We start from the raw sequence: 72089 nt of genomic DNA, 5'->3' as shown, positions 1-72089 counted from the left end.
GCAGTACTCAATATCAAGTGACGCGCCCCCTGGGCCGTGGGGTACCCGGTGCCGGGCCGGTAAATGCTGGGGGATGTCACAGTGGCGGTGACCTGGTCAGTGACCCAGGGCGGTCAATAAAAAGGGGTTATTGATAGGGGATTTATAGTGATTGTATAAAGTTCGTGACGCCACCTGTAGTATGCGGCTAGGGGAGCCGCCGCTGCGGAGCAGGTCCTCTGGAGCTGATGTTACTGCAGCAGGGATGGTGTGGCTCTCCACAGGTAGAGCTTAGCTCCAGGGCAGTGTAGATGTTATGGGTTATGCTGGGTGTTGTAGTGCAGGGTTTGATGGCGCAGCAATAATCAGTCCACAACTTAATGGCGGTTTCCTCTTATCTTTACTGGCGGTGATTAGGCAAACCGGGACTAGGGTACTGGCCAGAGGTGGAAGTCCGGGCAGCCTGGAAGCAAGAAAGGATCCTCCTTGCCAGGTGAAGTTGGAGGCCTTCCCTTTCCACTAAACTCTTTGGCCCTGCTGCTTGTAGCTGTGCGGTGGCCCTCGTCCCTGAGTGCAACGTTTCTGTGCTCACCCGTATGGCAGGCAGCTCGGGCCTTGCTGGTGCGTCGCTCCCACGTGGCAGTGCTGGGCCCACTGTGCTGCTGAGCCTCCGGGCGTCTGATGGGGCCAGGAGACCTGCAGTCTCCTGCCCTCCGGTTTCTACTGCTGGGCCTTCGGTGCCCCACAGCCTCGGACTCCCGTGTCCGGTTCTTCTGTGCTGGTTCTTCTGGGGTGAGCTAGCGCGCAGCTCCAGTCCCCAGCTCCTCTCTCCTCGACGTCCTGACTTCAACTCCTCACACTAAGTCTAACTAACCCTGCCCCCAGATCCCAGATGCTAAGGGGAGGAACTCCCCTTGCTGGTCTGGAGCCAGGAAAGTGTTGCATGCTTAGTAAAACCTGATTAGGGGACCCCTGCTTGCTTCCAGGCATGGCATCACCTCTTGTGAGGGAGGCATTGCCACTGTGGCAACCAGACCCCTGGGGTGCCACATTCCCCCCTAGTTAACTTCAGTACTCCCGGACTGGGGATACCTTTCAAAATTAACAAATAACAATAACAGTTCACATTACAAACAGGTTACAAAGTCAAAAATTACAAAAACCCAACAAAAATTGAAAGCAGTCACTGCGGCGCTTAGTCCTTACGCCACAATCCTGGTAACTGTAATTCGGCTGGTGGGAACCGCATCAACCGACTTTGTGTATTGTCCCTGGGCGTGACTTCAGGGCACTCTTTCGGTGGGCCTGGTCTTCAGCCACGCCTGCGGTTTATTTTCAAGGCCAATTAGTAACTATATTCAATATTGTCCTTGTAACATCCCTGGCGGCGTACTTGCATAGTGCAGCACCTCCCACTATGCAAGAACGCAATCTTACCTGTCTGTCCAGTCTGCTATTCCTGCTCCAGTGCATGCTGTGTGCATGTCCCTTGATTGTCTGCTTAGGGCGGCGGCCCGGTTACTTCCTGATTCTTATAGCTGCTGTGGGCGCACCCCTAATGCGTCTCCAGCCTATTGCTGTGAGTCACTGGATATTTAAACCCCCTCCACCCAGTAGGAGGGGCCTGAGCAACTCTTACCTTCAGAGGGCTCCTTGCCTCTGATGTGCCAGGTCCCGTTCTGTTCTTGCCTGTCCGCCAACCTAGGGGTTGTATTCCCAGGCCTGTCTGAACTATCTCTTAGCCTGTTTGTCCGCCTCTCTGGGGGCCGTATACCCAGACACGCTCCTGTATCTTGTTTCAGTGTCAGTTCCTGTCTGAACACTCTCCTAGCCTGTTTGTCTCTGTGTCCGTACCTTCCCTTTTCCTGCAGTCTCTGAACCTGCACCTAACTCCTACTCGTAGTGTCTGTACTTCTGTTGTGAGTTTGGAGTCCACACGCTACTTCATTGCAAGTACCTTGTGTGTATCTGGTTCTGCTTTTCCCTTCCAGTCTGTTCAGTGTGAACAGAGCCCTGTCCTCTCTGCTTTGCCTTGTTCACCGCTCCAGCGGTTCCTTCCTGCTCTGCCTTGCTCACCGCTCCAGCGGTTCCTTCCTGCTCTGCCTTGCTCACCGCTCCGGCGGTTCCTCTCTGCTCTGCCTTGCTCACCGCTCCGGCGGTTCCTCTCTGCTCTGCCTTGCTCACCGCTCCGGCGGTTCCTGCCTGCTCTGCCTTGCTCACCACTCCGGCGGTTCCTGCCTGCTCTGCTTTGCCCACCGCTCCAGTGGTTCCTCTCTGCTCTGCTGGTCTACCGCATCTGCGGTTCTGTTCCTGAATCCCAGTCGGTACTGGACCCTATCCAGCCTGTGCTCCAACCTGCTAGTACCTCCCCATCTGCACGCCAGCCGTACTTGTCAGTACCCCCCTGTCTGCATACCAGCCGTGCCTGCCAGTATCTTCCTGTCTGCACTCCAGCCGTGCATGCCAGTGCCCACCTGTCTGCATGCCAGCCGTCCCTGCCAATACCCACCTGTCTGTGTGCCAGCCTAACCTGCCTGTTCCTGTATTCCCCGGTGTGGGTCAACAGCCGTGTCCGGGGTCTGGCCTGGAGTAGCATCTGGTCCCTCTGCTCGGTTCCTCCCTGGTGCATGGCGTCGTTAGCCGTCGTGCGACCTTGGTCGGATCGGGTTGATACTTAGTTACGCCCCTCCAGGTACTCTCCGGTTCATGGCACAGTGGAATCACTAAATCACGCACACGCCAGTCAGCCCGGGCGTGTGCATAACAGTCCTGTGGCCCAATTGTCCATAAATTTAACAAATATACTTTTCCAAAATTATTTAACGGGTACAACTATAAATAACATACACTTTAGTTCTCTTATACTTTATACTTTAGTTCCTCCAGCGGGCAGGGAGATAACCTTTTGTACTCCTGGTCGATCCACGTAGTACATTGGTGGTCACTGTCCTACCGTCATCCCTAGTGTCTACCCCTGGTGCGGTGGGCTCAGTGTGAACTACACTACAGGTAGTCTGAGGTAACACCGGTAGGCTGGGTAATCTCCTACAAATTCTTTGGCTCACCATAGGTACGACAGGTTCACTGCTAGCAGAGGGTCGATTCTCCTTGTCTGCTGATGATGAAACCTCTGTCTCTGGGGCCGACTGGTCTTCCAGCTGTTCTGGGACTTCTGCAGCTTCCGGTGAGGCCTCTTGGAGAAAGGTCAAGACCGGTACCACAATCGCTTTGTTCACCTGCGTCCAAGACCGGGGAAATTCTCCGAGTACTGTCTGAACCGTTTCCTCCACTTTTTCTGTGGGCCGAGGGCTGTCTGGATCTTCTTCTGTGTGTTTCAACTGTTCAGGACATATCTTCAAGTGCTCTCTTGAGACTGCCACTGAAGTTTCTCCTCCATCTTTGCTGATGAGGCACACTTTGGTGTTGTCGTAATTCGAGGGTAGGACGGTGTATGGCTCAACCTCCCACTGGTCATCTAATTTGTGGACTCGTCTTTTCCTCTTAAGTACCTGTTCTCCAGGTGATAAAGGAACGGCATGTGCGTGCTGATTGTAAGTCTTCTCTTGCTTCTGTCTCGCCTGGGACAAACTTCTCTCAACACACTCTTGCACCTTGCGGTATTGTTGCTGCCGCTCGGTATCCCAATCCGCATCTGGTGATGTTGTCTCTGGTGTCAAGACTTTCATGTCCAAGTCAATGAGTAGCTTACCAGGTCTTGCTCTCATCAGGTAAGCGGGTGTACAGTTGGTGGAGTTCACCGGGATGTGGTTATACAGGTCCACCAAATCTGGTAACTTCTCTGGCCACAGGCTGCGCTTTTCAAGGGGCAACGTCTTCAACAAGTCTATCACCACCAGGTTCATCTTTTCACACAGCCCGTTGGTCTGGGGATGATACGGAATCGTCCTTATTTTCTTGCAGCCATACAAGTTACAGAATTCCTGGAACACCTCTGCTTCAAAGGCTGGACCTTGATCAGTAAGCACCCGTTCAAGGTAACCGTGCGGACAACAAAAGTGCTGTTGGAACGCTTTGGCTGCCGTCTGAGCCGTCTGGTCTTTCACTGGCACTACTACCAGGAACCGGGAGTAGTGGTCTACTATGGTTAGAGCGTAGACATAGCCTGACCTGCTTGGGGCTAGCTTCACGTGGTCCAAGGCTACCAGTTCTAGTGGCTGTTTGGTGATGGTGGGCTGCAGGGGAGCCCTCTGGTTGCCACGGTCTTTTCGTCTCAGGTTGCATAGACCACATTCTCGACACCATCTCTCGATTGCTTTCCTCATGCCAGCCCAGTAGAATTGCTCACGTAGCAGGACTTCCAACTTCTTCCACCCGAAGTGTCCTGCTCCATCGTGGTACGCTTCTAAGACCATTGGCGCGTCCCTGCTCGGGACTACCACCTGCCAGACCAGTTCGTGTGTCCGGGAGTTGATACTTCTTCGACACAGCTTTCCCTCGTAGATGAACAGTTTGCCCTTCTCCTTCCACAACTGTTGGGTCTCCTGTGGAGCATCTGGACCAGAGTGTGAGTCAGCTTGTGTCAGCAACTCCTTGACTAGGCGGACAGCCGGGTCGCTATCCTGCGTTTCTTCCCATCCATGGGGGGGCAATGGGTTGAACGTGGCCTCTCTGTTGGTGGAGCGCCTGTTCCTTACACACTGGGAGCACTGGGTCACCCCGAGACAATGGAAAGCGGGTAGCTCTATCTCCTCCAGCTCTTCCGGGTCTTCTCCTCCATCTGGCAAGTTGGGCATCCTGGACAGCGCATCAGCATTTGCATTTTTATGCCCCGCCCGATACTTGATGGTAAACTCATAGTTAGACAGTCGGGCCATCCATCATTGTTCTAGGGCACCAAGCTTCGCAGTCTCCAGGTGCATCAGCGGGTTGTTATCTGTGAAGACTGTAAATCTGGAGGAGGCGAGATAGTGTTTGAAGCACTCTGTTACAGCCCAGACTATGGCGAGAAACTTCCTGCTGGCGTAGGCAATCACTCGCTCTCTGCCTTGCTATACCTGGGACAGCACCGCTCCCAATCCCACGTTGCTGGCATCTGTATGAAGTATAAACGGTTGGCCATAGTCGGGGTAGGCCAGGACTTCGTCTCTGGTCAGAGCCATCTTCAGTCGGGTGAAAGATTCGCCTTCTGGTTTACCCCATTTGAACGGAGGTTTCGGGTTCTTGGCCTTCTTGGACTGGTCTACCAGGAGGTCCTGCATGGTTGCTGCTATCTTGGTGAAACCCTTGATAAATCTCTTGTAGTAGCCTCCCAGCCCGAGGAACTGCCGCACTTCCTTGATAGTGGAGGGTCTTGGCCAGTCCTTGATTACGGTGACTTTTTCAGGGTCTGGCATTACACCTTCGGCGCTTACCACATGACCTAGGTACTGCACCTTGGGCTTCAACAGGTGGCATTTGGACGGCTTAACTTCAGGCCAAAACCAGATAGGGCTTCAAACACCTCGGCCAGGTGCTCCAGGTGGTCTTCATATGTCTTCGAGTAGACAATTACGTAATCCAGGAACAGCCGGACAGTTTCGAAGTTCTTGTGTCCTAGGCAGCACTCCATTAACCACTGGAATGTTCCTGGGGCGTTGTCTGCCTCTGCCACAGGAACCTGTCAGCACCCACTGGTGAGATCCAAAGTGGAGAAATAATTAGCAGATCTTAGGGCAGCTAATGACTCCTCAATTCTGGGTAATGGGTAGGCGTCCTTATGTGTAATGCGGTTAATCTGCCTGTAATCATCACACATCCTCATTGTACCATCCTTCTTTCTAACGAGAACTAATGGAGCTGCCCAGGGGCTACAACTATCTCTGATCACCCCAGCCTCCTTCATCTCCCGTAACATTCCTTTGGCACATTGATAGTGAGCTGGGGGTACAGGCCGGTACCTCTCTTTAATGGGCGGATGATCTCCCGTGGGGATATGATGTTGGACCCCTTTTACCTGCCCAAAGTCTAGTGGGTGTTTGCTGAAGACTCTCTCATATTCTTGGACCACCCGGTATACTCCATGCTTTTGGTGCAAAGGGGTGGAGTCAGTGCCTATGACGCGCCCCCTGGGCCTGTGCTGTGCAGGGGGATACCCGGAGCCGGATCGCTGGGGGTTGTAGTCCTCCATGGCGGTGACCCGGTCCGTGCCCAGGGTGGTCAAACCAGTGGCAGTCTATTGGTGTTATAATAAGTGTCCGACTAGGCCACCCGTGGATTGCGGTCAGTGGGGACCGCCGCTGCGCTGCAGACCGCTGAGGCTGATGTAGTTTGCGCAGCCGAGTATGGGATAACTCCCCACGGGAGAAGTATTGCCTCAGGGCAGCTAGTGTGGATGATGGGAGTGATGGTGTGAGCGTCCCAGTACTAATGGTGCTGGTGCGGCGATGAAACACAGAGACGTGTGGTTGCAGTTTCCAATGCTTTACTCACAGTTCTTTACTGGTCCTAGTCACCTCGGTACTGGCGGTGACTGCCCAAGCCGTGCTGCGTCCACCAGGCAAGGGGCTCGACCAACTCCCAGGCAATTCCAGAGCGTGGCACAGGACTCCCTTCCTTTCCTTTCTCTGGCCGTCCCCACCAGTGACCCACCCTTGTCCAGCTTCCTCGGGCCTTCTGTCGGCGAAACCTCTCTCCGGTTTCCCTGACCCTATGTGGTATGCTTTCCTGGTGGATGTAGTGAGGGGTCGCACCAAGATGTGGTCACAACCTCCGGTTTTGGCTGAGGATTAGTCGCCTCCACCAATTTGGGTTCCGGTACCCTGCTCTGCCAACCCTTCACCCTGTATCTCCTGGGCATATGGGGTTCCTTCTGTCCTCGTGTCTCTGGGCCTTTCTCTGTGTTCCTGTTCCTTGCTTCCTTTCTTACTGTCCTTTCTGTTCATTCTCCTTTCTCTCTCTCTCAGGCTCCAGCCTCCTGACAAGGCCTGCCTGCGGAGCAGAGCCCATGCAGGGGCTCTGCTTCCTGTCTTCTCCTCTCACTCTTAGCTTCTTCTCTGCACTGCACTGACTACTGTCCTAAGATGGTGCCCACCTTTTATACCTCCTTCTAACACCCGAGCCCAGATGACTAGCAACCAAAGGGCTCCTACCTATGCCCAGAGTCCCACCCCTATCTGCTCCTACACCACTGGGTTTTCCTCCCCCTCTCCACTCCAGCCAGGAACAGATGCTGTCGTGCCTGCACTTCTGTCTAGTGGGAGCACCGTTGAGCTGTCCCTCGGAAATGGGGTGTGTGTGGTGCATGCAGCTTACTGAGTCCAGGTCCACACTCCATCCTTACCCGGGAGTGGAATACCACACCTCTGGTTCGAGGTGCAATACCCCTGTAGCAGCCGAGCCCTCGGGGTGCTACATTCCCCCCTGGTAAATCACAGCACGTCCTCGGGCTGGAAAAGAGCAAAACAATTTAAAACATACAAATTTTTAGAATGCATTCGCATATAAGACATTAACTTTTCACTCATCCCTTTATGGGAGGTACTCTTTTCTTTCCAACGTTATTGGTATAAACATTATAAGACTTTCTTCACAAACACATAAAATACCATAAACTCTTTTAGCAGCATATAAAACTTTTTCAGTATAAGACATTCTTAAGTAAAACATTTTTATTTTTTTTTTCAAAAACACATTCTTGAGTTCTGGCCGTGGTGCGACTTGCGACCAGGTGTTCTTTCTTCTTAGGGGAATGGCTGCTCTCAGTCCCCAGCCAGATTAGGAAAAAGGGATGGCTGTTCTCAGTCCCCAGCCAGATAAGGGATATAGGGGGTAACTTCTACACAGTTCTATATCAGTCCCAACGGGGACCACACTTCAATCATTTAACAGTTTCAGCAAGTTCTCATACCCTGACGGGTAACTATATACAGTTCCACTTTACCGTTCACTGGTAACGGTGTCCTCCTGATGCTTCCTCCTTGTACTCTTCAGACCCGTCCGGGCCCTCAGGGTAGTCCATGTCTGGGCGGTACCGCAGTTCCTCCTCTGTTAGATGGTGGACATGGAGGGCATACAGTCCCTTTGCGCCCTTGTGTAGCAGGCCTTGCGACCGGGCCTGGAGAAGGTCGCTGTTGATGACGCCCGGGGTCAGAGGGTGCGACTTTGGGCCTGGGCGCGGGCTGGTGGCGGCAGTGACCAGGGCTGGAGGGCTCGGCAGCAGGGCTTGTTGCGGGGTCTGGAGCAGGTCGGTGTTTGCAGCGCCCGGGATCGGCGGCTCCACCAGGGGGCCCGGGAGCAGGCTGACGCTGGCAGCGTCCGGGACAGGGAGACTCCTCTTACCTGCTCCCGCGACCGCTCCTGCATCACGCGTCTTCTCCTGGCGCTGGTCGGGGCCCGCGACGGCTGGGGCACTGCCGATGCTGGGCAGCTTGGTCTGCTGCCGGTCCGCCATCTTGCTCTCCGTTCCTGGTGTCCTCCTCCCCCCAGGTGGACCGTGGCCTACCTTGCGTTGATCTTCCTCCGTAGGCCGCGGCTCCGCAGTCGATCGTCGGGGTTGAGGACCTTGCGTCGCGCTCCTGTGACGTCAGCGTCGCTCCCTCTCCCTTCCAGGACCTTACGCAGCGTCGGTGCGTGGGGCGGAGCTTCAGATCTCGCGCGCTTTCGGCGTCCACGCCCCTCTTCTTCCCGCGCGGCGTCCCGAAGATGACGCCCGATGGCGGGAAAACGACTGCGGATGGCGGGAAGACGGCGGGAAACGACCCAAGATGGCGTCCGATGGCGGGAAACGGTCCAAGATGGCGTCTGATGGCGGGAATCGGCTCCGGATGGCGGGAAACGACGGGAAATGGCGGGAGACTTCTTTTCCAGGTACATGTACAATTTTCTTCAGGCACGCAATACCCGTTTGTGGTGGGTTGGTCTCGATCCTGCCGACTACGCCAAAGTTGACGCGCCCCCTGGACCTGTGCTGTGCAGGGGGATACCCGGAGCCGGATCGCTGGGGGTTGTACTCCTCCGTGGCGGTGACCCGGTCCGTGCCCAGGGTGGTCAAACCAGTAGCAGTCTATTGGTGTTATAATAAGTGTCCGACTACGCCACCCGTGGATTGCGGTCAGTGGGGACCGCCGCTGCGCTGCAGACCGCTGAGGCTGATGTAGTTTGCGCAGCCGAGTATGGGATAACTCCCCACGGGAGAAGTATTGCCTCAGGGCAGCTAGTGTGGATGATGGGAGTGATGGTGTGAGCATCCCAGTACTAATGGTGCTGGTGCGGCGATGAAACACAGAGACGTGTGGTTGCAGTTTCCAATGCTTTACTCACAGTTCTTTACTGGTCCTAGTCACCTCGGTACCGGCGGTGACTGCCCAAGCCGTGCTGCGTCCACCAGGCAAGGGGCTCGACCAACTCCCAGGCAATTCCAGAGCGTGGCACAGGACTCCCTTCCTTTCCTTTCTCTGGCCGTCCCCACCAGTGACCCACCTTTGTCCAGCTTGCTCGGGCCTTCTGTCAGCGAAACCTCTCTCCGGTTTCCCTGACCCTATGTGGTATGCTTTCCTGGTGGATGTAGTGAGGGGTCGCACCAAGATGTGGTCACAACCTCCGGTTTTGGCTGAGGATTAGTCGTCTCCACCAATTTGGGTTCCGGTACCCTGCTCTGCCAACCCTTCACCCTGTATCTCCTGGGCATATGGGGTTCCTTCTGTCCTTGTGTCTCTGGGCCTTTCTCTGTGTTCCTGTTCCTTGCTTCCTTTCTTACTGTCCTTTCTGTTCATTCTCCTTTCTCTCTCTCTCAGGCTCCAGCCTCCTGACAAGGCCTGCCTGCGGAGCAGAGCCCATGCAGGGGCTCTGCTTCCTGTCTTCTCCTCTCACTCTTAGCTTCTTCTCTGCACTGCACTGACTACTGTCCTAAGATGGTGCCCACCTTTTATACCTCCTTCTAACACCCGAGCCCAGATGACTAGCAACCAATGGGCTCCTACCTATGCCCAGAGTCCCACCCCTATCTGCTCCTACACCACTGGGTTTTCCTCCCCCTCCCCACTCCAGCCAGGAACAGATGCTGTCGTGCCTGCACTTCTGTCTAGTGGGAGCACCGTAGAGCTGTCCCTTGGAAATGGGGTGTGTGTGGTGCATGCAGCTTACTGAGTCCAGGTCCACACTCCATCCTTACCCGGGAGTGGAATACCACACCTCTGGTTCGAGGTGCAATACCCCTGTAGCAGCCGAGCCCTCGGGGTGCTACACCTACTTGTAGCTTCTGACACCAATCCTCCATCTGTCCCTTGGAGCCGTTATCCTCCGCCGGTTTGGACGGAAGCAAGGGTTCCACTGTCTTTATTGAGTTGTTACTGACAGTGAATAGCTTAGCAAGGGTAGCATACCGGGGTAAATGGACCTCTTTCTCCCCACAATTCAGGATGCGTATCGGTACTCTCCCCTTGCGGACATACACCACCCCCCTGGCTGTCAAGATGGTGGGCCTACTGTTAGAGTACACGAGTTCTACCAGGGCCTGATAATCTTGACCCCTGAGACCGATTGCTGCTCGACACCATAAGATGTTCATCTGGATGGCGGGTAATGTCTGAATCAGTCCAGTATTGTTTATAAAGGATATATGGCATCGTGGTCACCTGGGACCCAGTGTCCAGCAACGCGTTCATTGGGATGCCATCAAGCACGACAGGTAGGACCGGGCGTCCTCCCACGTACTTGTCTCGCCAGCTTTGTGGGCCTGGTCGTCTTACTCCTGGGGGTTGGCCCTCTGCCCCAGGGGTTTCTCGTTTAAATTACAGAACCTTGCGTAGTGCCCCGCCTTTTGACAGCGGCGGCAGATGGGTTGTCCGTCCTGGTTGTAGTGATCGCTGTTCCTCCCTCTGGTCGGTGGAATTCTCTTCTGTCGTCGCCACGGGACGTCATCTGGACTGGAAGCCAGCTGGATCTTTTTCTTGGGAGACACTTGCATGGCCTGCACGGTTTTAGTTAGTGTAGCCACACTTTTGGTCAGCTCCTGGACCTGAAGGCGTAGGTCTGCAGATGGATCATTATCTAGGGTCTGCGCGTATGTCTCCACAGGTTCTGGGGAAAAGGATGCCACCTCCTGGTGGTAGGTGATAGCTGGGCGCCGGTGGGATGCAGCGCCTCCTGGTGTTGATTCCCGCAGCCCCCGGATGGCTCTGTCTTTAAATTGCGCAGAGTCCAGATCAGGATTTTGCAGAGCCATAATGCGCAGCTGTGTCCTGTGAGCGCTGGACAGGAGCCCGTCAATAAACTGCTCAGTTAGCAATCTGTCCTCATCATGCACACTGTCAGGGTCTACCTGTTTGATGGCCCGCAGCGCCTCCTGTAGGTTTAGAGCATAGTCCCGTACACTGTCCTGCACCCTTTGTTTGCACCCGTAAAACTTCATTTTAATTTCTGCTGCGATGGGGGTGTCAAAGGTATCCTTCAATCGGGCCAGTATTTCTTTCACAGTGCCTTTGTCTCTGCCCGGCCAGAACTTCACCTCTCTCTGGGCTGCACCGATTAGCTGGCCTATGAGGATGCTGACCTTTTGCTCCTCAGACAGGGGGTATACTTTAAACAAACTGCGCAGTCTCTCCTCAAAGTCGTTCAGGGTGTGCGACTCCCCTGAGTACTGGGGCAACCACGCCGCCCCCGGTATATATGGCATTAATAACGGCATCACAGTGGCAGCGGCCGCGCCTGCGGCTGAACCCTCCTCCATGTTGGGCATCTTCCTCCCCCCCTAGTGAACCTCAGCCAGGTCCTGGGCGTCTGCTGACGTACCAGTATGCTGCTCTGCAGGCGGAGGGATCTCTTACCCAGCGGTTCCGGATGGGGCTTCTTTCTTCCCCCTCGGCGGGCGGCAAACCACGTGATAACACAGTTCAATAAAGTCTATGGCACACAGGACCTGGTTATACCGGGCTTCGTGAATCCTGTTCGTGACGCCAAGTTGACGAGCCCCCTGGGCCGTGGGGTACCTGGTGCCGGGCCGGTAAATGCTGGGGGATGTCACAGTGGCGGTGACCCTGTCCGTGACCCAGGGCGGTCAATAAAAAGGGGTTATTGATAGGGGATTTATAGTCATCGTATAAAGTTCGTGACGCCACCTGTGGTATGCGGCTAGGGGAGCCGCCGCTGCGGAGCAGTTCCTCTGGAGCTGATGTTACTGCAGCAGGGATGGTGTGGCTCTCCACAGGTAGAGCTTGGCTCCAGGGCAGTGTAGATGTTATGGGCTATGCTGGGCGTTGTAGTACAGGGTTTGATGGCGCAGCAATAATCAGTCCACAACTTAATGGTGGTTTCCTCTTATCTTCATTGGCGGTAATTAGGCAAACCGGGACTAGGGTACTGGCCAGAGGTGGAAGTCCGGGTAGCCTGGAAGCAAGTAAAGGATCCTCCTTGCCAGGTGAAGTTGGAGGCCTTCCCTTTCCACTAAACTCTTTGGCCCTGCTGCTTGTAGCTGTGCGGTGGCACTCGTGCCTGAGTGTAACGTTCCTGTGCTCACCCGTATGGCAGGCAGCTCGGGCCTTGCTGGTGCGTCGCTCCCACGTGGCGGTGCTGGGCCCTCTGTGCTGCTGAGCCTCCGGGCGTCTGATGGGGCCAGGAGACCTGCAGTCTCCTGCCCTCCGGTTTCTACTGCTGGGCCTTCGGTGCCCCACAGCCTCGTACTCCCGTGTCCGGTTCTTCTGTGCTGTTTCTTCTGCGGTGAGCTGCCGCGCAGCTCCAGTCCCCAGCTCCTCTCTCCTCGACGTCCTGACTTCAACTCCTCACACTAAGTCTAACTAACCCCACCCCCAGATCCCAGTTGCTAAGGGGAGGAACTCCCCTTCCTGGTCTGGAGCCAGGAAAGTGTTGCATGCTTAGTAAAACCTGATTAGGGGACCCCTGCTTGCTTCCAGGCATGGCATCACCTCTTGTGAGGGAGGTAATGCCACTGTGGCAACTGGACCCCTGGGGTGCCACACAAGCAGCAGCTGCAAAAGCAAACACAATATTAGGATGTATAAAAAGAGATAAAATCTCGCGATCCCAAAGTACTATTGCCCCTGTATAAATCACTGGTGAGGTCACATCTAGAATATGGGATCCAGTTTTGGGCTCTATGGTTTAAAAAGCATATTCAGAAGTTAGAGTCAGTTCATAGGTGGGCAACTAGATTATTACAAGGGATGGAAGGCCTCTCATATGACGAGAGGTTGAAAAAGTTGGGCTTGTTTAGCTTATAAAAACAACGCCTCATAGGGGATCTCATTTACATGTATAAATATATGTGAGGTCAGTTCAAAGGACTGCCATATGACTTATTCCTTCCAAAGACCATACTAAGAACCAGGGCGCACTCATTACGGGTGGAAGAAAGGCGATTCCGGCACCTAAACAGTTAAGGGTTCTTTACAGTCAGAGCAGTCAGACTGTGGAATTCCCTACCAAAAGAGGTAGTGATGGCTGTAACATCCCTGGCGGCGTGCTGGCATGGCTTACCACCTCCCACCATGCAAGACCGCCATCTTACCTATTAGTCCAGGCTGCACACTTTGCTCCAGCACCTGCTGTGTGCATGTCTCTTGTCTGATTGCTTAGGGCGGCGGCGCGGTTACTGCCTGATTCTTATAGTTACTGTGTGTGCACTCCTAATGCGTCCCCAGCCTATTGTTGTGAGTCACTGGATACTTAAACCCCCCCCCCCACCCAGTAGGAGGTGCCTGAGCTACACTTTCTTTCAGTGTGTTCTGTGCAACTGAGTTGCCAGGTCCTGTCCTGTCCTGTATCTTGTCTATTTCTGCCACCCTGGGGGCTGTATATCCAGGCCTGCTACCTGTTTCTGTGACTTCTAGTTTGTTTCCGCCACCCTGGGGGCTGAGTTCCCAGGCTCGTTCCTGTATCTTGTTCCTGGATTAGTTTCTGTCTGAACAGTGTCCTAGCCCGTTACTTGTTTGTCTCTATGTTCGTATCTTCCCTTTTCCTGCACTGTCTGAACCTGCACCTAACTCCAACTCGTTGTCTCTGTACTTCTGTTTGTGAGTTTAGTGTCCACTCGCTACTTCATTGTAAGTACCCTGTGTGTATCTGCTCTGCTTGTCTACCGCACCTACGGGTTTTGCTCTGCTCTGCTTGTCTAGCGCACCTGCGGGTTTTGTTCTGCTCTGCTTGTCTACCGCACCTGCGGGTTTTGCTCTGCTCTGCTTGTCTACCGGACCTGCGGGTTTTGCTCTGCTCTGCTTGTCTACCGCACTTGCGGGTTTTGCTCTGCTCTGCTTGTCTACCGCACCTGCGGGTTTTGCTCTGCTCTGCTTGTCTACCGCACCTGCGGGTTTTCCTCTGCTCTGCTTGTCTACCGCACCTGCGGGTTTTGCTCTGCTCTGCTCGTCTACCGCACTTGCGGGTTTTGCTCTGCTCTGCTAGTCTGCCGCACCTGCGGCTTTGTTTCTGTATCCCAGTCTGTATTGGTCTTTATCCTGCCTGCGTTCCTACCTGCCAGTACCCACCTGTCTTTATACCAGCCGTACCTGCCAGTACCCACCTGTCTGCATACCAGCCGTGCCTGCCAGTACCCACCTGTCAGTATGCCAGCCTAACCAGCCTGTTCCTGCATTCCCCGGTGTGGGTCAACAGCTGTGACCGGGGCCTGACCTGGAGTAGCACCTGGTCCCTCTGCTTGGTTCCTCCCTGGTTCACGGAGTCGACTGAGCCGCCATGCGACCTTGGTCGGACCGAGTTGATACTTAGTCACGCCTCTCCAGGCACTCATCAGTTCATGGTCCAGTGGGATCACTAACCATGCTCATGCCAGTCAGTCCGGGCGTGAGCATAACAATGGCAGACACTATAACAGCTTTCAATAAAGGGCTAGACGAGTTCCTCAATGCACATAACATTGTGGGTTACAGTTAAATTAGACAAAATGTACAATTGGGGGAGGAAGGTTGAACTTGATGGACCTAAGTCTTTATTCAACCTATGTTACTACGTTAATATATACTGATCAATTGTGTACTGTGCACCACATGGGAAGAGATGTTTTGTTTGTTTTTTTAAACTCTTTTTATTTAAAAATTCCACAGGATAATGGTTACAAACAAATACTGTCATATTATAAGGTCAGACTAATCCAAAATTAACCTTTCTCCGTTCAATACAGTTTACATCACATTCTCAATAATTAAGGCTGTGTGCCCACTATGCGTTTTTTAAGCGTTTCCGCAGCGGCAACTCCGCTGCAGAAACACTTAAAAAACACTTGGTAGAAGGTCTGCCATGTTCCCCAATCATAATCCGCATGTGCTGTGCACATGCTGCGGAAATTTCCGCTGCGGATTATCATTGCGGAAAAATTAGGAGCACTACCAATTAGTAGTTTTTCCATTGGTTGATAGTGGGAGGTTTCCCTCCCATCCATCTTAGTGCTATTGCTTTCCTAGCCATAAATATAACCTCCCGGAGGAATGTCCGGTCATAGTGTGTCCACATTTCTTCGTCCACAATACCCAAGATAGAAATCTCTGGACTACATTAAATTGGTATCCCAACTATCCGTTCCAATGTAGTTATCACTTCACCCCAATATCTTCGTATTATCCCACATTTCCAAATAAGTCTTATTGGGGTCAGGTAAGATTGATGGAGTATATATATAATTGAATTAATTTATTATTTGCGGCTGGCGACACCACCGTATGTGCCTCTAGGGCATCATTCCACTGGTCATCAGTGATAGAAGGGATTAATTGCCGCCATTTACTCTCTACAACAAGTTGAGTAGAAGCGATCTTAGAGTTCAGTAGAAAGGTATATAGGGAGGATACCACGCCTGTGGGTCCTTGAGTTTATAGTACTCCTATTAATGGGTATTTGGATATTCGCATCCTAGGATATGGGAATTGGTGCGTTATGGCATGTCTCATTTGTAAATATCTGTAGAAGTCCCTATAAGGAATCCCAAACTTTATATGGATTTGATCGAATGACAATAAAATTTCATTTTCAAAAATCTGATTGAGTGTTGTTATTCCATATTGCTTCCAGAAGATTGGGTCTTGTAGGTTTTTAAGCTGTGCAAATTCAGGGTTATCCCATATTTGGGTTTCTCCCATTTGATCAGTAAATTTCATGATACGTTTACTCTCTCGCCACACCTGCATCGCTAGGCTATGTGCAAACAATAAACCTTGTGGTGGCCTGTAGGAGCCTAATGTGCTGTGTTTTACCAGGGGGGAATGTGGCGCCCCTGAGGGTTCAGTCGCCACAAGGGGGGATACTGCAGCCTGTCAGCAGGTGTAGTGTCTCCTCACCAAGGTAAGGAAGGTGCACTGGTCAGGACCCTGAATCTACATTCAACACTACACACTCCTGACCTTTGGGAGGCAAGTATGCACCATAGTGCTGCCTCAGCAGGATCACGAGTGGGGGGGAACCAAAAGTTAGGGGAACCATGTAGTGGGTGAAGGGTAGAACACAGTTTTAGTTTACACACATAATTTCATATATAATAGCCAGCCATCTTAAGCACAAGGTTCTTTGATTGTGGTCGTTGCAGCTGACAATGGCCTTGTGTAGGAGCCTGCAGTGTGCTGAAGATGCACGGTCCTCGTGCTCTGACCTTGACACGAGGAGCGGGTATGAGTTAACAGTGTCTCTATCCCGGTCAAGTTCCCTTGCTTAAGAAGGTCGGGAGCTATAGTGACAGCTCCACAAGCAAAAGGATCCCAGGGAGCACGGACAGAGCGGCGTACGCCACCTGTACTCTCCATTCTGGCCCTGCCAGAGGGACTCCTGCTGCAAGAGGGGTACCGGTCCCCGACATCTGACTTTGCCACTTCACGTCTCTGTCAGAGAAGCCCGGTAGGCTACAGTGGATCCCGTCGGGTGACAGGCGGAACGGAATTGCCGCCTTACCCTATATCTGTGCATAGTCCAGAGGGAGACCCAGCCTTTGCACGCACACGGACAGGAGAGGTTCAAAGGGGACTGTTAGGAACACTCTGAGGGCCCTGATCCAGGCCCCTGAAGCACCTGGGTGCGCTGAGCCCTCATCCCTGGTGGCCGCAGTGATCCGTGAGGAGCTGGGAGAAGCCTTGCCTCTGCTTAAAAGAACTGTGAGTAAAAACCCTGGAAGACTATCCCTATGGCCTCCGGACTCTTTATTACACACTGTACCACACTGCACCTGAGTGACCCAGGACTACTCTCCCCATCCTCCTGTCCCATCTGCCCTGAGGCACAGCTCAGCCTGTGGGGAGTTATACCATCGCAAGCTGCCACAACACCCGGCCTCAGAGGACTGCTAGCAGCGCTGGTGGCTCATCACCAGATACCGCAGGTGGCGTAGTCATTAAAACCACTCAAGCCTGAATGCCCTAACATCTGTAAGGCAGCACTAGTCATCATAATGGGGGATACTCGCTGCACCTGGTAAATCAAAGCACACCAGCAATGTCCTTCCGGTATTTCACAATGCTGCAGTTTATTGCACTTCATAAACCACAGTTCACCGGGTCCAACTCAGTGGCACGCCGACACACATATATATATAATGTTCACGAGCCAAGTGGCAGACCGGCCCACTTGCTCCAGGTACAGCCTTCAGCAAGGTAATAACATAGCAATGTCCATATTAATGTCCATATAACACAGTGTATTACCTTTGCCGGGTTTAGCTGTCTCAGTCCATTACTCCGCCACCACTGTGGCTTTGCGGCCTCCCAGGTAGGGGTCTCCAGCCGTCGTTCCCTCAAAGGCCACTGACATCCACACAGGATCCAGGCTCTGCCTTTCAGGACTCTTCATCAAGCCTCTGCCTTCCAAGGCCACTAGCATCCACACAGGATCCAGGCTCTGCCTTTCAGGCACCAGGCTTCACTCTGCCTCACTAGGCCTCACACGGTCGGTGTCCCACACACACGGGAACAGGCCTTACGCCTCTCTCACAGAACACACCTGTCTCCCATCAAGCAGGGTTTATATATGCATCCCGTGCACACACACACACACACACACACACACTGACAGGACCTTGCTGATGTCACAGTCATGTGATCAGACAGACATTCTGTGCGCGCAGGACCTGTGCTATGTCACAGTCATGTGACCAGTCACCTGAGGGGGAAGGTACATGGTCAGGTAAAACACATCCTGGACCATTACCGTAATGCCAGCAAGTCGCTGCATTACACATCCTTTTTAATGTGACGGCCCTGGGCACGGGACGGGTCCGGTCCACGACTGCATCCCCCAAACATCTGACCCAGTTCCGAGTACCCCCACCATCTTCCCAGGGCAGGGCTGCGAGCGTCACACTAACATAGCCCATGGTGTATTCCCGTTTAAGAAGTGTATAAGATGCGCTTCTGCATTAGTGAGTTTGTCCCTATTTATCCAGCACTTCAAATAGCGTATCTGGCCAGCTAAAGAGTACAGAAATAGGTCGGGCACCACGCAGCCCCCCTTATCTTTGGGTGTCTGCAGAGATCCAATACTTAGTTTGGGCCTTGATGAGCCCCATATAAATATCGCCATCATACCATGTATTTTACTAAAAAATTCTTTGGGGATTTTAATTGATGAATGTTCCAGTACATACAAGCATTTTGGAAGGATTATCATTTTGATTTAGTTAATTCTTCCCGCCACAGACAGCGGAAGTTGGGACCAGTTTTCAAACTTTTTCTTCATCATATCCTTTAGTGGGTATACATTGTCCTTGAGGTTCATAATTGGGTTTTGATTAATTATAGTACCTAGATATTTGATTTTCTGTACTACTTGTAATCCAAAAACTACAGGTTCGGTCATGTTATCTATAAGTGGCATAACGACAGATTTGACCCAACTGATTTTGAGGCCCGATAATTCCCCTTAGTAGTTAATAAGGTCAATTGCTCTTAGGAGGGATTGTTCTACTTTGTTTACGAAGAGGATCAGGTCGTCTGCATATAATCCCACTTTATCTGCTCTGGTGTTTAGGGAAGAGATGATTCTTCCTGAAATATTTCTCTTTCTTTTCTGCCTCACGCTCATTACGTCATTTGTCTGTTGTCGGTAGTTTGTGATTTTGGGCCAGTTTAAGACAAGGGTCTCTCACCACAAGAAGCCAAGAAGTACTGTGAATCGATAATCGTCAATTGGCTTCTCCTGGGATCTCCTTCTCTGTCTTGCCCTCTGTGCTTCTCCTGTGGTTTCCTCCTCTGCCTTACTGCCTGTACCTCTCCTGGGATCTCCTCCTCTGTTCTGCCCTCTGTGCTTCTCCTGGGATCTCCTCCTCTGCCCTGTTCCTGTGCTTTTCCTGGGATCTCCTCCTCTGCTCTGCTATCTGTGCTTTTCCTGGGATCTCCTCCTCTGCCCTGCTATCTGTGCTTCTCCTGTGGTTTCCTCCTCTGCCTTACTGCCTGTACCTCTCCTGGGATCTTCTCCTCTGTCCTTCTCCTGTGATCTTCTCCTCTGCCCTGCAGTCTGTAATTTCCCTGTGATCTCCTCTGTGCTTCTCCTGTGATCCTCTCCTCTGCCTTACTGCCTGTGCTCCTGTGATCTCATCCTCTGTCTTACTGCCTGTGCTTCTCCTGGGATCTCTTCCTCTGTGTTTCTCCTGAGATATCCTCCTCTGTCCTGCCCTCTGTGCTTCTCCTGGGATCTCCTCCTCTGCCCTGCCCTCTGTGCTACTCCTGGGATCTCCTCCTCTGCCCTGCCCTCTGTGCTACTCCTGGGATCTCCTCCTCTACCCTGCCCTCTGTGCTTCTCCTGGGATCTCCTCCTCTGCCCTGCTGTCTGTGCTTTTCCTGGGATCTCCTCCTCTGCCCTGCTGTCTGTGCTTTTCTTGGGATCTCCTCCTCTGTGCTTCTCCTGTGATCTCCTCCTCTGCTTACTGCTTGTGCTTCTCTTGTGATCTCCACTGCCTTACTGCCTGTGCTTCTCCTGGGATCTCTTCCTTTGTCCTGCCCCCTGTTTCTCCTGGGATCTCCTCCTCTGCCCTGCCCTCTGTGCTTCTCCTGGGATCTCCTCCTCTGCCTGCCCTCTGTACTTCTCCTGGGATCTCCTCCTCTGCTTTATTGTCTGTGCTTCTCCTGGGATTTCGTCCTCTGCCCTGCTGTCTGTGCTTTTCAGGAGATCTCCTCCTCTACCCTGCTGTCTGTGCTTCTCCTGGGATCTCCTCCTCTGCCCTGCTGTCTGTGCTTCTGATGCGCCCAGGGGATGGGGACGACTCGGTACCCGGGCCTTTGCCTGGTTTGGGGGTGTCGCGGTGGTCGGCTCCCAGGCCCGTACCCTGGGGTCACTTTTGAAAAAGGGGATTGGAACTTGGATGGAAATAAAAATAAAGTAAATAGTTTGTGACGCCACCTGTGGTACCTGGTAAGGATTACCAGCGCTGCTGCAGACCTCCGGGGTGTGATGGGATGGCAGCTGGGATGTTTCTGCTCCAGACAGGTGGAGCGGGCCCCCGGGGCAGTTGGAGTTTGATGGTGGGTGGTGATGCTGGGACTTGTAGTGCAGAGGGAGAGATGGGGCAGCTGAAATAATTGACGGAGGCAGTGCAGTGCAGTCATCCTAGTTTTTACTCACAGTTCTTATGTAAGTTCCACAGGTACACTGTACAGGTGTCAGCCTCCCATGTCGCGCTGCGTTCACCAGCCCGGGAGTTCAGCTCTTCCTCAGATGTGTCAGGAGTGCTTGACGGAACCCCGCTTTCCTTATGTTCCTTGCTAGACCGACTTCTCACGCTGGGTCTTCTCCCTCCTGCCCTGCGCTTCTCCACTCACAGTCCCGATCGGATGCTCTGAAGTCCCTCTGGGCAACCTGGAGTTCCCGGACCTACTTGACCATCACAGTGACTAAGATGAGGCTGTGGCAACTGCACCATAAAAGTCAGAAGCCTCCGGTTTTTCAAGCCGAGACCTGGAGTAACACGGCTGGTCCAGGGGCCGGTCCCCTTCTTGTGGCCTGATCCCTCTGACACCTGGCAGATTCGGGGCGTACGGGTGCCGTCCTGCACTCACCGTACCCCCTGGGATCCCTTCTGTAGAACGGAGCCTTTCTCCTCTGCTCCCCTCCTGGCCTCTATCACTAGGCCTCACTTGTGGAGCAGAGCTCCTGAAGAGACTCTGCTCCTCAGACTGCCCACTGACTGTTCTCCACTGACTGACTTGCTACCCGAATATGGCCTCCCTTTATACACCTCCTACTATGGTGCTCACCTACTCTACTTCCTCCACCCACACCCACTACTGGTTCCCCCTACCTTTGGTTCCCCCCACTCCAGCCAGGGACAGGGCTCAGCAGGAAACACAGTGCATCTTGCCCTTCCAGCCGGCCTGGAGCAGTGTAGTGTTGAATGTGGGTGTTGGGGTTCCGGGCAGTACTCCCTCCTTACCTGAGAGGAGACACCACACCTCTGGGTGAGGTGCAGTACCTCTGTGGCGACTGAACCCTCAGGGTCGCCACACTTCTCCTGGGATCTCCTCATCTGCTTTATTGTCTATGCTTCTCCTGAAATCTTCTACTCTGCCTCACTTCCTGGGCTTCTCCTGGGATCTCCTCTTCTGTCCTGCAACTCTCCGCTTCTCCTGGGATCTCCTCTTCTGTCCTTCTGTAAGGTGTCCCAGCGAGGTAGTCGTGGGCGAGCTGTAGCCCATGCTTTCTTTGGCACCCTACAGACAAAGTGTGTCTTCCCTCTGGTGTGCTGCGGTGTATGTGGTGTTTTCCACTTACTTCTGACCAGCCAGTCTCTTCTGACTCCAGGAATTCCTTTTCTAGGACCAGGGTAGCAATGAATTCAGAGGACACAAAGTTCATAACAATAACCGGAACTTTACTTAGTAACTGGCAGTATTTATAATATTTACAAGCAGGTATAAAGGATAAGGCCCAACAGATTGTCATCTTTCCCACAGGTGCTTGATACAACTTCTGCCCTGGTTCCCAATTTACGTGAAGCATCTCTGTTATTTTGTTCTCTAACCCTAGAGAATCTTCCTCACTAAACACAGTATATCCGGATCCTAGTTCTCCCCATGTCCTAGACTTGAGTCCTTCTTCTGCAAGCCTGCAGACAGAATACGCCCCTAGATCCTCGATGACCCTCTCGAGGTACCTAGGCCAGCTAAGGGGACTTGTTAGAACCCTCCTGTTAGTTCTTTTTCTATTTTGTTGATCACATGACTTTCTGCCTATATAATCCAGCTCCGCCCTTCTGGCCTTGCTGGACTTCAGTGTTTCTTTTACGCTTAAGCTTGCACAATCCTGTACTGGACTGGTCTACCCATGAAATTAAATCTTGGAGTCCTAAGTGTCATGATAAATGTTGTAACGGTCGCATTGCTGCTGTGGAAAGAGGGGAATTACCTGTACCTATTCAGGATTTTTGGAAGTTTTTTTCTGAGGAGGAGTCGCAAGTTTTGCCTCCTCATAGGGACTATGATTGCACCATTGAGTTTGTCCCTGGAGCTACTCTTCCCAAGAGTCGCTTATTTAATCTGACTATCCCTGAGAGAAAGGCCTTGGAGGAATACATACAGACAAGCTTGGCCGCCGGTCACATTAGACCTTCTTAAGTCTCCTGTGGCTGTTGGATTTTTTTTTGTAAAAAAAAAGGACGGCGGTTTTGTTAGAACCTTGCTGTTAGGTTTTTTTTTCCTTTGCTGGTCACATGACCTTGTTGGCCTATTTAATCCTGCTCCGCCCTTCTGGCTTTGCTGGACTTTATTGTATATCTACTTTCTGGCTAGCCTGTGCTCTGTATCTAACTCTGTTAGTTTGCTTGGTCTACGGACCTCTATGTTCTATCTATTTTGTTTGTTCGTCTGTCTGCTACTATTTCTGTTAGGAGGTGTCCCATATTCCTCCCAGTCCTTAGTACCTGTAGGGATTTCCTCCCCACATCTATAGGTCTTCGTACAGACTAGATTAGGACTTTAGCAGGTCTGATCGCAGGATCAGGTTCCCTGTTACATCGTAGGGATTCAGCTGAGTCTTATAGTAGGGACAGATCTCCTCTCTTTCCTTAGCTTTGGTAGCAGAACATAACAGTAAGTCCAGCCTGCAAATTCTCTAAGGAAAGATTTTTTTTTTTTTTTTTTTTTTTTGTTCCATCATGGTGTCGGTTCAGGATTTGGCTAAACACCTGCAGGGACTCTCTCTGGAAGTGGCCGAGCTCCGTCAGCACGTGAGTAACTGTCCTGGAGCATATTTCTTGGAGCCTAAGGTATGTTTGCCGGATTTATTTTTTGGTGAACATCGAGAATTTTTTTCATTTAAAAATGCTTGCTTATTGTATTTTCGTTTGAGACCCAAGTCCTCTGGGGATGAATCCCAGCGCGTAGGGTTCATAATGTCACTTTTGCGCAAAGAGCCTCAGGAGTGGGCCTTTTCTTTGCAACCTAGTGATACATGCTTCAGATCAGTGGATAGTTTTTTTTCTGCTTTAGGACTATTATATGATGATCCTGACCGTGTCGCATCAGCTGAGACTGAGTTGAGACGTCTAAAACAAGGATCTGGTACTGTAGAAAAATATTGTACACATTTTCGTCGTTGGTCTACTCAAACAGGGTGGAACGATTCTGCTCTGAAAAGTCTATTTCTTGCTGGGCTCAGTGAAAGGGTTAAAGACCTGCTAATTGCTTATCCTACACCTGAGGATTTACAACAGGCTATGCAATTAGCTATACGGGTGGATAGGAGACTGCGTGCTAGGGTTAATGAGAGCAAATCCTCTGCTATGTCAGTTTCTGGTTATGATAATGTGTGTACTAACAGTGGTGAACCGATGGAGATTGGATCGGTGGCACCTCGCTCTCAAGAAAAAGATCGTCGTTTTTCAGAAGGCTTGTGTTACTATTGCGGAAAATCTGGTCATTTGATTAAAGGCTGTGAGCTTCGTATGAAGAAAGAAAAAAAAATGGTCAGTCACGCCCGTATTGCCTGTTTAAATTCCAAGGGTATATTTTTAGCTGCTTCCACGATTGCTCAGGAAAAATTAATGGAATTTCGGGTGTTTGTTGATTGCGGGTCTACATTGAATGTAATTGATGGGGGATTCGTGGAAAAACTCAATTTAAAACCTGAACCTTTATCATCCCCCATTGCTGTGGTTTCTGTGGATGGCTCCCCTTTGAAGAATATTACTCTCAAGGTCAGTGAATTTCCTCTCACTATTAATGGTGTTCACCATGAGAAATTGGATTTGGTAGTGTTGAATAACTTGCCTTCTCCAGTAATATTGGGTTTGCCCTGGTTAAAATTTCACAATCCTGTACTGGATTGGTCTACCAGTGAAATTAAATCCTGGAGCCATAAATGTTATGACAAGTGTTGTAACGGGCGTATTGCAGCTTTGGATAGGGGAGAATTGCCTGTTCCTATTCAGGATTTTTGGAGAGTTTTTTCTGAGAAGGAATCGCAGGTTTTGCCTCCCCATAGAGACTATGATTGTTCTATTGAATTTGTCCCTGGAGCGACTCTTCCTAAAAGTCGTTTATTTAACCTTACTATTCCTGAGAGGAAGGCTTTGGAGGAATACATACAGACAAGTTTGGCCGCCGGTCACATTAGGCCCTCTAAGTCTCCTGTGGCGGTTGGATTTTTTTTTGTAAAAAAAAAGGACGGTGGTTTACGTCCTTGTCTGGATTTCCGTGAGATTAACAAAATTACGGTACGCAATCCTTACCCACTGCCATTGATTCCTGATCTGTTTAACCAGTTATTGGGGGCCAAGTGGTTCTCTAAAATTGACCTTAAGGGGGCATACAATCTGTTGCGCATGAAGGAGGGTGATGAATGGAAGACTGCTTTTAACACTCCTGTGGGTCATTTTGAGAATCTGGTTATGCCTTTTGGTCTTACTAATGCTCCTGCATTTTTTCAGAATCTGATTAATGACATCCTTAGACCTTTGATTGGTAAAAATGTGGTTGTGTATTTGGATGACATTTTGATTTATTCGCCAGATCTGGAGTCTCATTGGCGGAGCGTGCGTGAGGTATTACAGTTATTAATGGACAATTCGCTTTTTGCTAAGCTGGAGAAATGTGAGTTCGCTGTACAGAGAATTAGTTTTTTGGGCTACATTATCTCCAGCAAAGGTTTTGAGATGGATCCGGTTAAGGTTCAGGCTGTGCAGGAATGGCCTAGGCCTATTGGTTTGAAATCGATACAGAGGTTTTTGGGTTTCGCCAATTACTATAGAAAATTCATAAAAAATTTTTCTAGTATTGTCAAACCTCTGACTGATCTCACCAGGAAAGGTGCTGATGCTGTTCAGTGGTCTTCTGAGGCCATTGAAGCTTTTGTGTATCTCAAGGAGAGGTTCACCTCTGCTCCCATCCTTATGCAGCCTGATGTTACTAGGCCGTTTTTGGTTGAGGTTGATGCTTCCTCTGTGGGGGTTGGCGCAGTATTGTCTCAGGATAACGGGGATGGATTACATCCTTGTGCCTTTTTTTCCAAAAAATTTTCGGAGACTGAATTGAATTACGATATTGGTAATCGGGAATTATTGGCTATTAAACTCGCATTTGAACACTGGCGCCACTTCTTGGAAGGTGCGGAATTTCCCGTTCAGGTTCTTACGGATCATAAAAATCTGATATATCTTGATGCTGCCAAGCGCCTGAATGCCCGTCAGGCTAGGTGGGCACTGTTTTTCTCGCGGTTTAATTTCTCCGTTACTTACATCCCTGGTACTAAGAATGTTAAGGCGGATGCCTTGTCTCGCAGTTTTTCTCCCATAGTCGGTGCTGAGAAAGAGGAAAACATTTTACAAGAAGGTGTTGTGATAGCTGCTTTAGACTCCGTTTTGGAAGATGAGATTCTTAAAGCACAGGAGAATGCCCCATCTAACACTCCTCATGGGAGGTTGTTTGTGCCTGGGACCTTTAGGAGAGATTTGTTTGTTGAGTGTCACGAATCTCAGTTGGCAGGTCATCCCGGAATCTCTGAGACCAAGAGACTGGTGGGTCGCAGTTTTTGGTGGCCTGGATGGCAGAAGGAAGTCATTAAGTGGGTGCGCCAATGTACTATATGTGCTAGATCCAAGTCCTCACATACTCCTGCTGCGGGGTTGCTTTGTCCTTTGGAGGTCCCCAGTGCTCCTTGGACACATTTGGCTATGGACTTTATAACTGACCTTCCCCCCTCTGAGGGTTTTACTGTCATCTGGGTGGTCGTGGACCGTTTTAGCAAGATGTGTCACTTGGTTCCCTTCGTCAAACTGCCCTGCGCTAAAACTCTCGCTAAGGCCTTTGTCAAGGAAATTGTCAGACTTCATGGCGTTCCTACTGACATTGTTTCTGATAGGGGTCCTCAGTTCGTGGCTCGTTTTTGGCGTGCCTTTTGTGACAGGTTGGGAATTCATTTGTCGTTTTCGTCCGGATACCATCCTGAATCTAATGGCCAAACAGAAAGGAAAAACCAGGATGTTGAGCAGTTCTTGCGTTGTTTTGTGGCAGACAATCAAGAGGGGTGGTCTGAGTTTCTGCCACTTGCCGAATTTGCTCTGAACAATCATACATCTTCTTCTGCTGGTTGTTCGCCTTTTTTTTGTTGTTCTGGGAGACATCCGTCGTTTGGGTCGTTCTCCAAGTTGGGATCTGCCGTGCCTGAGGAGGAGAATTTTTCCGGTGATTTGGAAAGAGTTTGGACGGATGTGCGTGGTAATCTTCAGGAGGCCAACAGAAAATCTAAAGACTACTTTGATAGGAAACGACAGGAGGTTTTGTTCGCTGTTGGTGACATGGTTTGGTTGTCCTCTAGGAATCTGCGGTTGAGGATTCCTTCTAAGAAATTGGGTCCCAAGTTTGTAGGGCCCTTTAAGGTGCTTCAGGTTGTCAACCAATCTGCTGTTAGGTTGGAGGTTCCTACCTCCTGGAGAATTAATCCGGTCTTTCATGTCTCTCTGTTAAAAAAAGCTGTCGTGTCGGATGGTGACGCCTCTGCCTCTGTTCCTCCGGTGGTGGAGGACGGGGAATATGAAATTTCTCGCATCCTTGACTCTAGACGGTATAGAGGTAGTTTGCAGTATCTTGTGGCCTGGAAAGGTTTCGGACCCGAGGATAACTCTTGGGTGAGGTCAGATGATGTTTCCGCGTCCAGACTTATCAGAGCGTTTCACAGGAGATTTCCTGATAAGCCTGGTCCTAGGGGATCCGGAGGATCCTCTTAGAAGGGGGGGTACTGTTAGAACCTTGCTGTTAGGTTTTTTTTTCCTTTGCTGGTCACATGACCTTGTTGGCCTATTTAATCCTGCTCCGCCCTTCTGGCTTTGCTGGACTTTATTGTATATCTACTTTCTGGCTAGCCTGTGCTCTGTATCTAACTCTGTTAGTTTGCTTGGTCTACTGACCTCTATGTTCTATCTATTTTGTTTGTTCGTCTGTCTGCTACTATTTCTGTTAGGAGGTGTCCCATATTCCTCCCAGTCCTTAGTACCTGTAGGGATTTCCTCCCCACATCTATAGGTCTTCGTACAGACTAGATTAGGACTTTAGCAGGTCTGATCGCAGGATCAGGTTCCCTGTTACATCGTAGGGATTCAGCTGAGTCTTATAGTAGGGACAGATCTCCTCTCTTTCCTTAGCTTTGGTAGCAGAACATAACAGGTTTACGTCCATGTCTGGACTTTCGCGAAATTAATAAAATTACCGTAAGCAATTCCTACCCACTGCCATTAATTCCTGACTTGTTCAACCAGTTAGTGGGGGCCAAGTGGTTCTCTAAAATTGATCTCCGGGGGGCATACAATTTGTTACGAATGAAGGAAGGTGATGAATGGAAAACTGCTTTTAACACTCCGGTGGGTCATTTTGAGAATCTGGTTATGCCTTTTGGTCTTACCAATGAACCAGCGTTTTTTCAGAACCTTATTAATGACATCCTAAGACCGTTGATCGGTAAGAATGTGGTGGTGTATTTGGATGACATTTTGATTTATTCGCCGGATCTGGAGTCTTATTGGCAGAGCATACGTGAGGTATTGCAGTTGTTAAGTGACAATTCGCTTTTTGCTAAGCTGGAGAAATGTGAGTTCGCTGTGCAGAGAATTAGTCTTTTGGGCTACATTATCTCCAGCGAGGGCTTTGAGATGGACCCGGTGAAGGTTCAGGCGGTGCAGGAATGGCCTAGGCCTATTGGTTTGAAATCGATACAGAGATTTTTGGGTTTCGCCAATTATTACAGAAAATTCATTAAGAATTTTTCTATAATTGTTAAGCCGCTGACCGATTTCACCAGGAAAGGTGCGAATACGGTTCAGTGGACTACGGAGGCCATTGAAGCTTTTGTGTATCTCAAGGAGAGGTTCAGTTCTGCCCCCATCCTTATGCAGCCTGATGAGACCAAGCCTTTTTTGGTCGAGGTTGATGCTTCTTCGGTGGGGGTCGGGGCTGTTTTGTCTCAGGAAAACAAGGATGGAGTACATCCCTGTGCTTTTTTTTCAAAAAAAATTTCTGAGACCAAACTTAATTACGATGTTGGTAATCGGGAATTGCTGGCTATTAAACTCGCATTTGAACATTGGCGTCATCTCTTGGAAGGTGCTAAATTTCCCATTCAGGTTTTCACTGATCATAAGAATCTGATCTATCTTGATGCTGCCAAGCGCTTGAATGCCCGTCAGGCTATGTGGGCACTTTTTTTTTTGCGGTTTAATTTTTCTGTTACTTACATCCCGGGTACCAAGAATGTAAAAGCTGATGCTTTATCTCGCAGCTTTTCTCCCATGGTTGGTACCGAGGAGGAGGAGAGCATTTTACAGGAAGGTGTTGTGATAGCAGCATTGGACTCCATTTTGGAAGATGGGATTCTGAAAGCCCAGGAGGATGCCCCGTCTAACACTCCCCATGGGAGGTTGTTTGTGCCTAGGAACTTTAGGAGAGATTTGTTTGTGGCGTGTCATGAGTCTCGGTTGGCAGGTCATCCAGGAATTTCTGAGACTAAGAGACTTGTAGGTCGCAGTTTTTGGTGGCCTGGGTGGCAGAAGGAAGTCATTAAGTGGGTGCGTCAATGTACTGTGTGTGCTAGATCTAAGTCTTCACATGCTCCTGCTGCGGGGTTGCTTTGCCCTCTGGAGGTTCCTAGTGCACCTTGGACGCATCTTGCTATGGATTTTATTACTGACCTTCCTGCCTCTGAGGGTTTCACTGTCATCTGGGTGGTCGTGGACCGTTTTAGCAAGATGTGTCACTTGGTTCCTTTCATCAAATTGCCCTGCGCTAAGACACTCGCTAAGGCTTTTGTTAAGGAAATTGTCAGACTCCATGGCGTTCCTACCGACATTGTTTCCGATAGGGGACCTCAGTTTGTGGCTCGTTTTTGGCGTGCTTTTTGTGACAGGTTGGGAGTTCATTTGTCATTTTCATCTGGATATCATCCTGAGTCTAATGGACAGAAAGAAAGAACTAGGATGTTGAACAGTTTTTGCGTTGTTTTGTGGCTGACAATCAAGAGGGGTGGTCTGAGTTTCTGCCACTTGCTGAATTTGCTCTTAACAACCATACATCCTCTTCTGCTGGGTGTTCTCCTTTTTTTTGTTGTACTGGGAGACATCCGTCGTTTGGGTCATTCTCCAAATTGGTATCGGCTGTGCCTGAGGAGGAGAGTTTTTCCGGTGATTTGGAGAGAGTTTGGACGGATGTACGTTGTAACCTTCAAGAGGCTAACAAAAAATCTAAGAGGTATTTTGACAGGAAACGTAAAGAGGTTTTGTTTACGGTTCGTGACATGGTTTGGTTGTCCTCTAAGAATCTGCGGTTGAGGATTCCTTCCAAGAAATTGGGCCCGAAATGTGTAGGGCCGTTTAAGGTACTTCAGGTAGTTAACCAATCTGCTGTTAGGTTGGAGGTTCCCACCTCCTGGAAGATTAATCCGGTGTTTCAAGTTTCCTTATTGAAAAAAGCTGATGTTTCGGATAGGGACGCCACTGTCTCTGTTCCTCCAGTGGTGGAAGACGGTGAATATGAAATTTCTCGCATTCTTAATTCTAGATGGCATAGAGGGAGATTGCAGTATCTCGTCGCTTGGAAAGGTTTCGGTTCCGAGGATAACTCCTGGGTAAAGGCGGATGATGTCTCTGCTCCTAGACTTGTCGGAGCATTTCACAGGAGGTTTCCTGATAGACCTGGGCCTGGAGGATCCGGAGGATCCTCATAGAAGAGGGGGTATTGTTAGAACCCTCCTGTTAGTTCTTTTTCTATTTTGTTGGTCACATGACTTTCTGCCTATATAATCCAGCTCCGCCCTTCTGGCCTTCCTGGACTTCAGTGTTTCTTTTACTCTTAAGCTAGCCAGGTGCCTTGTACCTAACTCTGTAGTTTGCTTGGTCTTTGGACCACTAGTACTTTTTGTTTGTTTGTCTTTGCTCTGCTACAATTTCTGCTAGGAGGTGTCCATCTATATCCCAGTCCTTAGTTCTTGTAGGGACCCCTCCCTTATATCTATAGGTCTGCGTTCAGACTAGCCGAGGACTTAGGCGGGTCTGTTCACAAGGAACAGGTCCCCCGCTGCATCGTAGGGAATCTGCTTAGTCCTATTGTAGGGACAGGTTTCCTATCTTTCCTTAGTGCTTGTAGCAGTTCATAACAGGATTCTTGTGGAGGGATTCTTGTGTCTGATGATTCACTGTCCGGGATACTATGCCCACATCTACCTTAGCAGCCAGAATAGCGCCTGTCAGCTTTCTGAAGTACTGAACACTACTGACTGAGCTCACTTCCTGCACTAGACACTAGCACTGAGTTCCCCCTCTCTCTATGGGGCCTGATGTCACAGTTAACCCCTCCTGGACTAAACTGCAGCCCCAGAGGGATCTAACTTTGGGAACATGGTTTTAACCCCTTTTCAGTGTCAGGGGGAAACTATCTCTGTCACCACTACTACATTCCCCCACACTTTAATTATGGTAATCCTCGGCCATACTAAACAACCAATACAAGTGTCAACATTTACCGTATTTTTCGGACTATAAGACGCACCGGACCATAAGACGTACCTAGGTTTTAGAGGAGGAAAATAAAAAAATAAAAATTTAAGCAAAAAATGTTGTCATGATGCACTTTTAAGGGGGAGGGGGTCTTCTGCTGACCCTTGTAAAGGGGTAATGTCCCCCAATTCTTACAATATCCCCCATCCTGGTATATATGCCGCCCCCATTCCTTTTATACGTGGTCCCCATCCCCATCCTGGTATGCCTGGCATCCCTCCATCCTGATATGCATGGCACCCCTCATCCTTATCCTGGTATGCATGGCACCCCTCATACCTATCCAGATATGCATGGCACCCCTCATCCCTGTCCTAGTATGCATGGTACCCCTCATCCCTGTCCTGGTATGCATGGCACCCCTAATCCCTATCCTGGTATGCATGGCACCCATCATCCCTGTCCTGGTATGCATGGCACCCCTCATCCCTGTCCTGGTATGCATGGCACCCCTCATCCCTGTCCTGGTATGCATGGCACCCCTTATCCCTATCCTGGTATGCATGGCACCCCTAATCCCAGTCCAGGTATGCATGGCACCCCTCATCCCTGTCCTGGTATGCATGGCACCCCTAATCCCTATCCTGGTATGCATGGCATCCATCATCCCTATCCTGGTATGCATGGCACCCCTCATCCCTGTCCTGGTATGCATGGCACCCCTCATCCCTGTCCTGGTATGCATGGCACCCCTCATCCCTATCCTGGTATGCATGGCACCCCTAATCCCTGTCCTGGTATGCTTGGCACCCCTAATCCCTGTCCTGGTATGCATGGACCCCTAATCCCTGCCCTGGTATGCATGGCACCCCTAATCCCTGTCCTAGTATGCATGGTCCCCCTAATCTCCATCCTGCTGCACATTGAAAAAAAATAAACACTCCTACTCACCTCTCTTCTCTCCTCCAGCGCTGCATCCTGTCCGCCTGCACTGATCTCTCCATGTGAGCCGCGCATGACGTCACTGCCATATGCGGCTCACAAGGAGAGATCAGCTCCCGGAAGTCACTGCTCCCCACGCCGGGTCTGTGTGCGCGGGGAGCAGTGACTTCACTCTCCTTCATAGCCGGCACACAGCGGAGCCGCGCTGCAGCTGCTGCTGTTGCCGGCTATCTCCTGTGCCCGCTCATTAAAGGGCATGAATATTCACCCCCTCTCCACGCACATGGGCGTGGAGAGAGGTTGAATATTCATGCCCTTTAACAGCGGGCACAGGAGATAGAAGGCAGCAGCAGGAGCCGCAGCGCGGCTGAACTGTGTACCGCTATTAAGGAGCATGAATATTCAGTGCTCCCCACGCCCATGGGCGTGGGGAGCATTGAATATTCATTTTCTTTAGCAGCGGGGACAGTGTAGGCTGCAGCCTCCTGTGCCCCGCTCCTCCACCAATACCGCTCCCCCCACACCACACATACTGTAAATATACCCCCCCCCAACATTCGGACTATAAGACGTACCCCCCATTTTCCTCCAAAATTTTGGAGGAAAAAAGTGCGTCTTATAGTCCGAAAATAAGGTATAATATTACAATTATAACATATTATTAAAACATTTTAGCAAAAGGCTGGCCCTGGCGTCCTCTTCTTGGGTAAGAACCGGTCCTTCTCGGTTAAGGGCCCTGGAACAGCAATCAGGACAGTTCATTGTTATAACATTTGAAACTCTTCAGTAGCATCGGGCCTTCTTGGTAAGGACCCCGGAAGCACAGTGTCCATGTCCATTTTGTCAGCATAGGTCAACTCAATGACAGCCCTCCATTTACTTAAGGGCAGAGTCCCGAGGCACACTCTGTCTTAGTGGTAGAGGATATCAATCCTCAAAGATTGCCTCAGTGCTTCAAATTCCAGCAGAAAAAGGAGCAACAGGCGCAACAAAAACAAAAATAAAAGAAAGCAGCTTACAAAAACAACCAACTTCAGCTGCTTTAGACCTCCCCGGCCTTGAAGGTAGTAGAACAGTCCTCCATTTTCCTAGAACAACAAACTTATCTTGAACCTGGGGCACTCCACCCCCATCAGGGATTAATAACAGTCCCAAGAAGGAACCACTTAAGAAAGGGTCCCAATAAATGAAACTTGGAGATCAACGGACCGCTGCATAGCCACCTCACTTCTTTCTCCGGGCCCCCTCTTCTATTTCATGAAGGTGGCCCATGCTGTGGATGAAGGGGGAGTCTTCCACCTCCATGGCTGGTCAGGGTACCTGCTAGGCCCTGGGTACTCATCCGAGGACATGGCGCTGCCCCAGCCAACCTGGGTTGGACCATAAGTGACCCGGAACTTCTGGACCACGTGACTGGCGGTGGTCTAAGGGTCCCCAGCAGCCCCATGACCAGCCACATCGACCTCCTCCAGCTGTTTGGATGGGAAGCCGAGTGCCTGCACATCACTCGGAGAGTCTGCTGCACCGTAGCTTTCAAAGCTCTCTTCCTCCTCTTTCTCAGACTGCTCCCGTTGGTGTTTCACTTGGTGCTTTTCCACTCGGGGACCACCTGCTTTAGGTGGTGGCAAGAAACCTTTAGGGGCTTCTCTAGTCCACCTCTGTTGGACCTCTCGCTTAGCCCTCTTCTGAAGGACCTCCCGGTCTCTCTCCAGAACGTCCTCCTATTCATACTGGGCAGTCAGGGCAGCCACGTACCATCCACCCGAGCACTCACACTTCACAAAATAAACAGCGAGTCAGGGCAGACACGTACCATCCACGCGAGCACTCACACTTCACAAAATAACAATGTCCCCTACATGCAAATTATGGAGACGGCAGGGCAGGTACTTTATTTTGACGAGGACCCAACTGATGTACACCTCATCACCGGTCCATTCTTCCTCCAGGAACCCATATCCCTTCTGGAGGTTGAACTCCACTACCCGACCTCGGTTCTGAGAGTCCTCTAACGATTTCCGCTGAGCCGCGTTGGAGCCTTCCAGCCACCCCCTCGGGAAAGTATCCGTCCACTTTCGGCGCTCCAGCAGTGTCATCGAGGAGGGACGCGCAGCTAACCACTTGGGTTGGTATTTAGGGTGGCTCTCTACGGGGGGGGGGGGTGCCTTATATCTTGCTGTATTCCCCATCAGTTGATATACAGAGTTTTCCATTTGGCTGTCCTCGTCCCCATCTCGCCGCCTTCGGGCCCCGTAATGCTCACCGCCAAGGTAGGAATCCCTGCCGCTTGCTCCAGGAACAGGACCAGCCACGAGGGGAAGCACTTGTCGTCCTCTTCTGGCCGCGTTGCCATTGCTGCATCGGCTCCACCTGGAGTTCCTCCTCCCTCAACTGAGGGGGTATCGCTGCCCGGCATCCGGCTCCAACACAGCACCCGGAGCTCATGGATTAGTAGTCCCATATCCGGCTGAGGCATGGTGGACCACTGCACGGTGACAGGTGGTAGCGGTGGTGGTCCATGGGCAGCACCCGTTGGTTGGTGACTTCCAGCTGCTGCTCCTGGGGTGACGATTTCTGGGATGTCCTCCTCATCACTCACCTCCATCGGGCAGTCTGGCTCACAGGATGCCATCGTCTTAGGAACTCTGCCGCTGCACCTCCTTCTCCTTGTGCACAAGGCAGAAAATGGCGCTGGGTGATTACCGGTGGCGAGCTTCCTGCACACCCAACTTAACCTCTTAGGGGGCCGATCTTCTGACGCGACCGTCGCGTCACATTTCACTCTTGGCGGCTCCGCCTTCAGTCTCGCCTCTTTTCTTGGCACACTGCCCCTCACTGGGCTGGACTTTACTCTGCGCTGCGCCCTCTTCTTCAATGTACCTCCCATCCTGGGACAGACCTTGACTGCTGGGCCCATCTTTCCTTGGTCTAGAACTTGTGGGGGCTGGACACCTTTTCACGCTCTCAGGCGCCATCCAATCCCACGATAGGCGGTTCTTCTCCTGTTCTTCACCGCCACTATCACCATTTTGGAATCCTTGCTTCGGGCCGCCATCTTGGGCCTCATGCTTTCCAGCACTTTTTCATCTGTGTTCTGAGTCGGCTCTTCCCCATTTTCTTCGTGCAAGCAGCTTGCATTCTGCTGACTACACCAAATGTAAGGTGCCTCAGAGAGGTAGTCGTGGGTGAGCTGTAGCCCATGCCCGCTTTGGCACTCTACAAACATAGTGTGTAATCCCTCTGGTGTGCTGTGGTATACATGGTGTTTTCCACCTACTTCTGACCAGCCGGTCTCTTCTGACTCCAGGAATTCCTCTTCTGGAACCAGGTCAGCAATGAAATCAGAGGACACAAAGTTCATAACAGTAACCGGAACTTTACTTAGTAACCGGCAGTATTTACAACATTTACAGGCAGGTACAGTTGTGCTCAAAAGTTTACATACCCCGGCAGAATTTTTCCTTTCTTGGCCTTGTTTCCGAGAATATGAATGATAACAAAAAAACTTTTTCTCCACTCATGGATATTGGTTGGGTGAAGCCATTTATTGTCAAACTACTGTGTTTTCTCTTTTTAAATCTTAATTACAACCAAAAACATCCAAATGACCCTGATCAAAAGTTCACATACCCCAGTTTTTAATACAGTGTATTGCCCCCTCTAGCATCAATGACAGCTTGAAGTCTTTTGTGGTAGTTGTGGATGAGGTTCTTTAATTTCTCAGATGGTAAAGCTCCCATTCTTCTTGGCAAAAAGCCTCCAGTTCCTGTAAATTCCTGGGATGCCTAGCATGAACTGCGAGCTTGAGATCTCCCCAGAGTGGCTCAATGATATTGAGGTCAAGAGACTGAGATGGCCACTCCAGAACCTTCACTTTGTTCTGCTGTAGCCAATGACAGGTCGACGTGGCCTTGTGTTTTGGATCGTTGTCATGTTGGAATGTGCAAGTACGTCCCATGCACAGCTTCTGGGCTGATGAGTGCAAATTTGCCTCCAGTATTTGCTGATACCGTGCTGCATTCATCTTTCCTTCAACTTTTACCAAGTTTCCTGTGCCTTTGTAGCTCACACATCCCCAAAACATCAGCGATCCACCTCCATGCTTTACTGTAGGAATTGTGTTCCTTTCATCATAGGCCTTGTTGACCTCTCTCCAAATGTACAAATGTAACGTTTATAGTTGTGGCCAAAAAGTAAAATTTTGGTCTCATCACTCCAAATTATCTTGTTCCAGAAGTTTTGAGGCTTGTCTCTGTGTTGTTTGGCGTATTGTAGGCAAGATACCTTAAGGCATTTGTTCAGTAATGGCTTTCTTCTGATGACTCGACCATACAGCCCATTTTTCTTCAAGTGCCTCCTTATTATGCATCTTGAAACAGCCACACCGCTAGTTTTCAGAGAGTCCTGAATTTCAGCTGATGTTATTTGTTGGTTTTTCTTTGCATCCCGAACAATTTTCCTTGCAGTAGTGGCCGAAATTTTTGTTGGTCTACCTGACCATGGTTTGGTTTTTACAGAGCCCCTGATTTTCCATTTGGTAATCACAGTTTGAATGCTGCTGACTGGCATTACCAATTCTTTGGATATTTTTTTGTATCCCTTTCCTGAGTTATACAGTTCAACTACCTTTTCTCGTAGATCCATTGACAATTCTTTTGCTTTCCCCATGACTCACAATCCAGAAACGTCAGAGGCTGGATGAAAGATGCAAGAGTCTGTCTGGATCCCAGAAACTCACTCAGCTTTTATGCACACACACTGATTACAAGCAAACAGGTCACAGGTGAGGATGTTATCTTTAGTAGCCATTCAAACCCATTTGTGTCAAATTCTGTGCATGTTATCAGGCCAAAATCACCAGGGTATGTGAACTTTTGATCAGGGTCATTTGGATGTTTTCGGTTGTTATTAAGATTTAAAAAGAGAAAACACAGTAGTTTGACAATAAATGGCTTCACCCAACCAATAACCATGAGAGGAGAAAAAGTTTTTTGTTATCATTCATATTCTTGGAAACAAGGCCAAGAAAGGAAAAATTCTACTGGGGTATGTAAACGTTTGAGCACAACTATATAAAGGATAAGGCATCTTTCCCACAGGTACTTGATACAACTTCAGCCCTGGTTCCCAATTTAGGTGGAAGAATCTCTGTTGCTTTGTTCTCCAGCCCTAGAGAATCTTCCTCACCAAAGTCAGTATATCTGGATCCTAGTCCTCCCCACGTCCAAGACTTGAGTCCTTAATTCTTCTGCAAGCCTGCAGACAGAATGCGCCCCTAGATCCTCGATGACTCTCTCAAGGTACCTAGGCTGGCTAAGGGGACTCTTGTGGAGGGATTCTTGTATCTGATGATCCACTGTCCGGGACACTAGGCCCACATCTACCTTAGCAGCCAGAATAGCGCCTGTAGGCTTTCTGAAGTACTGCACACTACTGACTGAGCTCACTTCCTGCACTAGACACTAGCACTGAGTTCCCCCTCCCTCTATGGGGCTGGCTGTCACAGTTAACCCCATGTGGACTAAACTGCAGCCCCAGAGGGTTCTACCTTTGGGAACATGCTTTTAACCCCTTTTCAGTGTCAGGGGGAAACTGTCTCCTTCACCACTACCACACTGCCCTCTGTGCTTCTCCTGGGATCTCCTCCTCTGCCTTACTGCCTGTTCTTCTCCTGGAATCTCCTCCCCTGCTTGCTGTCTGTGCTTCTCCTGGGATCTCCTCCTCTGTCCTGCCCTCTGTGCTTCTTCTGGGACCTCCTCCTCTGCATTACTGTCTGTGCTTCTCCTGGGAGTTGTTTTCTGCTGGATGGGAAGTAGGATTCTTGTTTTGTTCTCAGCTTGTAATATGGATTCAATGAATAGACATTTTAGCATGGACATAACATTGGTGCAAGCTGTGCAGCTGCACATGGCCCCAGGAACTAAGGGGTCACGACCAGCTCCAGAGCAGGTGGCACTGTGCATTATGATGGGCTATGGGGCTGTACATGGCCCTTACACTATTTTTGCACTCCTGCCTGTGTCCGCTCCTGGATTATCTTCTTGTCTTTAGTCAAGGATTACAGTGCCTACAAGTAGTATTCAACCCCCTGCAGATTTAGCTGGTTGACACATGCGGAATTAACTTGGCATTGTGACATTTGTACTGTAGATCAGCCTAGAAGTGGGAAATGCACTGCAGCAAATTTTTTTTTTTTTTTTTTTTAAACGTTAAAAGTTAATTCAGAGTGTCATTTATTATTCAACCCCTCAAACCACAAGAATTCTGTTTGGTCCCCCTAAAGTATTAAGAAGTAGTTCAGGCACCAAGAATAATGAGCTTCACATGTGTGGATTAAAGATCTCTTTTGCCAGCCTTTTCTGACTATTTAAGACCCTCCCCAAACTTGTGAACAGCACTCAGACATGGTCAACATGGGAAAGACAAAGGAGCATTCCAAGGCCATCAGAGACAAGATCGTGGAGGGTCACAAGGCTGGCAAGGGGTACAAAACCCTTTCCAAGGAGTTGGGCCTACCTGTCTCCACTGTTGGGAGCATCATCCGTAAGTGGAAGGCTTATGGAACTACTGTTAGCCTTCCACGGCCTGGACAGCCTTTGAAAGTGTCCTCCAGTGCCGAGGCCAGGCTTGTCCGAAGAGTCAAGGCTAACCCAAGGACAACAAGGAAGAAGCTCTGGGAAGATCTCATGGCAGTGGGGACATTGGTTTCAGTCAATACCATAAGTAACGTACTCCACCGCAATGGTCTCCGTTCCAGACGAGCCCGTAAGGTACCTTTACTTTCAAAGCGTCATGTCAAGGCTCGTCTACAGTTTGCTCATGATCACTTGGAGGACTCTGAGACAGACTGGTTCAAGGTTCTATGGTCTGATGAGACCAAGATCGAGATCTTTGGTGCCAACCACACACGTGACGTTTGGAGACTGGATGGCACTGCATACGACCCCAAGAATACCATCCCTACAGTCAAGCATGGTGGTGGCAGCATCATGCTGTGGGGCTGTTTCTCAGCCAAGGGGCCTGGCCATCTGGTCCGCATCCATGGGAAGATGGATAGCACGGCCTACCTGGAGATTTTGGCCAAGAACCTCCGCTCCTCCATCAAGGATCTTAAGATGGGTCGTAATTTCATCTTCCAACAAGACAACGACCCAAAGCACACAGCCAAGAAAACCAAGGCCTGGTTCAATAGGGAAAAAGTCAAGGTGTTGGAGTGGCCTAGTCAGTCTCCTGACCTTAACCCAATTGAAAACTTGTGGAAGGAGCTCAAGAATAAAGTCCACATGAGACACCCAAAGAACCTAGATAACTTGGAGAAGATCTGCATGGAGGAGTGGGCCAAGATAACTCCACAGACCTGTGCCGGCCTGATCAGGTCTTATAAAAGACGATTATTATCTGTAATTGCAAACAAGGGTTATTCCACAAAATATTAAACATAGGGGTTGTATAATAATTGACCCACACTTTTATGTTTAAAATTTAATAAAATTCAACTGAGCAACATAACTTTTTGGTTTGTAAGATTTATGCTTCTGTTCATAAAACCTACTCTCGTTTGCAGTTTGAAGGCTCTAACTTATTTGCATCTTATCAAACCAGCTAAATCTGCAGGGGGTTGAATACTACTTGTAGGCACTGAACGTGTTATAATGAGGAGAGGGGACTTCATTGCTTCTTCTACCCTGATTCCTGTTGTATCTTGCACAGATACCTGCTGTAGTAATGTATCTAAATGCCCAAATGCCCTTGTAAAGTGACTTGTTGATCCCTCAACCTGCACTCAGGGAACATAGTCCCCCCCACACTTCACCCCGTAAATGCAATGGAACCACTTCTTGCATGGACAAATGAGCTTCCCCCGTTCTCTGGCCTCCTGCAGTCACCGGCACGTCTGACACTTTTTATATTATTACCAGCAGCAGAAGATGAAGATATTATGTCCAGCACTTGTAAGAGGAGGAACGAGGAAAAGATCAGCGTCATGACATGGAGAATACTGAGGATGACATTTGGTTCAGGTCCTGCTTCCAGTTTTCTGTCCGCCTTTCTCTGTACTGCCTAACAAACTGCTCTGGTGCCCCTGAGGGTTCAGTCGCCACAGAAGTACTGCACCTCACCCAGATGTGTGGTGTCTCCTTCTCTCAGTTAAGGAGGCAGTGCTGCCCGCAACCCCAACACCCACATTCAACACTACACTACTCCAGGCCGGCTGGAAGGGCAAGATGCACTGTGTTCCTTCTGAGCCCTGTCCCTGGCTGGAGTGGGGGAACCAAAGGTAGGGGGAACCAGTAGTGGGTGTGGGTGGAGGATGTAGAGTAGGGGAGCACCATTGTAGGAGGTATATAAGGGGAAGTCATCATAGGGTGGCAGTTCAGTAAGTGAGTGAGCAGTAAGGAGGGGAGCAGAGTCTCATCAGGAGCTCTGCTCCACAAGTGGGGCCTAGTGATAGAGGCCCAGGAGGGAAGCAGAGGAGGAAGGCTCCATTCTATAGAAGGGATCCCAGGGGGTACGGTGAGTGCAGGACGGCACCTGTACGCCCCGAATCTGCCAGGTTTCAGAGGGATCAGGCCGCAAGAAGGGGACCAGGTCTCGGCTGCAAAAACCGGAGGCTTCTGCACCTCCATGGTGCAGTCGCCACAGTCTCATTCTAGTCACCGTGAGGGTCAAGCAGGTCCGGGAACCTCAGGTTGCCCAGAGGGACTTCAGAGCACCTGAGCGGGACTGAGTGTGGGAAGCGCAGGGCAGGAGGGAAAAGACCCAGTGTGAGAAGTCGGTCTAGTTGGGAACATAAAGAAAGCAGGGTTCCGTCAAGTGCTCCTGACATATCTGAGGAAGAGCTGAACCCCTGTTCTGGTGGACGCAGTGCGACGCGGAGGCGGACACCCGTACAGTGTACCTGAGAACTTTGAACAAGAACTGTGAGTAAAACTCGGATGACTGCACTGCACTGCCTCCGTCAGTTATTTCAGCTGCGCCATCTCTCCTGCACCACGAGTCCCAGCATCACCACCCACCACCAAACTCTACACTGCCCTGAGGCTCGCTCCACCTGTGGGGAGCTGTTTCATCCTAGCTGCCTATCAACTGCCTCAGAGGTCTGCAGCAGCGCTGGTACAAATTATCAGAAACCACAGGTGGCGTCACGATCAAACTACAAATCCCATACAAACTATCCTCTTTTTTTGTTGACCGCCATGGTCCACGGACCGGGCCAGCCACTGTGACATATTCCCCCCCAGCATCCATAGGCCCGGACACCCAGTACCCCACTGCCCTGGGGGCGCGTCACTGCCATGGTCGGCTTCACCCATGGTTTCCAGGTATCACTGCGGATATCGATAAGCGCCACCCCGACTTCCTGATTCCAGCCTGTGGAATAGCCGATGATGCCGCTGAGATTGTCTACGTTATCTATCCATATGGATCCAGAACACGCCGACCATCTCCTCTGACCACATGACAAGATGTCCTGTCATACATAGGCGTATCCGAAGTCCTGGAGGCAAAGGTACCAGCCTGAAGTTGAAGGTCAGAGGTCACACAGGCACAGAGAGGTAACTCCTATATAATTCAAGGTCAAAATCATTTTCTGGTTTTCGCCGCAACTGAAAAAAATTAATGAGCAAGAAAGTGAAAAATGGAACCAGAGCGAGAAATAATGAAAAAAGAAGTTGGTGTTATTTTTCTAGCGGACGGTGGAGATGAGTTGCTATGGAGACCCCAGTATGTACATTAGTATTAGTCCCGCTCGTCATTGCTCTGGTATGGCGCCGCTCATCACCATCGTATTCAGGAGGTGGAGTCCGAACGTAGAGGTCACGTACGGTGTAAAGGTGTTGTATCATGTCCGACCTGGAAAAAGAGGAAAGGAGCAGAGCATAACACACGACCACGGCACATGTCACAGCGGAATGTCACACAATAGCGGACAGGAGTTTAGTTTCGCCCCCACATGTCAGTGACAGCAGAACTAGATGATGTGCGTCACTACAGCACGAGAAAACAATTGTGTTGTAGTGAATACAACCAATATGGCAAAGAAAACCTTCCTCTACTCCATGTATGGTCACGTATAAGAAAGCGGTATGATGTGGTGGCCGCCATATTGGTTGTCTTCCAGTCCGCGATGCAATGTAAAATCCATACCGAGTGGAGGAGATCAGGAATCAGAGGCAGGAACATCTGCTGCTCGGATTAACAGGCGTAAATTCCTGGACGTCTCCTGACATGTGATGGATAAAGGACAAGTCCCAGAATTTGTTACGCCTTCCACAGCGGAAAATTGCAGTTTCAACCGTGAACTCGCACAAATCTGCCTTTTTAATTAGTGCAGACATGAACGGGTGTCAGGCAACGTACGATTCATCGGGAGAAGCCGAGAACCCGACGCCTTACCAGTATAAGTCCCAGACATCTTTTCTAATTAAATCTGCCCTAATTGTCCATTAATATAGTGACAGGAAGACAAAAATAGCGTGAAATGGATGTGTACGGTGAGGAAAGGCACAGGGCTCTTCAGTACCCGGGGATTAGAGAGCAGTGGCTGCGTCTGGCTGTACCAGGAGATCTGTGTTTCCATAACAATGAATATCCGGTATTCACAAGCACATATAACTGCAAACTATTATGTTTCTGGACACTGGATGATGAGAGTTGTCTTATTTGCTCATCTCCAAGGGTGGAATAAATATGGAGTGGGGAATAGATAGCAAACTGGGGATAGAGAGTGAGTGGGGGGACAGAGTGGGGGAGAGAAAGCAAAAAGGGGATTGATAATGAGCAGGGGACAGATAGTGAAGGAGGGAAAGATTGCACAGGACAGTAAGTGAACAAGGTAAGAAAACAAAGGACAGCTAGTGAGTAGGAGAAAATAGCAATAAGGCTATGTGCCCACGATACAGAAATGCTCCGGATTTTTCCTGAGCGTTTCTGCATCTCCCTGGCAGAAAAAACGCATGCGGATTGTACATGCAGATTGTACATGCGGATTGTACATGCGGATTGTACATGCGGATTGTACATGCGGATTGTACATGCGTTTTTCCTGCCAGGGACAAGCGGATGTGAAGCGTTCTTCTCATGCATTTCCGCATGCGGGTTGTAAAGCACTTTCCAAGCGATTTTAGCATCACTTGGAAAGTGCTTGACAACTTGGTCACACTATATAAATTCATGCAACTGGCATGGATTTATATTGTGTGACCTTAAAGAATGGTTAAAAAAAAAAAAAAAAATCTATACTTACCTTCTGATGGCCCCCACAGTCTTGCTTCGCTCCGTTCTGGCTGCTGGCAGATCGCGGTACACTGAAGGACCTGCCGACGTCAGCATCACGTGACCCGTCACATGACTATGACGTCAGAGCAGGTCCTTCAGTCCACCGCGATCTGCCGGCAAAGGAGGACGAGCGCAGCGGGGGCCATCAGAAGGTAAATATAATATTTATTTTTTATTTTATTCTTTTTTTCACAGGTTCTAAGGTACCCGAGTCCGGAGGAGAGTCTCCTCTCTTCTAGTCCTGGGTACCATCCGCATATTGGAACGCATGGAATGCGCATCTACATATGCAGTGATGAGTAATCCATGCGTTTCAATGCAAGTCAATGGCGGCGAAAACGCCGCGCTTCTGCAAAATAATTGGTAGTGCAGCATTTTTTTCTGCAATGATAATCCGCAGCGGAAATTTCCGCAGCATGTGCACAGCACATGCGGATTATCATTGGGGAACATGGCAGGCCTTCTACCATGCGTTTTTTAAGCGTTTCTGCAGCGTTTTTGCCGCTGCGGAAACGCTTAAAAAACGCATCGTGGGCACACAGCCTTAGGGACAGATAAGAAACAAGCAAGAAACAGGTAGTGAACAAGTGAGGGGTTAGGATTATAGCTTGTGAGCAGGGCCCCCACTCCTCCTATAACTACATTATATGTTACTCTATAATGTCTTTATTGTTGATACATATCCACGCTTAATTGTAAAGTGCTGTCAAATATGTTAAATTATTATTATTATTACTATTATGAGCTGCGAATAGACAGTGAGCTTGAAACAGATAATTAGTAGGGAACAGATGATGCGCAGGTAAGAGAAAGCAGCAAGGGACGCATAGCAAACAGGATACAGATAGTGAGCATTAGGGGACAGGTAGTGAACAGGGCAGAGATAGAGAGCAGCAGGGGACGGACAGCGAACGGAAGAGATAGAGAGGCAGGGGACAGGTAGTGAGCAGGGGAGAGACAGAGACCAACAGTGGAGAGATAGAGAGTAGCAGGGTACAGGTACTAAGCAGGGGACAGATATAGAGCAGAAGGGGACAGGTAGTGAGCAGGGGAGAGATAGCAGCAGGGGACAGGTAGTGAGCAGGGGAGAGATAGAGAAAAGCAAGGGACAGGTAGTGAGCAAGGGAGAGATAGAGAAAAGCAAGGGACCGGTAGTGAGCAGGGGAGAGATAGAGAGCAGCAGGGGACAGGTAGTGAGCAGGGGAGATAGAGAGCAGCAGGGGACAGGTAGTGAGCAGGGGAGAGATAGAGAAAAGCAAGGGACCGGTAGTGAGCAGGGGAGAGATAGAGAGCAGCAGGGGACAGGTAGTGAGCAGGGGAGATAGAGAGCAGCAGGGGACAGGTAGTGAGCAGGGGAGATAGAGAGCAGCAGGGGACAGGTAGTGAGCAGGGGAGAGATAGACAGCAGCAGGGGACAGGTAGTGAGCAGGTAGAATTCGAGCATGGGACAAATAGTGAGCAGTAAAATAGAAGTACTGTATGTCAGCAACCAAATAGAAAAGCAAAAAAAGCGCTTTACTGAGCTGCCGTAGCGGCATGCTCAGAGGAGATTGTGTTTCACATGTGACTAAAACACATGCACTTATTACTGCAGTTTTGCCAAATACTGAAGCACAACAGGTATGTGTGAATACATGCGAATCCCACCAGATACCCTGTCCCTCTGAACAACTCCAGCTGCTGCCATTTTTACTCACTTGGGTTCTGTAATATTAAGGAGTGTCCCTGCCCTTCCCCGCACGTAATAAGATAATTCTCAGCTCACAGAGAAGTAAAGAGCTCGTACTGTCACTCGGAAGTGCGTTGTGGCAGGGGCTCCATGTTTTGGCTTTTATCCCCGATGCTCCTTGGCATGCTGCACCGTCTCCCCAACTTCTCAGGTGCAGAATCACCAGAGAAATAAAATGAAAATGATTGCTAGCCATAAATAAAGTAATGGCTCGTTGGCCGTCCTCTCGTAGTGTCGCAGCAGTGACTGAGCACTGTTTTCACACCAGTCACAGCTGAAAATTAATTTCCAGGATTCAGTCTCTGAACCCTGTGTAAGGTGCCCAAGCGAGGTAGTCATGGGCAAGCTGCAGCCTATGCTCGCTTTGGCACCCTACAGACAAAGTGTGTCCTCGCTCTGGTGTGCTGCTGTGTATGTGGTGTTTCCCACTTACTTCTGGCCAGCCGGCCTCTTCTGACACCAGGAATTCCTCTTCTGGAACCAGGGCAGCAATCAATTCAGAGGACACAGAGTTCTTAAAAACAAACAGAACTTTACTTGGTAACTGGCAGTATTTACAGGCAAGTATATAGGATGAGGCCCAATGGGTTGTCATCTTTCCCACAGGTACCGGATACAACTTTAGCCCTGGTTACTGATCTAGGTGAAACATCTCTGTTGCTTTCTTCTCTAGCCTTAAAGATTCTTCCTCACCAATGACAGCATATCTGGATCCCATTTCACTCGGCCTCTGAGTACTTGAATGCTGACTTCTTCTGTAGCCTCGCAGACTGAATGTGCCCCCAGGCCCCCGATGACTATCTCGAGGTTCCCAGGCCAGCTAAGGGGACTCTTGCAGATTGATTCTTTGGCGATCCACTGTCCGAGATACTAAGCTCACGTCTACCCGAGCAGCCCTTACAAAGCCTGCTGATTTCTGCTGTACTGCACAACTACTGACCGTGCTCACTTCCTGAACTTGACACTAGCACTCAGTTCCCCCTCCCTCTACTGGGCCGGCTCTTACAGTTAACCCTACCTAGGCCAAACTACTTCAGGAACGTCTGCAGCCCCAGAGGGTTCTAACTTCAGGAACGTCTTTTTAACCCTTGTTGGTATCAGGGGCAGACTATCACCTCCATCACTACTACATTCCCCCAAACTTTAACCCCTTTACGACGTGGTACGTAATAGTACGCACCACATCATAACCCCCGGTTCAGCGTGGCTCCGGAGCTGAGCCTGCCCTAAACCGGGCGCATCTCAGCTGATTTATACAGATAGCATGTGCCCGCAACAGCCGTGGGTGGAATCGCGATTCACCCGCGGCTGTTAACTAGTCACTTACCCAGCCCATTGGTGACCCCGTCACATGATCGCGGGTCACCGATGGGTTGGCATGACAACCCGGGGTCTGCAGGAGACCCCTGTGGTTGTCATGTCCAGATTGCTATGAGCACCGCCCAGTGGTCGGTGCTCATAGCAAGTGATCAAATCTGCTACATACAGGCGATCTGCTGATCTGCTCATCGCCTGTATGTAGCAGAGCCAATCAGGCAAGTGCTACTTCTAGTCTCCCATGGAGACTATTGAAGCAAGCAAAAAGTTAAAAAAAAATGTTTTTAAAAATATTAAAAAAAAAATATATATAAAAGTTTAAATCATTCTCCTTTCACCCAATTAAAAATAAAAGAATAAAAAGAACCCCACACATACACATATTTGGTATCACCGTGTTCAGAATTGCCTGATCTATCAATATAAAGAAAGAATTAATCCGATCGGTAAATGACGTAACAAGAAAAAAATTCTAAACGCCAGAATTACTTTTTTTTGTCGCCACAACATTGCAATAAAATGCAAAAACATTGGATCTACCCCAAAATGGTATCAATAAAAATGTCAGTTCGGCGCGCAAAAGATAAACCCTCACACGGCCCAAGATCACAAAAAATGGAGACGCTATGGGTCTTGGAAAATGGCGCCTTTTTTTTTTTTTTTTTTTAAAGCAAATTTTGGATTTTTTTTTCACCACTTAAATAAAAAAGAACCTATACATGTTTGGTGTCTACAAACTCGTAATGACCTGGAGAATAATAATGGTGGGTCAGTTTTAGTATTCAGTGAACGTGGTAAAAAAAAAAAATTACACTTTTTTTGCAATTTCACCGCACTCAGAATTTTTTTCCTGTTTTCCAGTACACGATATGGTAAAAACAGTGATGTCGTTCAAAATTACAACTCGTCCCTCAAAAAATAGGCCCTCACATGGCCATATTGACTGAAAGATAAAACAGTTATGGCTCTGGAAACAAGGGGAGTAAAAAACGAAAACACAAAAGCGGAAAATGCTCCGGTCATTAAGGGGTTAGTTATGGGCGTCCTCGACCATACTAGACAACCAGTGCAAGTGTTAATCCTCATAACATTATAACACATTACTAAAACATTAAATGGAAGACTAGTCCTGACTTCTTCTTTTTGGTGGGAAACCGGCCCTGCTCGGTTAAGGGTCCTGGGACAGCAATCAGGACAGTTCATAGTTGCAATATTCAAAACTTCTCAGTAGCACCGGTCCTTCTTAGTAAGGACCCCGGAAGCACAGTGTCCATGTCCATTGTATTAACATGGGCCCATAGGCCAATTCACCAACAGCCCCTCATTTGCTTAAGGAGGGAGTCCTGTAAAAATGCACTGTCTTAGTGGTAGAGGATATTAATCCTCAAGGCTTGCCTCAGAGCCCAAATTCCAGTAGAAAAAGGCGCAACAGGAGCAACAAAAATAAACAAAGGGAAAGCAGCAATAAAAACACTCAACTTCGCAGCTTCTGGCCTCATTGGCCTCAAAGATAAAATAACAGTCCTTCTGTTTGCTCTTTAAACATTAAAACTTTAAAACATGGGGCGATCCACCTCTAGCAGAGATTTTTAGGCTGTCTCACAATGTGGAACAGGTCCCTGCAAAATTAACAACTTAAGGTTGGTTAGCCCCTCTCTCTTGGAGCTCTTTACTTCCTCTTCTGAGCTTCCCTCCTCTCCTTCATAAAGGCCGGCCATTCTGAGGAGGAAGGTGGGTTCCTCCACATCCAAAGCTCGTCAGGGAACCTGCTGGGCCCGGGGTCCTCGTCTGCCGACGTGACGCTCTCGCAGCTGACTTGGGCGGGACCATAGCTGATCACCCTAAATTTCTGAACTATTTGGCTTGCCGTGGCCCTGTGATCTTCTACAGCCCAGTAGAATCAGCCTACTCCACCTGCATGAACGGCAAGCTGGCTGCCTGCGCCTCACTTGAAGATTCAGCTGCGCTGCGGCTTTCAGGGAGTTCATCTTCTTCTCCCTCAGAGTCTCCCCACTGTTGTTCAGGCATCGTTCTTTCCTCGCGGGGACCACTGATCTTTGGCGTAGTCAGGAAACCTTTGGGGACCTCCCTGGTCCATCTCTGTTGGGCCTTCTGTTTGGTTCTTTACTGGAGGACCTCCTCATCCATCTCCGGGACATCCTCACATTCACAGGGACGGGTCAGTGTGGCAGCATACCAACCCCGCTGGCATTCACACTTGACGAAATATACGATCTCTCCTACGTGCAAGTAGTGGAGACTTGAGAGCATGTACTTCCTCTTGACGATGTCACGTCTAACATAGACTTCATCACCGGTCCACTCTTCTTCCAGGAACCCGTATCCCTTCTTTAGATGGAACTCCATCATGCGCCCACGGGTCTGGGACTCCTCTACAGATTCACGCCGGGCGGCATTAGACCCTTATTGCCACCCTCTTAAGAAGATGTCAGTCCACTTTCGGCACTCTAGCAGGGTCGTCGGGGGTGCGCGCACAGCCAGCCACTTTGGCCGATAGCCAGGATGACTCTTTACTGGGGGAGCAGTCATAATGTCCTTCTCGATCCCCCACCAGTCAATACGGGGAGCCTTTCTTTTAGCCACCCTTACCCACGTGTCGCCACCTTGGGGCCCAGTCACGCTCACCGCATCTCCAGGGATCACTGCCACTCACTTCGGAATCGGGACCAGCCATGATGGAAAATGCTCGTCATCCTCTTCTGGCGCTGCTGCTGTGCCAGCCCCGCCTGGAGTTTAGCCTCCCTCAGCCGAAGGAGCGTCGCCGCCCGGCATCCGGCTCCAGCACATAACCCGGAGTTCATGCGCCAACAGACCCACGTTCGGTTGGGCCACAGTTGTCCACTCTACCGTGACTGGTGGTAGAAGTGGCGTTCCATGGTCAGCACCGTCGCCCGGTAGCTTCCAGTTGTGGCCCCGGGGGTGACAATCTCCGGCATCTCTTCTCCATTGCTCACCTCCATCGGGCAATCTGGCTCACAGTACGCCATCTTCGTCGGAGACTTGCTGCTACACCTCTCTCTCCTCATGCGCAAGTCAGAAAATGGCGCTGGTCGCTTACCGGTGACGCGCTTCCTGCATGCCCAACTCCACCTCTTTCTGGGCCAAATCTCTGACACGACCTCCGCATCACACTTCACTTTCTGCAGCTCCACCTTCAGCCACGCCTCCTTCCGAGGGCGAGCTACCACCCGCTGGGCTGGGCTTTTCTCTGCACCGCACCCTCTTCATCAACATACCTCCCACTCCGGAACGGATCTTGGCTGCTGGGCCCATCCTTCTTCGGGCCGACACTTGTGGAGGCTTGACACATTTTCGCGCTCTCAGGCGCCGTCCACACCCATGATAGGCGGTTCTCCTCCTTCTCTTCACTGCCGCCGTTGCCACTTTAGAATTCATGCTTCTGGCCGCCATCTTGGACCGCATGTCTTCCAGCACTCTTCCATCTGTGCTTTGAATCGGCTCTTCCCTGCTTTCTTCATGCGAGGAACTCGCATTCTACCGACTATACCAAATGTAAGGTGCCCAAGCGAGATAGTCGTGGGCGAGCTTCAGCCTATGCTTGCTTTGGCACCCTACAGACAAAGGGTTGTCAATGCTGCTGTGTAAGTGGTGTTTCGCACTTACTTCTGGCCAGCCGGCCTCTTCTGACACCAGGAATTCCTCTTCTGGAACCAGGGCAGCAATCAATTCAGAGGACACAGAGTTCATAAAAACAAAGAATACTTTACTTGCTAACTGGCAGTATTTACAGGCAGGTGTAAAGGATAAGGCCCAACTGGTCATCTTTCCCACAGGTACTGGATACAACTTAAGCACTGGTTCCAGATCTAGGTGAAACATCTCTGTTGCTTTCTTCTCTAGCCCTAGAGATTCTTCCTCACCAATGACAGTATATCTGGATCCCATTTCATACCGCCTCTAAGTACTTGAGTCCTGACTTCTTCTGCAGCCTCGCAGACTGAATGTGCCCCCAGGCCCCCGATGACTATCTCGAGGTTCCCAGGCCGGCTAATGTGACTCTTGCGGAGGGAATCTTTGGAGATCCACTGTCTGGGATACTAGGCCCATGTCTACCCTAGCAGGTCTTACAGAGCCTGCTGATTTCTGCTGTGCTGTACAACTACTGACCGTGCTCACTTCCTGCACTTGACACTAGCACTCAGTTCCCCCTCCCTTTATTGGGCCGGCTCTTACAGGTAACCCTACCCAGGCTAAACTACTTCAGGAACCTCCTTTTACCCTTGTTGGTATCATGGGCAGACTAAATCCTCCACCACTACTACATCTGGAAAATAATTCATTACCACGCCACATAAAATTTGGAGTTGCGTCTCCATACAACCAATTACCAAGATCTGAGCACCGCCGCCATTACTCACCGGCGACTCTATATAATCAGTCATCATCTGAGGCCCAAGAGCTGACAATTTGCGTGTAAGCACCTCAGCACCAACAGGATGAGCTGATGCACACAGCAGAGGAGACCGAGGGCGACATGGCATCAGAGAGTGACCCCTATACAAAATATATATGTGCGCCATCCACAGAGATCCCCATCACACAACTAATTACTCATCACCAATTACAGTGAGACTATCCCTCTAGCAGTGGTGTGCACGGCAGCAGTTCTGGCACTGGAGAAGTTAATTTTACTGGTAATGAACTAACAAGGGGCATCGCCTAAAACTGCAGAAAATCGCAGCTTCATTATTGACCAAGACAATGCACGCTCCTATGAGGGACAGAGGTAAATGGAGGAAGATCAGTGTCACAATCTAAATGGTTGTATCAGTGCTAAGAAGTAAGAGCACAAATAATGAAAGTGATGTCATAGTGGGCAGTGATGTAACACTCTATGAAGCAGGTAAGATGACGCGCCCAGGGGATGGGGACGACTCGGCGCCCGGGCCTTGCTGTTAGTTTTGGGGGATGCCGCGGTGGCCGGCTCCCGGGCCCGTACTCTGGGGTCACTCTTAAAAAGAAAGGAAAATGGAATAATGGGGGAAAGTTGTATGGGATAGGAAAAGTTTGTGACGCCACCCGTGGTGTCTGGTGAGGATCACCAGCGCTGCTACAGTCCTCTGAGGCCGGTGGTCCGGCAGCTTAGTTGGTGCGGCTCCCCACAGGTGGAGCGGGGCCTCAGGGCACCGTAGGAAAAGGGATGCAGGACAGAGAGGACCCAGCCAGGTCAGGAGAAGAACAGGCACACTCACAACAGTTCACTTCAGTACCTTTACTGGTGGTGTTTTCAGGCACGATCCAGGGCACTGTAGGGTGAAGTGTGCATTTCAGGACTCTCCCCAGTGAGCGAGTGTGGGGCCTCCTGTTTCTTGCCTTTTCCTGATAAGTTTATGACATGCCTGAAGCTAGGCCTAACTTGGTCTCTGTTTTGCACCTGCTGACCTGGTGATAGGGCCTTCTGCTGGAGATCACACTCCCTGGTCTTTTGGGCCTCTGTGATTCCTGACCCTGGGATAATGGTTAGCTTCTGGTATTCCTGGGACATGTAGTTCGCCAGGGGTTCCGGTTGTTTCTGCTGGTCATAGAGATACTTGCAGACACGGACCCGGTGTCCGGTATGTGGTCTTGGGGTGAGCTGGCTAAGCTCCTCTGCCACCTATGTAGCTCGCTTACTCCACTCGCCTTCGGCCATGCTCGGGGCCCTCACTAGGCTTCACACTAGCAGTAGGCCTCGCTACTCTTCACCGCTCTTATGGCGTCGGCACGCCTTAGGCTCGCTAACTTGAGCTTCACTCTAGGCTTTCTCACTAGAGGAACTGAACTGAGAACTCTGTCCCTCTCTGGCTCTGAGCAGGAACTCTGTTTCCTAGACTGAGTTCGACTCTGTATTCAGACCTGTACTTGCTGAACTCTCCAGAGGAACTGCCTGCCTAACTCCACCTTCCCTATTTATATCCCTATCCGGGCTCCCTCTGGTGGTCTGAGGTGGAACGTGGAGGTGTGTGTATGCTGTGAGGGCCTCTTGTGGAGGAATCCATTCATGCACCCCTCTAGGATCTGTGGCACCAATGCGCAGCAGGGCGCCACAAAGACTCAGATTGGATGATGTCACAGCAGGCATTGATGTCACACACTCTATGAGGCTGGTCAGACAGTGAATGGATGGTGATGTCACGGTGCAGTGATATCACACAGTCTATGCATCTGGTCAGTCTCTGATTGGATGTAATGTCACGGGGGTCAGTGATGTTACACATTCTATGGAGCAGGTCAGATGGTGATTGGATGTGATGTCACAGGGAAGGGCAATGATGTCACACTGTGGAGCAGGTCAGTCTGTGATTAGATGTGATGTCACAGTCTGTAAAACAGGTCAGTCTGTGATTGGATGATGTCACGGGGAGCAGCGATGTCACACAGTCTATGCCGAAGGCCAGTCTCTGATTTGATGTAATGTCACAGGGGAAGGCAGTGATGTGATGACACACAGTCTATGCAACAAGTTAGTCTGTGCTTGTGACGCGCCCCTTGGGCCGTGGGGTACTCGGTGCCGGGCCGGTCGTTGCTAGGGGAAATGTCACAGTGGCGGTGACCCGGTCCATGACCCAGGGTGGTCAGTAAAAAGGGGATATTTACAGGGGAATTAAAGTTCTTGTATAGAGTTCGTGATGCCACCTGTGGTATGCGGCTATATGGAGCTGCCGCTGCGGAGCAGGTCTTCTGGAGCTGTTGTTAATGCAGCAGAGTTGGTTTAGCTCTCCACAGGTAGAGCTTAGCTTCAGGGCAGTGTAGATGTTGTAGGTGTTGTAGATGGTGCTGGGTAGTATGGCGCGGGTGATGGCGCAGATAATAATCACAGAGACGGTAAGGTGCAGCCCTCAGGGTTTACTCACGGTTTCTTAAGACTTCCAGTTACCAGTACTAGAGTAACTTCCCATGGCGTCCTGTGCTTGCTCAGGGAGGGGTTCAGCAAACTCCCAGGTCTCTCCGGAGTACGTAATGGGACCCCCTTCTGTGTGTTCCTTCTGGCCGTCTCCCTGCACCTCACACCCAATGTCTCAGGCCAGTGGCCGCGGACCTTGCCGGGCGACGTCTTCTCTGTCCCCTGGGTCCTCTATGGCCACCTTTCTGGTGATTAGATGTGGCTTTTGGCTGCAGTACCTGAAATACTGCAGCCTCCGGTTTCCTAGTTGAGGCTTAAAGAACTCTGCTGGTTTTAGGGACCGGTCCCCTCTGTGCGACCTGACCCCTCCACCTCCTGGTAGATTCGGGCGTACGGGTGGCCTACAGCACTGCCCATACCGCTGGGGTCCCTTCTTCACTCCTGGAGCCTTTCCTGCTCCTCTCTTTCTCAGTCTGTCCCGGGCCTCTCTGGCTAGGCCCTCCTCCTGAGCAGAGCTCCTACAGAGCTACTGCTCCTCTCCTTCTCCTCCTCTGACTGACTTGACTGGACTCCCAAGATGGCTTCTCTCTATATACTATCCCTAACAAGTGCTCCCCTGAACTCCTTCCTCCACCCACACCCACTACATGGTTCCCCCTCACTTTGGTTCCCCCCACTCCAGCCAGGGACAAGGCTCAGCAGGGAAGCGACGCATCTTGAGCCTCCTGCTGGTCTGGAGTAGTGTAGTGTTGGATGCAGGTGTTAGGGTCCCAGGCAGTACTCCTTCCTTACCTGAGCGTGAGATACCACACCTCTGGGTGAGATGTAGTACCTCTGTGGCGACTGAACCCGCAGGGGCGCCACACTTGGATAATGTCATGGGGGGGCAGTGAGGTCTCAGTCTACGCAGTCGGTCAGTCAGTGATTAGATGCGATTCCACAGGTGGAGATCACAACACACTTTAACAGTTCAGAGATTGGATGGTGATGATGTCACAGAAGTGTAGTGAGGTCATGTCTGGGGTTTATTGAATGGAGTAATACATGTAAGTTCATGTGTGGCGCCCCTGAGGGTTCAGTCGCCACAGAGGTACTGCATCTCACCCAGAGGTGTGGTATCCCACTCTCAGGTAAGGATAGAGTGCTGCCCGGGACCCTAACACCTGCATCCAACACATCCACTTTAGTAGGGCAGGGCGAGATTGCTCCTAAGGGAGAGCACAGTCCCTGGTCCCTGGCTGGAGTGGAGGGGAGCCAAGTGAGGGGGAACCATGTAGTGGGTGTGGGCGGAGGAAGCAGATTAGGGGAGCATGAAAGGAAGCTGTATAAAAAGGGGAACCATCTTGGGAAGTGAGCTCAGTCAGATCAGTCAGAGGAGGAGAAGTGAAAGGAGCAGAGGCTCTGCAGGAGCTCTGCTCGGGAGGCGGGCCTAGCCCGAGAGGCCCAGGACTGAGAGAGGAGAGGGAGCAGGAGAAAGGCTCCAGGAACAGAAGGGATCCCAGGGGTACGGGAAGTGCTGGAGGCCACCCGTATGCCCGAATCTGCCAGGCGGTGGAGGGAACGAGCCGCAGAGGGGACCGGCCCCTAAACTAGTGGAGAACTACAAGGCTCAGCTAGAAACCGGAGGCTGCTGTACTTGCAAGGTGCAGTGGCCACAACTACAATTATATCGCCGAGAAGGTGGCCACAGAGGGTCCAGGGGATTGCAGGTCGCCCGACAAGATCCGAGGCTACCGGATTGGGACACTGATTGTGAGGCGCAGGGCAGGAGGGCGAGAGCCAGCGCAGGAAGCCGACTGAGGAAGGCACATAGAAAGGGGTCCTGTCAGGCACTCTTGAATTACCTGAGGGATTGCTGAACCCCTGCCTCGTGAACGCAGCGCGACGTGGGAGGTTGTAGTCCGGAACCTGTAACCTGAGGAACTTAACAACTGTGAGTAAACTCAGAAGACTGCACCCCACTGTCTCTGTGATTATTGTCTGCGCCATCACCCCTGCACTACAACACCCAGCATCACCCATATAATCTACAACATCTACACTGCCCTGGAGCTAAGCTCTACCTGTGGAGAGCCACACCGGCTTTACTGCACTAACATCAGCTCCAGAGGACCTGCTCTGCAGCGGCGGCTCCCTTTAGCCGCATACCACAGGTGGCGTCACGAACTTTGTACATAAATCCCCTATAAAAATCCACTTTTGAATGACCACCCTGGGTCACGGACCGGGTCACCGCCACTGTGACATCTCCCCTAGCAACGACCGGCACCGAGTACCCCACGGCCCAGGGGGCGCGTCACATGCACTGTGAGTGGGTGTCTCCATAGTTTGGATGACCCCCAATTCTCTGCTCTGTGGATGTATTTAATTTGTTTCCAGATGACGATGTTGGGTAACATTCGTGTAATAATCCGTTCTTTCTTGGCAATGTCAGTGCGGCGCTCGTTATTCTGATACTATTTCCTAATCCTCATGAATTCATTAAGACGTCGGGAGAATATTTATGGTGTTTATCTCGTTGTGATAGAAATAATAATAATCTCCTGGCTGATGATGAATTGCGCAGGCATCATCGCTGTGTTATATGAAGACGGCTTCCGATCCACCCAGCAGGTAATCCTGATGGTAGGAGCTCCCGGACTACACAGCGGACTATTTAGATTAGATGCATCCATCCTGGTTGTCAGCGCCCGAGTGTCGTGTTGTGTTATTAAATAGGGCCACTGTTATGTATGAATAATATACCAAAAAGCGGGGGAGGGGCACCTAACCGAAGAAAACACGCCATAATAATACTGAATTAAAATAATAATATCATCTGCTACTGTACAGAAAACCGTACACTGCAAATCTCATCCAGGACAGACGCTGCAAATAGGCGGCGAGTGGTCAAAAAACCCTGAGAGCCTCATCACTGCGATAGATGCCTGTACACCATGATAAACGTCGTAACCTGGTCACAATGTGATGTCATTCTGTCCTTATTGGGGTCCTGTGACCAGATACACAATTAGTGTCTCATGACTTTCTACTTCAGAACTCGCTGATATTGGACCGGGTAGGTGATAAGACCAATCAGTCACTTTCCTGGCAGCAGAGGAGCAATTTCTGATGTGTTAAGAAGAGTGTGGGAGGAAACCAACAAAAAAAACAGGGGCAATGACCAGGAAATTACAAAACAAGGAGGGGATGGTAACTGGGAGAATACAAAGCAAGGTGGGGATGGTAACTGGGAGAATATAAAGCAAGGCAGGTGCAGTGCCCAGGAAATTACAAGGCAAATCAGAGGTGGTGATCGGAAAATTACAAAGCAAAGTGTGGGCAGTGATGGGGAAGTTACAAAGGAAATCAGGGGCAGTGACCAAGAAATTACAAAACAAAGCGGGGATGAGGAACAGGGGTGGTGACTGGGGAAAAAAAAAAAATGGTAGTGCTGACCGAAAGTAAATGATCTGAGGAGTGGTGATGGTGACCAGAAGCAAATGATGAGGAGCAGGGATGGTGACCAGGAGCACATGATGAGGAGCAGGGACGGTGACCAGGAGCACATGATGAGGAGTGGGGACAGTGAACAGGAGCACATGATAAGGAGCATTGACGGTGACCAGGAGTACATGATGAGGAGCAGGGACGGTAACCAGGAGCATATGATGAGGAGCGGGGACGGTGACCAGGAGCACATGATGAGGAGTGGGGACGGTAACCGGGAGCACATGATAAGGAGCATTGACGGTGACCAGGAGAACATGATGAGGAGCAGGGACGGTAACCAGGAGCATATGATGAGGAGCGGGGACGGTGACCAGGAGCACATGATGAGGAGCAGGGAAGGTGACCAGGAGCACATGATGAGGAGCAGGGACGGTGACCAGAAGCACATGATGAGGAGTGGGGACGGTGAACAGGAGCACATGATTAGGAGTGGGGATGGTGAACAGGAGCACATGATAAGGAGCATTGGCGGTGACCAGGAGCACATGATGAGGAGAAAGGACGGTGACCAGGAGCATATGATCAGGAGCGGGGACGGTGACCAGGAGCACATGATGAGGAGAGGGGACGGTGAACAGGAGCACATGATAAGGAGCAGGGACGGTGACCAGGAGAACATGATGAGGAGCAGGGACGGTGACCAGGAGCACTTGATTAGGAGCGTGGACGGTGACCAGAAGCACATGATGAGGAGAGCAGACAGTGACTAGAAGCACATGATGAGGAGTGTTAATGGTGACCAGAAGCACATGATGAGAAGCGGGGTTAGTGACCAGAAGCACATGATGAGAAGCGGGGTTGGTGACTAGGAGCACATGATTAGGAGCAGGGACGGTAACCTGGAGCACATGATGAGGAGCGGAAATGGTGACCAGGAGCACATGATGAGAAGCGGGGACGGTGAACAGGAGCACATGATAAGGAGCAGGGACGGTGACCAGGAGAACATGATGAGGAGCAGGGACGGTGACCAGGAGCACTTGATGAGGAGCGTGGACGGTGACCAGAAGCACATGATGAGGAGAGCAGACAGTGACTAGAAGCACATGATGAGGAGTGTTAATGGTGACCAGAAGCACATGATGAGAAGCGGGGTTAGTGACCAGAAGCACATGATGAGAAGCGGGGTTGGTGACTAGGAGCACATGATGAGGAGCAGGGACGGTGACCTGGAGCACATGATGAGGAGCGGAAATGGTGACCAGGAGCACATGATGAGGAGCGGGGACGGTGACCAGAAGCACATGAAGAGGAGCGCGGACGATGAATAGAAGCTCATGGTGAGGAGTGGTGATGGTGACCAGAAGCACATGATGAGAAATGGGGTTGGTGACTAGGAGCACATGATGAGGAGCAGTGACGGTGACCAGGAGCACATGATGAGGAGTGGTGACAGTGACCAGGCCACATGATGAGGACCGGGAACGGTGACCAGGAGCACATGATGAACAGTGGGGACAGTGACCAGGAGCACATGATGAGGAGCAGGATGGTGACCAGAAGCAAATGATGAGGAGCAGGGACGGTGACCAGTAGCACATGATGAGAAGCGGGGACGGTGACCAGGAGCACATGATGAGGAGCGGGGACGGTGATCAAGAGCACATGATGAAGAGCGGGGACAGTGACCAGGAGAACATGATGTGGAGCGGAGACTATAAACAGGAGCACATGATGAGGAGCGGGGATGGTGACCAGGAGCACATGATGAGGAGCAGGGACGGTGACCAGGAGCTTATGGTGAGAATCGGGAAAGATGACTAGGAGCACATGATGAGGAGCGGGGACGGTGACCAGGAGCACATGATGAGGAGCGGGGACGGTGACCAGGAGCACATGATGAAAAGAGGGGACGGTGACCAGGAGCACATGATGAGAAGCGGGGACGGTGACCAGAAGCACATAATGAGGAGCTGGACGGTGACCAGAAGCACTTGATGAGGAGCGGGGACAGTGACCAGGAGAACATGATGTGGAGCGGAGACGATGAACAGGAGCACATGATGAGGAGCCGGGATGGTGACCAGGAGCACATGATGAGGAGCAGGGACGGTGACCAGGAGCTTATGGTGAGAATCGGGGACGATGACTAGGAGCACATGAAGAGGAGCGAGGACGGTGACCAGGAGCACATGATGAGGAGCAGGGACGGTGACCAGGAGCATATGATGAGGAGCGGGGATGGTGAACAGGAGCACATGATAAGGAGCAGGGACGGTGACCAAGAGCACATGATGAAGAGCGGTGACGGTGACCAGAAGCACATGATGAGGAGCAGGATGGTGACCAGAAGCACATGATGAGGAGCGGGGACAGTGACCAGGAGCACATAATGAGGAGCGGGAACAGTGACCAGAAGCACTTGATGAGGACCGGGGACAGTGACCAGGAGAACATGATGTGGAGCCTTAGACGGTGAACAGGAGCACATGATGAGGAGCGGGAATGGTGACCAGGAGCACATGATGAGGAGCAGGGACGGTGACCAGGAGCATATGATGAGGAGCGGGGACGGTGACCAGGAGCACATGATGAGGAGCGGGGATGGTGAACAGGAGCACATGATGAGGAGCGGGGATGGTGAACAGGAGCACATGATGAGGAACAGGGACAGTGACCAGGAGCACGTGATGAGGAGCGGGGACGATGACCAGGAGCACATGATGAGGAGCGGGGACGGTGACCAGGAACACATGATGAAGAGAGGGGACGGTGACCAGGAGCACATGATGAGAAGCGGGGATGGTGACCAGGAGCACATGATGAGGAGCTGGACGGTGACCAGAAGCACATGATGAGGACCGGGGACCTTGACCAGAAGCAATTGATGAGGAGCGAGGACAGTGACCAGGAGCACATGATGAGGAGCGGGGATGGTGACCAGAAGCACTTGATGAGGACCAGGGACAGTGACCAGGAGAACATGATGTGGAGCGGAGACGATGAACAGGAGCACACGATGAGGAGCGGGGATTGTGACCAGGAGCACATGATGAGGAGCAGGGACGGTGACCAGAAGCATATCATGAGGAGCAGGGACGGTTTCCAGGAGCACATGATAAGGAGCGGGGATGGTGACCAGAAGCATATGATGAGGAGCGCGGACGGTGACCAGAAGCACATGATGAGGAGCGGGGACAGTGACTAGAAGCACATGATGAGTGGTGATGGTGACCAGAAGCTCATGATGAAAAGCAGGGTTGGTGACTAGAAGCACATGATGAGGAGCAGGGACGGTGACCAGCAGCACAAGATGAGAAGCGGGGATGGTGACCTGGAGCACATGATGAGGAGCGGGGACGGTGACTAGGAGCACATGATGAGGAGCAGGGACGGTGACCATGAGCACATGATGAGGAACTGGGACGGTGACCAGAAGCACATGATGAGGAGCGGGGACGGTGACCAGGAGCACATGATGAGAAGCGGAGACCATGACCAGGAGCACTTGATGAGGACCGGGGACAGTGACCTGGTGCACATGATGAGGAGCGGGGACGGTGACCAGAAGCCCATGAAGAGAAGCGAGGACGGAGACTAGAAGCACATGATGAGGAGTGGTGATGTTGACCAGAAGCACATGATGAGGAGCAGGGACGATGACTAGGAGCACATGATGAGGAGCAGGGACGGTGACCAGGAGCACTTGATGAGGAGCGGGGACGGTGACCAGGAGCACTTGATGAGGACCGGGGACAGTGACCAGGAGCACATGATGAGGAGCGGGGACGGTGACCAGGAGCACTTGATGAGGACCGGGGACAGTGACCAGGAGCACATGATGAGAATTGGGGACGGTGAAAAGGAGCACATGATGAGGAGCGGGGACGGCGAACAGGATCACATGATGAGAAGCGGGGATGGAGACAAAGAGCACATGATGAAGAGCGGGGACGGTGACCAGAAGCACATGATGAGGAGCAGGACGGTGACCAGAAGTACATGATGAGGAGCGGGGACCGTGACCAGGAGCATATGATGAGGAGCGGGGATGGACAATGACCAGGAGCACATGATGAGGAGCGGGGACGGTGACCATAAGCACTTGTTGAGGAGCGGGGATGGTGACCAGGAGCACATGATGAGGAGCGGGGATGGTGACCAGGAGCACATTATGAAGAGCAGGGACGGTGACCAGGAGCATATGATGAGGAGCGGGGACGGTGACCTGGAGCACATGATGAGGAGCGGGGATGGTGAACAGGAGGACATGATGAGGAGCAGGGACGGTGACCAGGAGCATGTGATGAGGAGTGGGGACGGTGACCAGGAGTACATGATGAGGAGCGGGGATGGTGAACAGGAGCACATGATGAGGAGAGGGGATGGTGAACAGGAGCACATGATAAGGAGCAGGGACGGTGACTAGGAGCACATGATGAGTAGCAGGGACAGCTTCCAGGAGCACATGATCAGGAGCGGGGACGGTGACCAGAAGCACATGATGAGGACCAGGACGGTGACCAGAAGTACATGATGAGGAGAGGGGACCGTGACCAGGAGCATATGATGAGGAGCGGGGATGGACAATGACCAGGAGCACATGATGAGGAGTGGGGACGGTGACCAAAAGCACTTGTTGAGGAGCGGGGACGGTGACCAGGAGCACATGATGAGGAGCGGGGATGGTGACCAGGAGCACATGATGAAGAGCAGGGACGGTGACTAGGAGCATATGATGAGGAGCGGGGATGGTGACCAGGAGCACATGATGAGGAGCGGGGACGGTAAACAGGAGCACATGATGAGGAGCAGGGACGGTGACCAGGAGCATATGATGAGGAGTGGGGACGGTGACCAGGAGCATATGATGAGGAGCGGGGATGGTGACCAGGAGCACATGATGAGGAGCAGGGATGGTGAACAGAAGCACATGATGAGGAGCGGGGACGGTGACTAGGAGCACATGATGAGGAGCGGGGACGGTGACCAGAAGCACTTGATGAGGACCGGGGACAGTGACCAGGAGAACATGATGTGGAGCCTTAGACGGTGAACAGGAGCACATGGTGAGGAGCGGGGACGGTGACCAGGACTACATGATGAGGAGCGGGGATGGTGAACAGGAGCACATGATGAGGAGCAGGGACGGTGACCAGGAGCATATGATGAGGAGTGGGAACGGTGACCAGGAGTATATGATGAGGAGCGGGGATGGTGAACAGGAGCACATGATGAGGAGCAGGGACGGTGACCAGGAGCATATGATGAGGTGTGGGAACGGTGACCAGGAGTATATGATGAGGAGCGGGGATGGTGAACAGGAGCACATGATAAGGAGCAGGGACGTTGACTAGGAGCACATGATGAGGAGCGGGGACAGTTTCCAGGAGCACATGATGAGGAGCAGGACGGTGACCAGAAGCACATGATGAGGAGCAGGACGGTGACCAGAAGCACATGATGAGGAGCGGGGACAGTGACCAGGAGCATATGATGAGGAGCGGGGACGGTGACCAGAAGCAATTGATGAGGACCGGGGACAGTGACCAGGAGAACATGATGTGGAGCCTTAGACGGTGAACAGGAGCACATGATGAGGAGCGGGGATGGTGACCAGGATCACATGATGAAGAGCAGGGACAGTGACCAGGAGCATATGATGAGGAGCGGGGACGGTGACCAGGAGCATATGATGAGGAGCGGGGATGGTGAGCAGGAGCACATGATAAGGAGCAGGGACGGTGACCAAGAGCACATGATTAAGAGCGGGGACGGTGACCAGAAGCACATGATGAGGAGCAGGACGGTGACCAGAAGCACATGATAAGGAGCTGGGACAATGACCAGGAGCACATGATGAGGAGCGGGGACGGTGACCAGGAGAACATGATGTGGAGCCTTAGACGGTGAACAGGAGCACATGATGAGGAGCGGGGATGGTGACCAGGAGCACATGATGAGGAGCAGGGACGGTGACCAGGAGCATATGATGAGGAGTGGGGACGGAGACCAGGAGTACATGATGAGGAGCGGGGATGGTGAACAGGAGCACATGATGAGGAGCGGGGATGGTGAACAGGAGCATATGATAAGGAGCAGGGACGGTGACCAGGAGCACATGATGAGGAGCGGGGACGGTGACCAGAAGCACATGATGAGGAGCGCGGATGGTGATCAGAAGCACATGATGAGAAGAGGTGATGGTGACCAGAAGCACATGATGAGAAGCGGGGTTGGTGAGTAGGAGGATATGATGAGGAGCAGGGACGGTGACCAGGAGCATATGATGAGGAGCGGGGACGGTGACCAGGAGTACATGATGAGGAGCGGGAATGGTGAACAGGAGCACATGATGAGGAGCAGGGACGGCGACCAGGAGCACATGATGAGGAGCGCGGATGGTGATCAGAAGCACATGATGAGAAGAGGTGATGGTGACCAGAAGCACATGATGAGAAGCGGGGTGTAACATACCTGGCGGCGTCCTTGCATGGTGGTCCATCTCCCACTGTGCAAGAGGGCGCACTTGATCTCCTGTCCAGAATGTCTCTCTGGCTTCCCTCCATGCTGTCTGTTTGTGTCTGTTTCTGCTGCTTAAGGGCGGCGCCCGATCACTTCCTGCCTTTTGTACCTGCTGTGGGTCACACCCCTTGTGCGTCCTCAGCCTATTGCTGTCTGTCACTTGGTATATAGCTCAGCAGCTCCCTTCTATCCCTGCCTGAGCATAGTGTTTCCTTCAGTGTGTGCTTGCACTCTGAAGGTGCCAGGTCCCGTCTCTTGTCTCCTGCTTTTTGTATCAGTTCCCGTGTCTGAACTGTGTCCTGTATGTCTCCTGCTTTGCGGTATCAGCTCCCGTGTCTGAACTGAGTCCTGTATGTCTCCTGCTTTGCGGTATCAGCTCCCGTGTCTGAACTGAGTCCTGTATGTCTCCTGCTTTTCGGTATTAGTTCCCGTGTCTGAACTGAGTCCTTTCTGTGTTCTCTTGTCTGTCCTGTCTGAACACGCTCCTAGCCTGTTCCTCCCGCCTTCTAGGGGCCGATTACCTAGACCCGCTCCTGTATCTTGTCTGTCCTGTCTGAACACGCTCCTTGCCTGTTCGTCCTGCCTCTCTGGGGGCCGTATTCCCAGACCCGCTCCTGTATCCCGCTGCAGTGTCGGTCTCCTCCGTACACTCAGTTCCAGTCTGAACTCTCTCCTATCCTTTACCTGTTTTGCCTCTATGTCCGTTCCCTTCCTTTTTCTGCAGAGTCTGAACTCGTACCTAACTCCTGCCAGTTGTCTCTGTACTCCCGTTTGTGAGTTTGTGGTCCACTCGCTACTTCACTGCAAGTACCCTGTGGGTGTCTGGCTCTGCCTTTCCCTTCCTGTCTGTTCCGTGTGAACAGAGCCCTGTCCTCCCTGCTCAGCCTTGTCTGCACTCTAGCCGTGCTTGCCTGTACCCCTTTGCCTGTATTGTTCCTGTGTCCCGGTGTGTACTGGGTCCTATCCCGCCTGTGTTCCTACCTGCTAGTGCCTCCCTGTCTGCACTCTAGCTGTGCTTGCCTTTACCCCCCTGCCTGCATACCCGCCTGCCTGCATACCAGTCGTGCCTGCCTATACCCACCAGTCTGTGTGCCAGCCTACCAGCCTGTTCCTGTATTCCCCTGTGTGGGTCAACAGCCGTGTCCGGGGTCTGTCCTGGAGTAGCACCTGGTCCCTCTGCTCGGTTCCTCCTTGGTGCACTGGCGTCGTATGCCGTCGTGCGACCCTGGTCGGATCGGGTGAATACTTAGTCACGCCCCTCCAGGCATTCACTCTCCGGCACGGTCCAGTGGAATCACTACCAATCACACGCACACGCCGCTTAGCCCGGGCGTGTGCATAACAGCATGAACAGCATGCTCAGGCCATGGTTCCCGTTGAGCCCCACGGCCTTCGCTCTTTGAGAAGTTTTTCCAGCGAATACATGCATTAAAATAAAATAAATAAATTTTTTTCCCCCTTTAGCTGAGTTCCAGGCGAATTACGCACCCGTCCAGATGGATCTATCAGCTCTCGTTCCTGCGGATCCGCCACGTTACTATGGGGATCCAAGACAGTGTCGTGCATTTGTGGAGCAATGCATGCTACACTTTAAGGCCTACCCTCTCTATTTTCCTTCCGATTGAGCTAAAGTGGCCTTTATGATTGACTACCTAGCGGGTGATGCCTTGAAATGGGTCACCCCCCTATGGGAAGCATGGGATCCTGTCATCCTTGACCTGCAGGCCTTCCTGGTGGCCTTTCGTATGGTCTTCGAGGACCCTAACTCTGAAGCCCCTGCTGAAGCTTCACTCCCCAATATCCCGGAGCAGCCCCGACGGGTAATGTGTGTGGGTAGCGCAATAGTCCTCCAGCCCAATGAGACTACTGCCCACCCAGAATCCTCACAGGGTGACTACGCTTTCCGGAATACTTCTCTCAACCTCAAGAGGCAGTCCAGACGTGCTAGACTTAGAGGCAAGCCGTCACGCCAGGGTCTGTCCTCCCTGAGACCTCCTGACCCCAACCTTGAAGTCCCTACTGAAGCTTCATCTCCCTGTATCCCGGAGAAACCCCAATGGGTGATGTGCGTGGGTAGTGCACCAGTTCTCCTGCCCGAAGAGACTTCTGCCCATCCAGACTCCACACAGGAGAACTTCCTGCACCCGGCATCAGATGCTTCTTTCTCTTTAACCGGTGTGCATGTCCAAGGATGCTCCAAAGCTGTGGTTACCTCAGAGTCTGTGCACCTCTACTACCTGGCGGAGGATCCCCTGTTGCCTCCTGAACCCTCCGGGATACCACTCGATGACAAATGGAGAGAGACTTCTCTACACCCGGTACTCAATACTTTGTCCGCTTCGTCCTGTGAGCCTGACAATGGGTACCCCAAAGTGGTAGTTACCTCCGAGTCTCTACACCCCTCCGACCAGGCGGAGGATCTCCAGTTGTCTCCTGAACCCTTCGGGGTGCTACCTGGTAGCGAAAGGACAGAGACTCTCCTATACTCTGTACCTGATACCTCGCTCGCTTCGTCCAGTGAGTCCAACCTAGTGTACTCCGAAGCAGAGGTTACTCCTGAGTCTCTACACCCCTCCGACCAGGCGGAGGACCTCCAGTTGTGTTCAGAATCCTTCGGGGTGCCACCTGGTGGTGAATGGACAGAGACTTTCCTATATCCTGGATCTGATACCTCGCTTGCTTCGTCCAGTGAGTCCGACCTAGAGTACTCTGAAGCAGAGGTTACCCGTGAGTCTCTACACCCCTCTGACCAGGCGGAGGACCGCCAGCTGTCTCCAGAACCCTTCGGGGTGCCACCTGGTGGTGAATGGACAGAGACTTTCCTATACTCGGTACCCGATACCTCGCCTGCTTCCTCCAGTGAGTCCGACCTAGTGTACTCTGAAGCAGAGGTTACCCGTGAGTCTCTACACCCCTCTGACCAGGCGGAGGACCGCCAGCTGTCTCCAGAACCCTTCGGGGTGTCACCTGGTGGTGAATGGACAGAGACTTTCCTATACTCGGTACCCGATACCTCGCCTGCTTCCTCCAGTGAGTCCGACCTAGTGTACTCTGAAGCAGTTGTTTTCTCTGAGCCTCTGCACTCTTCTGACCCGGCGGAGGACCTCCAGTTGTTTCCTGAATCCTCCGGGATACCACCAGATAACAAAGAGACAGTGACTTTTCCTCATTATGTACCTGATAACCCGTCTATTTCTTCCTGTGAGCTTGACAAGATGTACCTCGAAGCAGAGATTACCCTTAAGTCTCTGTCCCCCTCCAACCCAGTGAACGACTGGTCCTCGAATTCCCTGCGGAAGATTCTGGCAGGCCTGAAGAAGAGGGGGCGTAAGGGGGGAGGTACTGTAACATACCTGGCGGCGTCCTTGCATGGTGGTCCATCTCCCACTGTGCAAGAGGGCGCACTTGATCTCCTGTCCAGAATGTCTCTCTGGCTTCCCTCCATGCTGTCTGTTTGTGTCTGTTTCTGCTGCTTAAGGGCGGCGCCCGATCACTTCCTGCCTTTTGTACCTGCTGTGGGTCACACCCCTTGTGCGTCCTCAGCCTATTGCTGTCTGTCACTTGGTATATAGCTCAGCAGCTCCCTTCTATCCCTGCCTGAGCATAGTGTTTCCTTCAGTGTGTGCTTGCACTCTGAAGGTGCCAGGTCCCGTCTCTTGTCTCCTGCTTTTTGTATCAGTTCCCGTGTCTGAACTGTGTCCTGTATGTCTCCTGCTTTGCGGTATCAGCTCCCGTGTCTGAACTGAGTCCTGTATGTCTCCTGCTTTGCGGTATCAGCTCCCGTGTCTGAACTGAGTCCTGTATGTCTCCTGCTTTTCGGTATTAGTTCCCGTGTCTGAACTGAGTCCTTTCTGTGTTCTCTTGTCTGTCCTGTCTGAACACGCTCCTAGCCTGTTCCTCCCGCCTTCTAGGGGCCGATTACCTAGACCCGCTCCTGTATCTTGTCTGTCCTGTCTGAACACGCTCCTTGCCTGTTCGTCCTGCCTCTCTGGGGGCCGTATTCCCAGACCCGCTCCTGTATCCCGCTGCAGTGTCGGTCTCCTCCGTACACTCAGTTCCAGTCTGAACTCTCTCCTATCCTTTACCTGTTTTGCCTCTATGTCCGTTCCCTTCCTTTTTCTGCAGAGTCTGAACTCGTACCTAACTCCTGCCAGTTGTCTCTGTACTCCCGTTTGTGAGTTTGTGGTCCACTCGCTACTTCACTGCAAGTACCCTGTGGGTGTCTGGCTCTGCCTTTCCCTTCCTGTCTGTTCCGTGTGAACAGAGCCCTGTCCTCCCTGCTCAGCCTTGTCTGCACTCTAGCCGTGCTTGCCTGTACCCCTTTGCCTGTATTGTTCCTGTGTCCCGGTGTGTACTGGGTCCTATCCCGCCTGTGTTCCTACCTGCTAGTGCCTCCCTGTCTGCACTCTAGCTGTGCTTGCCTTTACCCCCCTGCCTGCATACCCGCCTGCCTGCATACCAGTCGTGCCTGCCTATACCCACCAGTCTGTGTGCCAGCCTACCAGCCTGTTCCTGTATTCCCCTGTGTGGGTCAACAGCCGTGTCCGGGGTCTGTCCTGGAGTAGCACCTGGTCCCTCTGCTCGGTTCCTCCTTGGTGCACTGGCGTCGTATGCCGTCGTGCGACCCTGGTCGGATCGGGTGAATACTTAGTCACGCCCCTCCAGGCATTCACTCTCCGGCACGGTCCAGTGGAATCACTACCAATCACACGCACACGCCGCTTAGCCCGGGCGTGTGCATAACACGGGGTTGGTGAGTAGGAGGATATGATGAGGAGCAGGGACGGTGAACAGAAGCACATGATGAGGAGCGGTGACGGTGACCAGGAGCACATGAAGAGGAGCAGGGACGGTGCCCAGTAGCACATGATGAGGAGCAGGGAGGGTGCCCAGTAGCACATGATGAGGAGCAGGGAGGGTGCCCAGTAGCACATGATGAGGAGCAGGGAGGGTGCCCAGTAGCACATGATGAGGAGCGGTGACGGTGACCAGGAGCACCTGATGAGGAGCAGGGAGGGTGCCCAGTAGCACATGATGAGGAGCAGGGATGGTGACCAGGAGCACATGATGAGGAGCAGGGACGGTGCCCAGTAGCACATGATGAGGAGCAGGGAGGGTGCCCAGTAGCACATGATGAGGAGCGGGGATGGTGAAGACGACTAGAGTATTGGACAAGGACAAGATATACAGTCCATGATTTATAGAGAATTTGCCTATCAGCTGATGGTAGGCGGAGCTCCTGTTAACTCTTTCACCTCTGGTGGAATGATGAGGATGAAACTGACAATGTGGAGGGTGATGATGGTAATCGGCGGCTTTTCAAGGAGGAAAGGTTGTTGCAGTATACCGGGGGAGGACATTGGGAGACTGTTGCGGATATATTTATAAAATCGTGCTCATCTTCCAGAGAGAGTGGAAAACTCCAACTAAAAGAGGCAAAAAGGATGGAATTGTGAAGTTTTCCTTAGCTGGGAATTAGGCCTGTTACCATGGATACCACATTAACCATAAAAAGACAAGACACTGTTACTGTGAGAACCACAAAATGAAGGAATGCTACTTGTACCGGCCATAAACCCCAGAATATGTGACGGGCTCCGGGGTCCCCGATGCTTTATCACCAAGTGATGTCTGATTGCAGGGAGATATCTGGGCCCACAGAGGCACAAGGCCCAATTCAATATATATAAGTATATAACTTGTAAACTAAAATAAAGATACTGACAAATTCTTTGGATAAAATAGGCCGCGATATTTATTAAGGGTTACCAATACCAATTAATTTAATAATAAATAATTAAAACCAAATAAGTAAAACCATTAAGAATTCATCAATAAATAATCAAATAATTTATATGACTTTTAAAAAGAACCAAGTCCACCCAGCATTACCATCTAACAATTATTGCGACAGAAGTTTTTTGGGGAGGGAGGGACACTTTTCTTTCTTGCTGTACACGGATTGCCTGGAGTGCGCAGAAGAAGGGCCTTATAAACCTTTGATCTTCCCGCACTTTTCAGCCCTGGCCCAGCCAGATCAAAGGTTCCTTCCCGCTCAAACCAACGGCACCTTCTTCCCGCATTTTCTCCTGGCAGTTACTGTAGATGACCTCAAAATTCGGTAAGTAGCATTCAAATTTAATACAAAAGAGGGGGGAGTGGGAGAGAACAATAAAGAGGAGAAAAGGGGTGAAGGTACTGACGCACCCCTGGGCCTGTGTCGCGCTGCGTTGCGCACGCGGGAGTTTACCCGGAGCCGGATCTCTTTAGGGTTGTAGTCTCGTGGCGGTGATCCGGTCCGTGCCCAGGGAGTCAAACTAAGTGGCAGTCTAAGGCAGCAGATGTTAACTTGATTGTCGACTACGCCACCCGTTGAGTGCGGCTTTGAAGCCGCCGCTGCAGGGCAGTCCACTGAGGCCGGTGGTATATGTGCAGCAGTGATGGTATAACCCCCAACGGGAGGGGTATGGCCTCAGGGCAGCAGGTGTAGATGATGGGGGTTGTGATGATGCAGAAAGAAGATTTCAGAGTCAGGAGATGCAGTTCAGGGTTTTTTACTTACTGGTGTTCTCTTGGTCACTCTGGCCTTGAGTGACCACCCGAGCCGTGCTGCGTCCACCAGGTCCTGGACTCGGCCAACCCCCAGGCAATTCCGGAGCGTGGTCCTGAGCTCCTTTCTGACTCTCCCTTCCTCTGGCCGTTCCCACCAGGGATCCACTTTTGGCCGGCTCCCTCGGGTCTCTTGGTGGTCAAGCCTCCTCTGGGCTCCCTGACCCTATGCTCGGTGTGCCTTTCTAGTGGATTTGGTGAGGGTCGTGGCAGATCCTGACCACGACCTCCGGTTCCTGGCTAAGGTTGGTTTTGGCCTCTGCCAGCTTGGGATCCGGTACCCTTGTCCGCCAACCCTTCACCCTTTTGTCTTTATTCTGGGATCTTGGGGTTCCCTTCTTGTCTCCTCTCTGGGTCCTTCTTTTCTCCTCTCCCCCTCTGCAGGCTCTGCTCTGGAGCTGGGCCCAGCCGGAGCCACAGCTCCCTGTCAGCCCTCCTGGCTGAGCTCCTCTGCTCTGCTCCTCAGGCTAAACTCTCCCTGTTCTAAGATGGTGCCCACCTTATATACTCCCTCTATGTGTGAGCCCAGGTGACCAGCACCCAATGAGCTCCTAACTTTACCCAGACTACTCCCCCTATCTGCCCCTACACTACTGGGATGTTCCACCCCCCTCCCACTCCAGCCAGGGACAGACGCTGTCGTACCTGCACATATACTGGTGGGAGTACCGTCGTTCTGTCCCCCGGAAATGGGATGTATGTAGTGTATGCAGCCTACTAGCTCAGTTCCACACTCCATCCTTACCCGGGAGTGGAATACCACACCTCTGGCTTGAGGTGTAATACCCCTGTAGCAGCCGAGCCCTCTGGGTGCTACATTCCCCCCTGGTAAATCACAGCACGTCCTCGGGCTGTAAAAGAATAAACATCCAAAAACATACAATTTTTTTCAAAACATCATAAACATATAAAACATTATAAACATTATCCTTCAATCATCCCTTTATGGGAGGTACTTCTTACTTATAATGTTCCCAGCATCAAATGTTACGGACACATCATATAATAATATTAACTCTTTCAGCATAATAAAACTTTTCCTATAAAACATTTTTGACCTCTGGCCACTTGTGCAAATTGTGACCAGGGAAGTGCCACAGTCTCTTCAAGAAAAACACAGCTTTCCTATAAAACCAGTAGGGGGCGCTTTAGGAAGCGCAACTATATACAAGGGGAGGTATGGCCGCTCTCAGTCCTCGGCCAGTGGGGAAAAGGGATGGCTGCTCACAGTCCTCAGCCTGTGGGGAGATGGGACACACTGGAACAGTTCACACTTGTCCCAACGGGGAACATATTTAAATTAGCAGCATGGCAGATACCCTTACGGGTAACTATTTTACAGTTTCAGTTCACCTCTTAATGGTGACGATGCCCTCCTGCTCCTTCCTGAGGGTAGGCTTCAGACCCGTCCGGGTCCTCTTGACCTTCCTCACACCGCAACTCCTCTTCCGTCAGGCGATGTACATGAAGTGCATGGGGTCCTTTGGCACACTGGTGCCGGGTAAAGGTGACCTCATCACCCAGGTAAAGGTCACGACCTCTGTGTCCCTCCGGTAGGTGGGACTCGACATCTCTTCTGGTCACAAAGACGTCGCCGGGGGTGTGATGATCTCGAATGAAGCCCCAACCGTGCTGCAACTGGAATTTAATTACAGTCCCGGTGGCACGGGGACCGTGGGCTGCACGGGGGTTCCTCCTGGTCCGGCTCTTCTGTTCTGCACTTTTTATTTGCAGCCGCTGCTCGCGGACCCGCCTCTCTCTTCTTTCTTGGTCAAAGGCTTCCAACTGCTGGCGGCAGCACTCTGCACGCTCCGCTGCAGCCGCCCGGGTTTCTTGAGTGAACCCGATGAGGTCTCCTCCTGCGGGGTCCCACTCAAACTGCGCCTCCTCTAACGAGAGCGGGGTCATCTTGACGGGCGCCGGAGCCGGGATCAGGGGCTCATCCAGAGGTCTTTCTTTCCGGAGTCGGGGATGGTGGAACTCCGGTGGCCACACAAAGGGCTGCCCATCCGGGCATGTGTGCTGGGCAAATAGGTCTTCACCCAGGTGTGGCGCTGTGGACGTTGAGGGCGCTGTTGTGGTGGCGGCGCCCGGGTTCACCAGGTCTTGCGACCAGGCTTGGGGCACCCTGAATGTAAAGGGCACCGTGAAGACGGCGGCGCCCGGGGTTACTTGGCCCAGCGACCAGGCCGGTGGCGTCTCCTGCTTGGCCGCGCTCAGGGTTGAGGCGCGTGACGTCACAGGGGGCGTGGTCGCGGCTCCTGCCGCTTGAGGCCTAGCTTGGAGCGGTGACGATGCAGCAACGTGAGTGGTGAGTGGGGTCTCGGGCTCTGCGACGGGGAGTTGGGGCAGGCTTGCGACCATCGGGCACGGGATGTTGTCGTCCCCATTACCTGCTCCCTTTTCTTCAACTCCCTCCGCGGCGTCGTCTCCGGCCGTCGTCCCTCCTGCACCGTCCTCAGAGGCGGACATGCTCCTTGTTGTGGGTGGCGTGCTTCGCTGGCGGGTTCCAGCCTGCTGGGCCATCTCTCTGCTCCATGCGGCCAGTACTTCCCGCTGCACTCGGG

The 72089-nt window shown here is 51.4% G+C and overlaps 1 long non-coding RNA gene across 1 annotated transcript; it reads right to left on the bottom strand.

The window, feature by feature from the left end:
- Positions 1-40007: 40007 nt before the first annotated feature.
- On the bottom strand, positions 40008-45722 carry LOC141153168 (uncharacterized). The gene is made up of 3 exons (XR_012247252.1): positions 45468-45722; positions 45208-45288; positions 40008-41620 (listed from the first exon to the last, which is right to left on the bottom strand). It is a non-coding gene; the product is annotated as an uncharacterized lncRNA (long non-coding RNA).
- Positions 45723-72089: the final 26367 nt, after the last annotated feature.

Source organism: Phyllobates terribilis, unplaced genomic scaffold (genome assembly GCF_046119375.1).
Source record: "Phyllobates terribilis strain yellow unplaced genomic scaffold, ASM4611937v1 Scaffold_7__3_contigs__length_470593459, whole genome shotgun sequence".
NCBI lineage: Eukaryota > Metazoa > Chordata > Amphibia > Anura > Dendrobatidae > Phyllobates > Phyllobates terribilis.
Note: the sequence above shows the minus strand (reverse complement) of the source record. Positions and strands in the feature narration are given on the sequence as shown.